The sequence below is a fragment of the Oncorhynchus mykiss genome, chromosome 12, assembly GCF_013265735.2.
Source record: "Oncorhynchus mykiss isolate Arlee chromosome 12, USDA_OmykA_1.1, whole genome shotgun sequence".
Classification (NCBI taxonomy): domain Eukaryota; kingdom Metazoa; phylum Chordata; class Actinopteri; order Salmoniformes; family Salmonidae; genus Oncorhynchus; species Oncorhynchus mykiss.
Genome location: NC_048576.1, coordinates 16,537,635 through 16,604,782, shown reverse-complemented (window position 1 = coordinate 16,604,782; position 67,148 = coordinate 16,537,635). Strand labels below are relative to the sequence as shown.

Below are 67,148 nucleotides of genomic sequence, written 5' to 3'. Positions count from 1 at the left end.
TCCCAGTACCTCACTGCTGAAGGGGGGACCGGTGTGTTTGCAGTGGTCGGCTGAGGCGGACAGGGCTTTTGGTCACCTAAGGGCTCTGTTTAACTCGGCTCCCGTGCTGGCATATCCAGATCTCTCTTTGGTGTTCACAGTGGAGGTGGACGCGTCCAAGGCTGGGATAGGAGCCGTGCTCTCTCAGCACTTGGGTACGCCACCAAAGCTCCGCCCCTGTGCCTTCTTCTCGAAGAAGCTCAGCCCGGCGAAGCGAAACTATGTTGTGGGGGACCGGGAGCTGTTGGCTGTGGTGAAGGCATTGAAGGCGTGGAGACATTGGCTTGAGGGGGCTAAACACCCTTTCCTCATCTGGACTGATCACCGCAACCTGGAGTACATCCGGGCAGTGAGGAGACTGAACCCTCGCCAGGCAAGGTGGGCCATGTTTTTTACCCGTTTTGTTTTCACCCTATCCTACAGACCAGGTTCCCAGAACGCTAAGGCAGACGCACTGTCCCGGCTGTATGACAGAGAGGAGCGGCCCATGGATCCCACTCCCATACTCCCGGCCTCCTGCCTGGTGGCACCGGTAGTATGGGAGCTGGACGCGGACATTGAGCGGGCGTTACGTGCAGAGCCCACTCCCCTCCAGTGTCCCGCTGGGCGCCTGTACGTTCTGTCTGCTGTCCATGACTGGTTGATCTATTGGGCCCACACGTCACCCTCCTCTGGTCATACAGGCATCGGTCGGACGGTGCACTGTCTGAGTGGGAAGTACTGGTGGCCCACCTTGGCAAAGGACGTGAGGGTTTATGTTTCCTCCTGCTCGGTGTGCGCCCAGTGTAAGGCTCCTAGGCCCCTGCCCAGAGGTAAGCTACACCCCTTACCCGTTCCACAACGGCCTTGGTCACATCTGTCGGGCGATTTCCTCACCAATCTTTCTCCCTCACAGGGTAACACCACGATCCTGGTCGTTGTGGACTGTTTTTCTAAGTTGTGCCATCTCCTCCCTCTGCCCGGTCTCCCTACGGCCCTACAGACTGCGGAGGCCTTGTTTACACACGTCTTCCGGCACTACAGGGTGCCTGAAGATATAGTGTCTAATCGGGGTTCCCAGCTCACTTCAAGGGTCTGGAGGACGTTCATGGAACGTCTGGGGATCTCGATCAGCCTTACCTCGGGTTTTCACCCCGAGAGTAATGGGCAGGTGGAGAGAGTGAACCAGGATGTGGGTAGGTTTCTGCGGTCTTATTGTCAGGACTGGACGAAGGAGTGGGCGGCGTTCGTGCCCTGGGCCGAGATGGCTCAGAACTCACTCCGCCACTCCTCCACTAACCTCTCGCCCTTCCAGTGCGTACTGGGGTACCAGCCGGTTCTGGCGTCTTGGCATCAAAGTCAGACCGAGGCTCCTGCGGTGGACGACTGGTTCAGGTGCGCGGAGGAGACCTGGGACGTCGCCCATGTTCACCTCCAGCGGGCCGTGCTGCACCAGAAGGGCAGCGCAGACAGTCACCGCAGTGAGGCCCGGGTCTGACCGGAAGCTGGGGCCACGGTTTGTGGGGACATTTAAAGTCCTGAGGAGACAGCTTCCCGCCGATTAACGCATTAACCCCTCTTTCCATGTGTCTCTCTTCAGGCCGGTGGTGGCTGGCCTGCTCCAGGAGTCTGAGGTGCGGGATGTTCCTCCGCCCCCTTTGGACATCGAGGGGGCCCCGGTGTACTCCGTTCACTCCATATTGGATTTGAGGCGTCGGGCGAGGGGCCTTCAGTACCTCGTGGACTGGGAGGGGTAGGGTCCGGAGGAGAGATGCTGGGTCCCGGTGGAGGACGTTTTGGAACCTTCTATGCTGCGGGAGTTCCACCGTCTTCGTCCGGATCGCCCTGCACCTCGCCCTCCGGGTCGTCCCTGAGGCCGGTGTCAGCGGGCAGCTGGAGCCGCGCGTCAAGGGAGGGGTACTGTCATGACTTCCACTGAAGTCGGTCCCTCTCCTTGTTCAGGCGGCATTCGGTGGTCGACGTCACCGGTCTTCTAGCCACCTTTAATTTTCCATTTGTTTTGTTTTGGTTCACATTCCCTCATCAGACTAAATGTACATTACCCTCTGTTTCCCCCATGTCTGTGTGTGGAATTGTTCTTTGTGTAGGGTGTTACGCTACAGGCTGGCTTGCGCTAGGTTTGTTTCAAACCTGTTTTGTTTAATCCGGTTCATGTTACCGTGGTTGTGCTTTGTGCTGCCTCGCCTGTGCCTTTGGGCCAGGGTGTACAGTGCCTTGCGAAAGTATTCGGCCCCCTTGAACTTTGCGACCTTTTGCCACATTTCAGGCTTCAAACATAAAGATATAAAACTGTATTTTTTTGTGAAGAATCAACAACAAGTGGGACACAATCATGAAGTGGAACGACATTTATTGGATATTTCAAACTTTTTTAACAAATCAAAAACTGAAAAATTGGGCGTGCAAAATTATTCAGCCCCTTTACTTTCAGTGCAGCAAACTCTCTCCAGAAGTTCAGTGAGGATCTCTGAATGATCCAATGTTGACCTAAATGACTAATGATGATAAATACAATCCACCTGTGTGTAATCAAGTATCCGTATAAATGCAACTGCACTGTGATAGTCTCAGAGGTCCGTTAAAAGCGCAGAGAGCATCATGAAGAACAAGAAACACACCAGGCAGGTCCGAGATACTGTTGTGAAGAAGTTTAAAGCCGGATTTGGATACAAAAAGATTTCCCAAGCTTTAAACATCCCAAGGAGCACTGTACAAGCGATAATATTGAAATGGAAGGAGTATCAGACCACTGCAAATCTACCAAGACCTGGCCGTCCCTCTAAACTTTCAGCTCATACAAGGAGAAGACTGATCAGAGATGCAGCCAATAGGCCCATGATCACTCTGGATGAACTGCAGAGATCTACAGCTGAGGTGGGAGACTCTGTCCGTAGGACAACAATCAGTCGTATATTGCACAAATCTGGCCTTTATGGAAGAGTGGCAAGAAGAAAGCCATTTCTTAAAGATATCCATAAAAAGTGTCGTTTAAAGTTTGCCACAAGCCACCTGGGAGACACACCAAACATGTGGAAGACGGTGCTCTGGTCAGATGAAACCAAAATTGAACTTTTTGGCAACAATGCAAAACGTTATGTTTGGCGTAAAAGCAACACAGCTGAACACACCATCCCCACTGTCAAACATGGTGGTGGCAGCATCATGGTTTGGGCCTGCTTTTCTTCAGCAGGGACAGGGAAGATGGTTAAAATTGATGGGAAGATGGATGGAGCCAAATACAGGACCATTCTGGAAGAAAACCTGATGGAGTCTGCAAAAGACCTGAGACTGGGACGGAGATTTGTCTTCCAACAAGACAATGATCCAAAACATAAAGCAAAATCTACAATGGAATGGTTCAAAAATAAACATATCCAGGTGTTAGAATGGCCAAGTCAAAGTCCAGACCTGAATCCAATCGAGAATCTGTGGAAAGAACTGAAAACTGCTGTTTACAAATGCTCTCCATCCAACCTCACTGAGCTCGAGCTGTTTTGCAAGGAGGAATGGGAAAAAATGTCAGTCTCTCGATGTGCAAAACTGATAGAGACATACCCCAAGCGACTTACAGCTGTAATCGCAGCAAAAGGTGGCGCTACAAAGTACAAAGTATTAACTTAAGGGGGCTGAATAATTTTGCACGCCCAATTTTTCAGTTTTTGATTTGTTAAAAAAGTTTGAAATATCCAATAAATGTCGTTCCACTTCATGATTGTGTCCCACTTGTTGTTGATTCTTCACAAAAAAATACAGCTTTATGTTTGAAGCCTGAAATGTGGCAAAAGGTCGCAAAGTTCAAGGGGGCCGAATACTTTCGCAAGGCACTGTATAGTAAATGTCTTTAGTTGAGATTTTTCATACGATGTAGTTGTAATTTAACATTACGCAAAGAGGCAAAAATGATTGATTTCGCTTCATATACGTTTCCACTTTTATTTTGAAGACAAAATCGTAACAGCGGAAGTCTTAATGTTGCTGCGGTCACGCTAATTGAGCTTCGGCTCCATCAATGAGGCACAATCACCCACAAATAATCATGGGACCAATATAATCTCCCCCTTCTTCAGGCACTTCCGGTGAACGTGGCTTGACCATTCTGTACTGTATGTAGACCATATGTTCAATCACATGCATGTACTCATTCGCTGTTGGCCTACTGTACGTTGTGTAGCAAGCACAATTGGTTGCATACTTCACATTAGAGTGGTGCACTATGCCATCCGTGCCAACTTCCTTATTAGAATCTACATGATTTATATGTTTTAACATTTCACCATGTTGTATCAGACAAAAGTCTCTGAATAAAGTGAATCCGGCCATAGTAACATTGTAAGGAAAGCTGCATTTTGCATTTCCACTCATTGCACAGTATTGTATGTATGCAAACTTTGGTCCTGGCCACTCAACTTCTCATGCTACCATAGTTACGTTTTTTTTGTTGAAAAAAGTTAAATAGATTTACTAGCAAAGCAACTGAATTTAACAATACAACTCCCTAGATGCATTTCAATTGAGTTTGTGAAACCTTCATTGGCACAAGAAATTTAATTTCATAATGTTCTATTCAAGACAACACTGAGACATCACACATTTCTGAAATAATCAGTCACTCAAAATTACATACTTTGTAGTGTTTTCCACAAACACTTGTCATTGGACAAGTTTGTAGTCAATTTACCATGAAAACATGTGCCCAGGGCACTCCTATTGCAAAGCCTGGAGAAAAACACAATCTCATCGTTAGTGTGAAGAGGGATGTCAGCACTAAATTAAAAAAGATAAACAATATGCAGCCAAAAACATTGGAGACTGCAACATCAATCAAGTTGAATAATATTCCCTGGACTGGGTTAGAAGACTGGGTTAGATTTAGTGATTTTATCTGATGATTGACCCAGATCAAATAAACCCAAGGATTACATCAGTGGAGACTGGTGGGAGGAGCTATAGGAGGACAGGGTCATTGTATTGGCTGGAATGGAACAGTATCAAACATACGGAATCCACGATAAACCACATTCCATTCCAGTAGCAATGAGCCCGTCCTATAGCTCCTCTCACCACCAGATCACATACACACAAATATACATAGACAATACCATTCAAAAGTTTGGACACGCCTACTCATTCAAGGGTTTCTTTATTTGTACTATTTTCTACATTGTAGAATAATGAAGACATCAAAACTATGATATAACACTCATGGAATTATGTAGTAACCAAAAAAAGTATTAAAACAAATATATTTATTTTATATTCTTCACAGTAGCCAGTCATTGCCTTGACAGCTTTGCACACTTGGCATTCTCTCAACCAGCTTCATGGGGTAGTCACCTGGAGTGCATTTCAAATAACAGGTGGGCCTGATTAAACGTTCATTTGTGGATTTTTTTTCCTTCCTAACTCACTTGAGCCAATCAGTTGTTGTGACAATGTAAGGGTGGAATACAGAAGATATCCCTATTTGGTAAAAGACCAAGTCCATATTATGGCAAGAACAGCTCAAATAAGCAAAGACAAACGACAGTCCATCATTACCTTAAGCCATGAGCGGGGTGGGCAGTCATTGTAGAAAATAATTTGTTCTTAACGGACTTGCCTAGTTAAATTAAAAATAGTCAGTCAATCCAAAAAATTAAGAACTTTGAAAGTTTCTTCAAGTGCAGTCACAAAACCATCAAGCACTATGATGAAACTTGCTCTCATGAGGACCGCCACAGGAAAGGAAGGCAGAGTTACCTCTGCTGCAGAGGATAAATTCATTAGAGTTAACTGCACCTCAGATTGCAGCCCACCTCAGATTGAGTTTAGTGGGACTAACACTTTTTTGGTTACAACATGATTCCATGTGTTATTTCATAGTTTTGATGTCTTCATTATTATTCTACAAATGTAGAGAATATTTTTTTTTTAATTAAAAAATGTAATGAGTGGGTGTCCAAACGTTTGACTGGTACTGCATATACATCCAAATACACACACGTACCATACATACAGTGAGTGTATTGTTGTAGCTAGCTTGCTATGTTACGACACGGAAGAAAACATACTGAACTATAAAGCGGAGATATGCCTCAAATCCTATGTTATCTCGCAAAACAAGGGCGACAATCTTCAGGTTATGTTCATATAACTCGCCAGATACTCGCTCTTCTCTTCATGAAAGGGAAGCGGCAAAAACTCTCGTTTAATGCGCATGCGCATTATATACACAGCAAAGCAATGTAGGAAAAACACAAGGCGGGACTTCTATAAAATATTTTACACATCCAAGTGTTACAATTACAGTGTAGTGTTAATGCATAGCATCAATCACGTACAAATCAACTTGTTATTGTCTAAAACAATCAGACATCTGAAATTAGAAAATGAATGCAATTTAGTGCAAAGATTGAGAAAACATTTTTTTTTACAGAACTGTATAAATTTTATTTGCTTTGTATTTTGCTTACATTACAGTCACAACATCTTACATAGGCTTTACTCAATATAAATCTGAAAATAATTAAAAGTACTTTAATTTTGGTGATACTGTGTTATAGTCAGGATAACATGAGATAAATAATTCCAGACAGAAAGAGATGTTTACAAGAATGGTGACATAAGAAAAAAGACAAACATGATTTCACCTAAAAAGTAATACAGGCAATGGTCACTTAACATACGATATACAATCAAACAACCAAGTAGTACTACTGAGCTGTTGCACAGGGGCTTTTATACATGGAGGGGCAGCAGGTAACAGATTTACACAGATCAGTTCAGTACAGAGATTCCCTCAGTGAAAAAAGCCTGATATTGCAAACATTGAGAAGGTACAAAGGTTTATTGTTTTGTCTAGTGTACAGAGCACTACCAGATGCCATGGGTTAGGTTACCTGATAGAAGGCTAGGTTTCTCCTGAAATATATAGATTTGATAGAAACTTTTCTGTTCACAGACAGAGCACAACTTTGCTGTTTAGTTTTATTGATAATATAAATGTATTTTTGATGTTACATTTCTCTCTGTTAGAAGACAATCTAAAAGCAATTTCCCACCACCCTTCAACATCAGATTAAGGGAGTGAGCTGGGCAGAGCACTTTCAGAGCAGCCTTCTGTTTGTGCTCAACTATTGGAAGCCCTTTGAAACATCCCACTTTGTGGGTTGACAATGGATACTAGGGCTGTATTCAATGAGGGGAGACTCAACAAATGTTACAAATAGAAATGTAACATAGTGCCAATAATTCCAATCCTCTACCTGAAATACCACTATTAGTTCTACACAATACATTTCTATCTGAACGTTCTGTAACATTGCACCCTCCTGAACAGGGCCTAGAGAAATGTGTTTTATTAGGGATGCATCACGCTACTCAAACCAATTGTTGATGCTCCTGTACAGCAATTTTGTAATAACCTCAGCATCCAGCAAGATCAGCCATACAATAAACAAAGTTTTCAGTGCATAGGGATGATTACAACTGTAAAAAGGATGAGTGATGGTGTATAACATGGTCATGCTCTTTTGGACAAGGGCAATCTATATCAACAAACGCCTGCTTTTGATAGATCTTGAACGTGTTTTAATAAGTATGTGTGCGTCTTCAACAACATTGGGGGAAACAATTGACAACGTAGTAAAAGTCCTTCAATGCCCTGAGCAGACTGGGGAACGTAAGGCAAAGGTATCCTGGGGGGAAATAAATCTACTAATAACAGTATTTAAAAAACAACACCCAAACACACACAAGACTCACCCCAATACAAAAACAGAGAGGGATTGGCTTTGTGAGGGGGAAATGTAGCCTGGCTGGCACGACCCACAGCACAGGGACAGCTGTCGTACACTGGTCTGGAAAGAAGGCCATTAATGCAATATTCACTCAGAAATTGAGCGATGGCTTTGATTGGTTCAATCAAATGTGATTTTTCCCCCTCAGAGGTTGAGACCTCTCGTTGTTTTTTAAATAAAACCATTGTAATGGAAGGGGCAGCGCTCAGGGGGCTGTGTGGCCATGCATGTTGGAGTTTGAGTGAGAATAATACAGAAGAGAACCAACCAGTAAAAACACAGCCCTCTTCATTATCGACGCATTGTGCCAACATGGAGGAGCCATTCCAGACTGAAGTCAGGAGGACTTGAGAGTTGTGTGTTAGCCAGACTAGTGGACATGATAATACGGGTTTTAGAAACACCACCCAGATGCTGTTGAATACATACTTGATGGGCAGAGTTAGTGTGACACACAGAGGCCAAATCATGTGTTACCTGGTAGCCTAATCCATGATGACATTGTAGAAAAATGTTACCATGCCCAATCATCAGCTCACTGTAGACTAAAGGCACTCTGCTATGCTAAAATAGTTGCAGTGCTCCTGACATACAGTGATACTATGGCTAGATTCATTATCCAATCAAACAATCTGTCCCTTGACAGTGATCCAACACTATTCTACATACATTACTCTACATCTTTGTTATTCACAAAGAAGTTAAAGTAGGGTCACTTAGATTCCAATATTCCTATTTATCTAATAAGTGGACAACTTTCCTAACTTCACAATTAATTTCGAGTTTAGAGTACCATAAGCACTTTAGCAGAGCAAATAACTTGGATTTGATATTGTGGAACTTTACCCTACCTGAAAGTGTCAGAAACAGGACTGTATGCTACCCCAAAACACAGTTTGGCGAATGCAAATTTAAATAGTTACCAATTATTTGTTTAAAAATGGTAAATAGAATCCATATCCATGATAAAATCAAAAGTGGGAATTTAGAATTTGTTCTTAGACATTTTTATAAGCACAAGTTGAAACGGTGGTTGAGGAAAATAAATAGTGGGGGTATCTTGTGGGCTACAGTAAAAGCTAGCAACTGTAGAGATATCAGCATCATGATTAGAACCTGGGCTACTAACTGAAGAATCATCAGAAATGATTAAAACATGTTAATATCACACCAGAGAGAAGGAGAGGGACAAACAGAGCCATGATATGATGGTAGAAATAAAATACATTAGAAGAAAAAAACAAAACATGTAAAAATAGCTATTATCAAAAAGTGTGCACGGTAAGTCTAAAACAACCCCCTTCCAAAAACACAAACAAACTGTGCTATTCCACTCAGTCAGAGGGTGCACCGAAACCAAGAACTGGTTAAAACCCAAATCCTGGTCCCGCTCGTTTGCTCTACCCTTGCACTTCTTTCTCTGCCAAGTCTCTCCCACAATCCTTGTTTTTTCAGGCAGGCATGGGGACAGCCCCTCCCTTCAACCAAGGCTGTTCCCACTAACTGTGAAGAAGGAGCAGCACCAGCGCCATAGCAATTAATGTCCCTTAGTTCTCCCAATGCTAGAGCTCTGAGGCTGGGTAAGCATTGCACAGGGCTGTCCTTGCCTCCTGGTGCTGGGTCTAGCTAGGTAACAGTTGACGGGGCAGTCCACTCTCCTCCCAATCCAATGTCTATGGGGATAGCTAGCCTGGGAGACCGAGAAACCAAGGACCTCCAGGGATCACCACCACTCGCCAGTACCAATGTTTAGCTCTGGGGCTTGGGGAGAAAGGGGGCCACCCTTTCAGTCTCCCAGGAACGAGTTCTCTCTGCGCTGGGTGAGAGGCAAATTGAGAGAGCCCTTGGACCTAGCCTAGCAGTTGATGGAGGGATAGTCTGTCTTTCCCGCCGAGCTGATGATCCTCATGAGGCAGCGTCCAAACTCCTCCAGGATCATCCTCTCTGCGGTGGCCTGGGGCTGCTGGTTCAGCTCTGCCTGCTCAGCCTGCTCCAGCAGACACTCGCATGTCACCTCCGCCACCTCCTTCGTCACAAACGTATAGGGCATCCTGGTTGAGAGAGGATGAAGAGATTAGCCACTGCTCTAGAACAAGATACAACATAGATGGGGAGTACAGAACCGAGGCTGGAGAGAGGGGGAGCCGAGGCTGGAGAGATGGGGAGCCGAGGCTGGAGAGGGGGGTGAGAGGGAGGTGGCGTTAAGGATAGAAAAAATAAATCTAGAGAAGATGCGTTGAGGAGAGGGGGTGAGTAGAGAAGGGGTGAGGCTGGAGAGGCCGAGTGTAGAGAGGGAGGGAGTCTTACCTCCCCCCTCCGCTGGTGATGGCGGGAGTGGTCCGTGTAAGCAGGTCTGAGATCTGTGATGACAGCTTGGTCTTGGCTGCCGTCTGTTGTTGAACTCTGACCTCAGCTGCGTCGGCCAGGTGCATCAGAGTCTTCCTCTCAGGGCTCTCTTCAAAGTTCTTACAGCCCACACACTTACAGGTAGACGAGCACATGATCTTGGCCTGGCAGAGAGAGTCTCAATAAATAAGCAGGCGTGACCAAGAACGTGGTGTGCTACTAGTAGGTCGGACCAGAAGCCTGCACCCACCACTTCAGGGATAAGACTGGCCACCCCTGATGTAAAGTGGCATGCAACATATAATAGAACAGAGTACAACGTTATAGTCCACCCTGGACTTGAACAGTCTTTACGACCAGGTCCACCTCTACAAGGCAGCAATCCCAACTTTTGCCAGGACCCTGAAGGAAGTCACCCTCAACCGCAGCCCCAGCACCTCACACAGGAGCAACAGATATCCCGCCAAGACACCATCCCAGACCTGCGAGACCCCTTCCTGAAGGACCTGCATCAAGAGAAGCCACGCCAAGAGGACATACACCCAGATCACAGCCCTTACCCCCCCCCCCCCCCCCCCAGTCACAACTAGTTAAATAAAATAATAAAACAACTCCTGGAGCTCTGTTGCACGCTGGGTATGTACATAGTAAATGGTAGGCGTCGAGGAGACTCCTATGGTAGGTACACCTACAGCTCGCCCCTTGGCAGTAGTACTGTAGATTACTTTATCACTGACTTCAACCCAGTCTCTCAGAGTGTTCAGTCAGCCCACTGACACCCCTATCAGCAAAATCATAGTTATGATTGAATATTGCTCTGTTCAAGTAGAGGCATCAAAGCCAAAGGAACTGAATAATATTAAGAAATGCTATAGATGGAATGAAAGTAGTGTAGAAACCTACCGGGAAAAAACCGAACAATTAGGCAACAGCAAATTCAATTCCTTTTAGATAACTTCCTGGACAAAACATTTCACTGTATTTAGTGAAGGTGTAAACTTGGCAGTAGAAAGCCTAAACAGTATATTTGTCATTTCAGCTTCCCTATCAAACCTAAAAATTGAGAGCAGGCAACCTAAGAAAATAAAAAAAACAATGACAAATGGTTTGATGAAGAATGCAAAACCTACGAAAGAAATTGAGAAACCTGTCCAACCAAAAACAGATGCAGAAAACCTGAGCCTACACCTTCACTATGGTGAATCATTGACACATTACAGAAAAAGGAACATCACGTCAGAAATAAACACAATGCAATTCAAGAATCCATGGAATCTAACCACTTCCGGGAAAATTGGAACAAACACAAAGAGTTAGTTAATTCAGAAAGTATTCAGATCCCTTCACATGCTCCACATTGTTACATTACACCCTTATTCTAAAATGGATTAAATACAATCCTCAATCTACAAACAATAACCCATAATGACAAAGCGAAAACAGGTTTATGGACTTTTTTGTTGTTGTTGCAAAACAGAAATACCGTATTTACATAAATATTTAGACCCTTTGCTTTCAGACCTGAAATTGAACTCAGGTGCATCCTGTTTACACTGATCTTCCTTGAGATGTTTTTATAACTTGATTTGGAAAGGCACACACCTGTCTATATAACGTCCCACAGTTGACAGTGCATGTCGGAGCAAAAACCAAGCCATGAGGTGGAAGGAATTGTCCATAGAGCTCAGAGACAGGATTGTGTCGAGGCACAGAACTGGGGAAGGGTACAAAGAAAATGTCTGCAGCATTGATGGTCCCCAAGAACACAGTGGCCTCAATCGGGGGATTGTTGAAGAAATGAGTCTCCCTCACTTGATTAGAATATTATACGACAAGCGATGCTCTCCATCCAACCTGAAAGAGCTTGAGACGATTTGCAGAAAAGAATGGGAGAAACTCTAAATACAGGTGTGCCAAGCTTGTAGTGTCATACCCAAGAAGACTCAAGGCAGTAATCGCTGCCAAAGATGCTTCAACAAAGTACTGAGTAAAGGGTCTGAATACTTACGTAAATGTAATATTTCCATTTTATTTTTTATAAGTTTGCTAAAATTTCTAAAAAACAGTTTTTGCTTTGTCATTATGAGGTATTGTGTGTAGATTGATGAGGGGGGAAAAACAATTGAATCCATTTTAGAATAAGGCTGTAACGTAACAAAATGTGGAAAAAGTCAAGGGGCCTGTATACTTTCGGAATGCACTGCATCTATTCAAAATGGAGATGTATGGATAACCATTTCTCCAATCCTTTTGGTTCTATAACAAAATTCAAACAGCAAAAAACATGTCCATGATCAAATACATATCTTAGAATAAGCTATTAAAGAATACCAGAACCAACTGGACTCTCCAATTACAACAGACCACGTATTCACCCTGCACACCCTAATTTACACAAACTATACGTACCTCGGCCTAAACATCAGCGCCACAGGCAACTTCCACAAGGCTGTGAACAATCTAAGAGACAAGGCAAGAAGGGCCTTCTATGCCATCAAAAGGAACATAAAAATCAACAACCCAGTCAGGATCTGGAAAAAAAAATACTTGACTCAGTTTTAGAACCCCTTGCTCTCTGCGGTTTGGGTCCGCTCACCAACAAAAATAATTCACAAAATGGGACAAACACCAAATTGAGACACTGCATGAAGAATTCTGCAAAAACATCCTCCATGTCCAACGTAAAACACCAAATATACATGCAGAGCAGAATTAGGCCGATATCCCCTAATTATCAAAATCCAGAAAATAGCCGTTAAATTCTACAACCACCTCAAAGGAAGCGATTTCCAAACCTTCCATAACAAAGCCATCACCTACAGAGAGATGAACCTGGAGAAGAGTCCCCTAAGCAAGCTGGTCCTGGGGCTCTGTTCACAAACATAAACACACCCCACAGAGCCCCAGGACAGCAACACAATTAGACCCAACAAAATCATGAGAAAAGAAAAAGATAATTACTTGACACATTTGGAAAGAGTTTACAAAAAAAGAGAACAAACTAGAATGCTATTTGGCCCTAAACTGACTGACCCAAAATTAAGGAAAGCTTTGACTATGTACAGACAGTAGCATAGCTTTGCTATTGAGAGAGACCGCCGTAGGCACATAGTGCACATTGCCCACAAAATGAGGTGGAAACTGAGCTGCACTTCCTAACATCCTGCCAAATGTTTGACCATATTAGACACATATTTCTCTAAGATTGGGGTGGCAGGTAGCTTAGTGGTTAGAGCGTTGGTCCAGTAACCGAAAAGTTGCTGGATCGAATCCCGACAAGGTAAAAATCTGTCGTTCTGCCCTCGAACAAGGCAGTTAACCCATTGTTCCCTGGTAGGCCATCATTGTAAATAAGAATTTGTTCTTAACTGACTAGTTAAATAAAAAAAATTAAATAAAGATTGCACAGACCTACAAAGAATTTGAAAATAACTCATATCTACTGGGTGAAATACCAGTGTGCCATCAAAGCAGCAAGATTTGTGACCTGTTGCCACAAGAAAAGGCAACCAGTGAAGAACAAACACCATTGTAAATACAACCCATATTTATGTTCATTTATTTTCCCTTTTGTACATCATTACAACACTGTTCACAGCCATAATATGACATCTCCATTGCTTTGAAACTTTTGTGAGTGTAATGTTTACTGATTGTACCATTTCACTTGAGAGAGAAAGAGAGAAAGAGAAAGAGAGAGAGAGAGAGAGAGAGAGAGAGAGACCCACCTCGTAACACTCGCAGTAGTTCTTCAGGCAGCCTGAGCGTTTACAGTTGCAACCTTTGCTGTGTCTGCGGTCCGACTCGCCCTCTTTACCTTTACCGATCTTGGGCTTGAACGCCTCCGGGTTACGGTCCAGACATGCCTGGGGAAATGATACACTCCTTTTAAAACAACTCTGTACACAAGGAGTCAGATATAACAGACAGTTATTTATTACACAAGGCCAAATCATATCACGAATCAAAGAGCACATTTGTCACACCAAGCTTTTCTTTCACACAAAGGAAGAATAAGGTGAGACAAATAAAGTTGAGTCAAATCTGAGGTCTTGTTCCTCACCTTGATGGCTTTAGCTCGGTCCGTCTCGTGTTCCAGGTTGTTGAAGCAGTTGGTACAGTTACAGTTCTGACAGAACTCCCCGTTGGCAAAACAGTCACAGTACCTGCAGAGAGAGCATTCAGACACAACATAGACAGCTAGAGGTTAGGCCCATCTCAAATGACGTCTACACGTCTAAATACAGGACATTTACTTTTTAAAGCAGGAATCCTGTTAAACATCAATAGTTGAGTTCCCTGTAAGTTATTATAGTACGTACAGTTTGAGACACTGAGATTTGGTGCAGTTACAGGGCTTCCGTGGTCTGAAGGCAGCGCCTGATGTTGATAAGCTGTGGGAGAAGGGAATATGCTTATAATTAGTCAGGGCAGTGAGTTTATTACAACGTTGTCATAACATTTCATATCAAAAGGAATTTAAAACCTTCAAACAAAGGTGCTTTATTGTACTGACTTATTCTACTGGCAAGGACTTCTTTGCCATCAAACCACAGATCATACTCCAGCTGGGAATTTCCTGTGTGGTGTTGTGCTTACCCATTGAGAGGCAGTCTGGCCTGAGTCTGGATGCCTGTAGGGGTGGAGAACCCAGAGCTGCTGGCCAGAGTCACATACGCCGACTGCTGGAGCTGGAGAAGGGAGAGAGAACTGTGAGAGCACAAACACACACGTTTAAAATGCATTCAACACACATTCCAGCCCTGTACCTGTGTGACGTATTGTGCGGGCAGCACGGCGTAGCCCATGTTCCCAGAGCCAGGGGCAGGCGCCAATACAGTACCCGGGGGTAGATTGGTGAGGTTGGGCTGAATCTGGGGTAGCGATGTGGCGGGCATGATCAACCTTTGCTGGGTCTGAGTGGTCAGCACCTGGCCTGACGATGTCAAGGGCTTAGGCACCACCTGAGAGAGGAGGAGAACAATGAAGGTTCGTTCAATTACACTCACCTTATTGATAGTGCATGTTGTCGTGGCTGAGTGAATGTATGATTAGGGGAGCAATTCAATCTGTAAGTAAGTAGTGTGTTCGTGTCACGTGTGTTTTACCTGCTTCATTGTCTGTGCTGGGACAATGGGGACAGACATCCTGACTTGGGTTGTGTTGACCACCATGGGCTTGGCTGTGGAAGGAAAAAACCTTTAAATGTTCACACCCAATGGAACAAAAACATGTTCTCTGATTTATGCCCTTACTAATTTAGTAATTTTTTTCTTAAAAAAAATTGTTGTTGTATATACACTATATATTTATGGCACTGTTTGGACCTAAAATCCTTTCCTTGCCACTCTGTATGGATGGTGAGTTGGGAGTCTGGCTCCTACCTGTCATGGATGAGTTAGTGATGGGGCTGCCGGCATGTCCCGTGCTGCTGCCCGTGGTGGCAGTGACCAGCCTGACGTAGTGAAAGCGGCTGCCTGGCACCTGGATCTGCTGCACGTTGGATGGGGTGGACAGGGGAAAGATGGTCTTAAATTGGGGGGCGCCCACCCCTCCCACCGTCACAGTCTGCACAGGCTTCATGGTCTGCGAGGAGGGGAGAAAACAGTCAAGATTATTCCCAAGAGCATCAGCAGTAGCATACCTGATGATCAAGGTCTTGGTGATTAGTTGGCTAGTTGAATCAGGTGTTCCAGTGTTTGAATAAAACAAAAAATTTGCAGTTCTGGGGGTCAGAGAGGAGGACCACAGTTGAGAAACACTGTTATAAAAGCTAGTTGTAGCTGCGCAGTAGAATGGGTTGAGACTACCTTGGCTGGGGAGGTGGCTGTAGACTGTTGTAATAGTATCTGATGTCCCAGGTGGGCCATGTTGAGAGGCAGAGACACTGACTTCTGAGGGGAGTTGGGGACCTGTGAGGCCACCGACACCACCGTCAACTGTCACACAAAGAGAAAACAGAATGATATGTTTACTAATACATGTCAATAGCTCCAAGTTGTCATCCAAACACAAAATGGGAGAAAACTCAGGGTCCCACTCACTGACCCAGACATGGTATAGTTTCTAAATGGATTGGGGTCATGCGGGACCTATAGGTTGGCATGCTTTCTCTTTATATGCAGCTATTAAATATGCTAGATTTGGTTATTATGATATGTATTAAATAGTGGTGTAATATTCACTGAGTGTACAAAGCATTAGGAACACCTGCTCTTTCCATGACAGACTGACCAGGTGAATCCAGGTGAAAGCTATGATCCTTTATTGATGTCACCTGTTAAATACACTTCAATCAGTGTAGGTGAAGAGGAGGAGGCAGGTTAAATAAGGATGTTCAAGCCTTAAGACATGGATTGTGTTTGTGTGCCATTTAGCAGGTGAATGGGAAAGAAAATATTTAAGTGCCTTTGAATAGGGTATGGTAGTAGGTGCACCGGTTTGAGTGTGTCAAGAACTGCAATGCTGCTGGGTTTCACACTCAACAGTTTCCTGTGTGTATTCAGAATGGTCCACCACCCAAAGGACATCCAACCAACTATGACACACCTGTTGGAAGCACTGGAGTCAACATGGGCCAGAATCCCTGTGGAACGCTTTCGACACCTTGCAGAGTACATACCCCAACGTATTGAGGCTGTTCTGAGCACAACTCAATAGTGGGAAGGTGTTCCTAACGTTTTGTACAATGCAAGTCATTACTCTATTATTTACAATTTAAAATGTATTAACTGCATTCATTATTGTTTCTAAAGTATGTCCTTTTGAGATGATTTTCTAAAAAAAAATGTATCATCTCAAAATAGGACAATGCTCCTTTAAGAGAATTGGCTTCAAAAGATATTGACCTGGCTACGGTAGACTAGCCAAGACAAATGCTAAAGTGTCTTTTGCAGACTATCAACAGTAGCCAGTATATTGCTAGTATGTTCACTTTTTCAAATCACTTTCCTTAGTTAAAATAAATAAGCTGAGCGAGTAGATTGATGGGTGCTTGTTTTTGCTCTGGAAAGCTTGCGCTGTGCCGTGCTTGCGCGTGCCGAACTCTTGTACTTCTCAAGACGTTGTGACTCACGGCAGCGTGGTGGTGCTTTAGTGAATGGCTAATCATAATCATATTGCGCAAATAGAAATAACATGACTTTTACGTATGTAGTCTTCAATGGTAGACTGCGACAGAGCAAGTATACGTTGAACTGGAACGCAAAAAGGAGATCCACTGACTGGAAATGCGTTTACTGGCCCCGGGCCAGGAGGCCACTCTAATGTCAGACCCTGAAACTGCACTGGTTCTCTCTCCCTCACTCAAAGTGGGGTCAGAGGGATTGAGTGGCAGCATGTCTGACCTTGCTGGGCGACTTGAGGGGGGAGATGGCGATCTTGCTGCTGGAGCCGAGGGTCTCAGAGAGGGTGATGGTCCGTGGGGGGGTCACCGGGCTGCCTGTGGACAGGACCCGACCTGGGTGGGTGGGGTTAGGGAAGGGCACAGAATCACAACGATAAGGTCAGAAACAATTGGGGCAGGGATCAAAGTCTATATACATTTCTATGGCTCAAAGCAGTTATAATAGTCTGAACTTTCAATTACACAGCTATCCATGGGTGTGTGTGGCACATTGGAAACCAAGCATTCTTTCTATGAAGATGTCAATATGAAGAGCATGTCAGGGGGATTACCTGTAATGACATTGGATACTGATGTCTGGGCAGTCAGACCTTTGTTGTTGACAGCTTTAGTGAAGACAAACTTGATTGGTCCAGCCGAAGACACCTGAGTTTTCTTAGCAATCTATTGAGAAACATGTTCATTTACCTTCACTGCACAAACTACAGCTTAGAGATCAAGCCCAGACCTATAAAGCCCGTCAACATCATCCACCATAAAAAATTGTTATAGTATTTGCTTCAGAATGTTTATTTAGTAATTTCAATACCTAGGTTTGGACATGCCAATAAATGTATTTTTTCTCTATGTAAATAGCAATGATGTGGAATTGTAACCCCTCCTTTCACCAACCAAGTAAATGCATGTGAGTGTACTTGAAATGAAGATGATCACATAAGGTGTTTGTGGAGGGGTTACAGTTGGGGATTGATTTCCAGCCTTATAAGGCTCTTCATGACAACACATAGCTAAATGAATCTCCTCACTACACAATGTGAGCACAGCTTTTCTAAAGACACTGAATTACTTTCTGATGAATTGCAAAGAATCCAGACCCTTGAGACAAAAAGGTAAACAAGTCAATAAACAAGTAAACAAACAGGTCTCACCTGTACAGTCTTCAGCTGCTGGGCCTGCAGGGTGGATACCTGACTGGCCGAGCTGACCGTCACCACCTTGAAATGCTGCGGGTTGGCCTTGGCCTCCCCCAGACCCTGCACTGAGGCAGACTTGGAGCCTGTGTGGGGCAGCTGCAGGACAATAGGCTGGCCAGACTTTCCTATGGCCGTCACCATGAACTGCTGGCCCCCTGGAGTAGTGGTAGTGGTGGTGGTGCCTTGGGACCTAGTGGTGTCTGCGCCTGGCGAAGAGGCCACCTTGTTGAGGATGATCTGGTGGTTGGCTGAGAGGGTGAAGGGGGCTGAGAGCTTCTGTAAGCTCCCCGAGGTGAGACTAACCCGGGAGAGGCTGCTGGTGGTTTTAGGGGTGGTTGAGGTTAGGGTGGAGGCTGTGGCGGGTCGCAAGGTGAGGGAGGAGGATGAAACCGTAGAAGAGGTGAGGAGGAGCTGGGTAGCAGAGGTGGTGCTACAGAGGGTGGAACCTGTGGGGGTGGAGGTGGTCCCGGCTTGGGTCAGCTGGGTTGGAGGGGCGTCCGAACACAGGCTTACGATCTCTGGGACAGCGGGCACATCCGTTTCCATGGGGACTGGTGAGTCGTCACTAGGCTGTGATTGGCCAGAGGCTGCAGGGGACTCGGCGGGGGGGTCGTCATCCATGATGATGGCCTCTGTGTCCATGATCTCATCAGGGAGCAGACTGTTCAGCTCTGGCGACACCACGTCCATGTCTGCAGGTTTACACTCAGCTCAGTCACTACTGGAAACAGAACAGGAAGCATCAGAATGTCAGTCCAATAGCTCCACCAAGCCATTGGATGTGTTAAACAACTGTTCTTTCAGTAGAATGACTGACAGGAAAGTACCAGTACATTATAAAACAGATATAGATAGCTGCTACTTGGGCTAAAAATGTGCATTTCTAACAATAGGCTTTTATACCTCTTGGTTAGTGCCCATAAGCAATTGTTAGGCAACCAAGAACAATTACAAAAGTATTTTCTATGTGACCAAAATACAGTGAGAAGCCTAAAACAGAATGACCAATTCCTGCATATGATGTTGCACACACACACCACTGCAAAGACAATGGAAGGCGCAAATCACCATGGATTTGAATGATGTTATTCACAATATACAGCCAAAACATGCAGTGTGACATTAGTGAATATATTAGATTTATACATCTACTATCAAAAACACAAGCGCAAATACACCAAATAGTTTCAAAGACAGCGATGAATTCATAAGCAATGAAAAGGGTGTTACAGAACACACACACAGGCAATAGAAAATCAAGTACTTGACGTTACAATATAAATTCATAAATAATCTGTTTAGCTAGCATTAGCAGTGTTGCAATGGCTCTGCAGCGGTAACTAACAGTGCTTTCTATGGTCGTTAACACTAGCTAGCTAGCTAAACGAAGCTGAATACGCTAACGTTAGTTTAGCTAGCCACCAAGAACAATAACAAACATGTTTATGCAACGACGTTATGATCCTAACTTTGATTGCAACACAACTAGATCAAAAGCCTACTTTGCAACACAATCCGCCGAATCTCGAACGGTGCCAATTAAATAGTTTGGCTAACATGTCATGGATTGCATAGCGGAGGTGTAGATAGCTGGTTAGTTAGCTTGGCTAGGCCGCTTTGGACATCCCAGAAAATGAATCTTTGTCCTACCTCCGGCATACGCAAAATAAGACAGATAGGATAATATACAAGTTGATAAACTAGGGGGAGGGGGTCGATGTTCATCCCCTCAATTTTCGATAGGATATATGATCGGGGCCTGCTTTTTGTTCTCAACTATTAAGCAGCCTGTCAAAATCATGAATTTGTGACAGGAGCAGCACTGTGAAAACGACCAGCTATAGCTTGCTAGCTACGTTTCTATTTTCAGGCCGGGTTGGATTTCGAAATATCCGCCATTTTCACCTCGTCATGAGTTCAACTAAAGAGATGAGAGGAAGAACGAGCAATAGATATGAACGCCCATGTCAGGAATCTTGTTTACCAATAAAGTAATGGGGTCACAGCTTGCGATAGATTGATTACCTGGTAGTGCAACACAGTAATAATATTAAGAGTTCTCTGCCTTGTGTCACATACTGTAACAAGCCTTATGAGCATGTAAATACTTGCATGATACTCTGTGTACTGTGTAGAACTATACAACTTACGTAAATAACGTCACGAATAATACATCTTAATTCTCTCAAATGTCCACATGTGAAAACTTTTCTGTTATGTGTTTTTGGTAAACCTATTCAAATGTAGAATAAGAACATTCATTAGACCAACACTTAATAGTCATTTGTCAAATAACAAACCCCCAGAGACCTAAATCAAATGGGGATATGACTTCCTTTTGGAAGAAAGAAACCTTGAGAGGAACCCTCGACGTAATCATCTGACTATTTGACAGTCAAAGCCCCAGCTGCCTTCAAGTCATTTCACAAAGCAGACACACAGATTATACTAGGAAGGTATTTTTCCGTCTAGCCAATATTGAATAGACAGGATTACTACAGCGGCATTAACCTCTGGAAGCTAAACAATGACAGGCCCGAATGGCAAACTGGCTTAGCAAAATCAGAAATTGCTGTCCATCTGTCGGAGTGCTGGAAACTATCTAGAGGGCTGCATTTGCAATGAATTTTAGGTAATTATAGTCACACAAAGCTACAGGCTGAATAATCAATGTAACTCTCAAACATCAATAAAATAATAATTATCTATGAAATATATGCAACGTTAGTTTCCTTTATCCGAATGAATGGTGAATAAAGTTAATGGATATTTCCAACTTCATATTGCTTCAACAACATGAATCCTATAACAAAGCTACGTTAGCTAACTAGAATAAGGTATTTCCACAGTTTGTAAGTACATACTACAAGTAACGTTACTATATATTGTATCTTCATATGCTGCTAGCTGTCTGCTAACTGGCCAAATTGATATCATCAGCTGTTAGCTAGCTAGCAAGCCTAGCCAGCAGCAACACAAAGTATTGCCCCTTTCACACAGCGAACAGATTCTTACGTGGTTTGTTTTTCCCCTTGAAGCTATTATTTTTAGTGTCTCGAAACGCCTTAACTCACATACTCTTTCACCGGTCCATACAGGCGGAGCAACATATCGGTAAAAAGCACAGAAATGTAGACGATTGTTCAAAATACCGCGCCGAGCGCCATTTCACCCCCAACATCCCATAATAATGTCACGCACTCCTTGACAACCACATGGCGCGTCATTGATCGAAGTACTTCCGGCCTCGCTCTCAGCGTGTGATAGATCTACACAACAACTCGGTAGGCACTGACAAAATAAAGGAAACACTTGAGTAAATGAGGGTTATAGAGCGAGGCAAATTGTATTAATTAACCTGAGCCGCGGTGCACCAAATGATGTATATATACACTATATTTCTAATAAGGGGCGCTATGAGCCGTCATCATTTGTTAACGTTTACATTCGTTTTTGCCACATTTATTATATTACAGACACCTTCATGCATACTGTTAAATTATATTATGTGAGCTAAACAGAAAAAATATAAGTATAATTTTTAGAGATGACTAATGTTACAGGCCCAACTGCAACAAAAAAAGACATGTCATTTTGTCCTTGAAATATGAACTACTCTTACTAGGGAGTGCCAATATGTCCGACCGTTGGCTCCAAAGCCAATACACAGCTTCGGCAATTCAGGGATTACATACGTCACAGTCTAGACCCATGACGCAAACGGGTAAAAGCGGTAAGGGAGTTGGCCATCCTCAAATCGAACAGTAATCTGCTGTTATCAAGGTAGCAATGATGCATCGTCCAGAAACAAACATGTATTTTCCATCAAACATATGTTCTTATTGTCTTATTGCCTTTTTTCATTGGGAAGGCAGAAAAAGCGTTTTTTTTAATCAAAAGCAATAACATTTGCATGTGAAAACATAATCCTACTCAATGTGGTTATTGTGTTATCCCACTGGGCACAGACGTCAAATCAAGGTCTATTCCACGTTGTTTCAACGTCATTTAAATGAAGTGAAAACGACATTGATTCAACCAGTGTGTTCACAGGGGGATACTTTGTATTCCATGTTGTAAGAGCAGCTTCTTGGGAACACAGCAATTCCGCATTTCATGAGGATAGGATTTCCATTGCTGAGATTTTTTTGAAGTGATCGGAAAAGGTCGAAAAGGTTGCGGACAGGTCATTGATAATCTGTTATCAATAAAGCACCTGTCTGAAATCTTAAATTCAACACTTTTTGTCCAATATTTCCAGATAGGGTGGTCATATTGTTATGACATTTTCAGGGTTGGTGTAGAACACAGAGATGATTCAAATACAAGTAAAATGTATTAAATGAATATGCAGTATTATGCAAATTAGGTAGTTAATATGCTAATTAAACAGTATGGAAAACATCATTACAGTAACTCAAGCCCAATAATTTAAGGTAGGGTGGTAATATAATTAACACATTCCTCAGTGTCCACATCACTAAGGAATTATTATGGTCCACACACACCCACACTGTCTTGAAGAAGGTACGACAACGCCTCTTCCCCCTTCAGGAGGCTGAAAATATTAGGCATTGGCCCTCAGATCCCCAAAAAGTTCTACAGCTGCACCATTGAGAGCATCTTAACTGGCTGCATCACTGCCTGGTATGGCAACTGCTTGGCATCTGACCGCAAGGCGTTACAGAATGTAGTGCATACGGCCCAGTACATCACTGGGGCCAAGCTTCCTGCCATCCAGGACCTCTATACCAGGCAGTGTCAGAGGAAAGCTAAAACATTTTTTATCAAAGACTCCAGTCACCCAAGTCATAGACTGTTCTCTCTGCTACCGCACGGCAAGCGGTACCAATGCACCAAGTCTGAAACTGAATGAAAAAGGAAACAGCACACTGCTCTTGATAGTATCACCGATCTTTAATAAGCTTACGTATCAGCCACACGGCCTTCATCAGAGCTTTTGGGATTTTTTGAAAGTTACATCATTATGTGGATCTGGCCCCACCCACATCCGTTCTACACATCGAAGGGGGTTGGAGGCAAAGGAAAAATAAATAAGTGCTACCAAATATAACAATATGCATTTCATAAATATTACAAAAGTGTATGAATAAGGCGTATTAAACACGTCTGTAAAATCTCAATGAGGACATAGCAAGTTTTCATTAGTCATAGGGTACATCATACGAAAAACGTCAGAATAATCTACAAGAGACACATATTTCATGTGCAAATTCACAACATAACATACATAGGCATTTCATCATTAAGTCCTTTAGGAAATAATGTCTGGAGGGTGAAAATCCCAAAACATTCTCTTTTACTCAGAGTATTATTAATATCTCCTCCCCTGTCTGATATCTTAACTTTCTATGCCACAAAATCTAAAGGTGGAAATGTCATGCCAAGTCTGAAACTAACAGGACCATGAAAAGCTTCTACCCCCAAGCCATAAGACTGCTAAATAGTTAGTTAAATAGTTAACCAAATAACTACCCGGACTATCTGCATTGACCCTTTTTGCACTAACTCCTTTGATTCATCACATATGCTGCTGCTACTGTTAATTTGCTATCCTGTTGCATAGTCACCCTATTCCTGGTTATATGTACATATCTACCTCAATTACCTCATACCCCTGCACATTGACTCAGTACTGCTACCCTGTGTATATAGCCAAGTTATCGTTACTCATTCTGTATTTATTCCGTAAATTCGTATTTTTAAATTATTTCTCTATTTTTCTCTCTGCATTGTTAGGAAGGGCCTGTATGTAAGTAAGCATTTCACTGTTAGTCTACACCTGTTGTTTATGGCACATGTGACAAATAAATATGTATTGATTTTTAGCCTCCCACCAGGGTAACCTGGGACAGATAATCTAACCCACTCAGTATATTGAAAGCAGGTGCTTCTGCACAGGTGTGGTTTTAGTTAATTAAAATCCCATCATGCTTAGTATCATGTATAAAAATGTACAGTTGCCCAATATTTTGGCTACCATGGCTAGAATAAGAGATCTCAGTGACTTTGAAAGAAGGGTCTTAAAGGCGCATTGAAACTGTTCCGGCGGCTCATGGTGGCTCAACGCCCTATTAAGGCGCTCTATGCTGGTGTTTCCTTTATTTTGGCAGTTACCTGTAGAGCAGTAAGGCTGAACAGTTCACAAAAATAACAATTTTGGAATATAAATCAATAATTAGTTATTTGGTCACATTTAACCGCTGATGTAACAACATGTACATACAGTAGTCAATGTAAAAACACTGAATTCAGTATAGGCTAAACACCATCTTTAGCGTTCCCAGGCTGGGGCCCTGGAGCCTCTGCCCTCATGGTCTTGCAGGCTCTCTGTACCACACTGCTACTGTGACAAAGATAGAGAGATGGGCCACGTCTCAAATCAAATTGTATTTGTCACATGCGCCGAATACCACAAGTGTAGACTTTATCGTTATATGCTTACTTACGAGCCCTTTCCCACAAATGCAGTTAAAAAGTATACAAATTAACAAATATTTAAAAAAAATAGTAACACAATAAAATAACACAATAAAATAACTATAATGAGGCTATTTACAGGCAGGCACCCTATTCCCTTTATATACAGTGGCAAGAAAAAGTATATGAACCCTTTGGAATTACCTGGATTTCTGCATAAATTGGTCATCAAATTTGATCTGATCTTCATCCAAGTCACAACAATAGACAAACATAGTGTGCTTAAACTAATAACACACATATTATTGTATTTTTCTTGTCTATGTTGAATATATCATTTAAACATTCACAGTGTAGGTTGGAAAAAGTATGTGAACCCCTAGGCTAATGACTTCTCCGAAAGCTAATTGGAGTCAGGTGTCAGCTAACCTGGAGTCCAATCAATGAGAAGAGATTGGAGATGTTGGTTAGAGATGCCTTGTCCTATAAAAATGTTTTCACAAAATTGAGTTCGCTATTTATAAGAAGCATTGGCTGATGTGAATTATGTCTTGAACAAAAGAGATCTCAGAAGACCTAAGATTAAGAATTGTTGACTTGCATGAAGCTGGAAAGGGTTACAAAAGTATTTCTAAAAGCCTTGACGTCAGCCCACGGTAAGACAAATTGTCTATAAATGGAGAAAGCACTGTTGCTACTCTCCCTAGGAGTGGCCGTCCCGCAAAGATGACTGCAAGATCACAGTGCAGAATGCTCAATGAGGTTATTAAGAAGACTCATAGAATGTTAGCTAAAGACTTCCATGAATCTCTGGAACATGCTAACTTCTCTGAGTCTACAATTCGTAAAACACTAAAAAAGAATGGTGTTCATGGGAGGACACCATGGAAGAAGCCACTGCTGTCCAAAAAAAACAACATTGCTGCATGTCAGAAGTTTGCAAAATTACACCAGGATGTTCCACAGCCCTAGGATGGTGGAAGGAGCATCATGGTTTGGGGCTGCTTTTGCTGCCTCAGAGCCTGGACAGCTTGCTATCATTGACGGAAAACGCAACCGGACAATGACCCAAAACGCATAAGAGAAATGCCTTCTGAGATGGCCCAGTCAGTCCTGAACTCAACCCGATTTGAGATGCTGTGGCATGACCTCGAGAGCAGTTCACACTAGACATCCCAATAACATTGCTGAACTGAGTTTTTTTGTAGAGGGGAATGGTCCAAAATTCCTCTTGACCGTTGTACTGGTCTGATCCGCAACTACTGAAAATATTTGGTTGAGGTTATTGCTGCTGGTTGAGGGTCAACCAGTTATTAAATCCAAGGGTTCACATACATTTTTCACCCTGCACTAGGAATGTTTACACGGTGTGTTCAATAAAGACATTAACATTAAATTGTTTGTTATTAGTTTAAGCTGATTGTTTGTCTATTGTTGTGACCTAGATGAAGATCAGATCAAATTATGTGGAAATACAGCTATTTCCAAAGGATTCACATACTTTTTCTTGCCTCTAGTAAAACTTTACCAGGGCACATAGGGTTCACATAGGCATGTATTTTGTCCGTCCTAGTATGATTCTTTAGAAAATACAGGGAATGGGGAGGGTGTTCAGATGTGTGTGTGTGGTTTTAGTTTATAAAAAAAATGGTATTCTGCTGAAATGCAACAAGACATTTTCAGACAAAGAACACAGGGAATATGCTTTTGTCAAATTCAAACTATGGTTATTGCTAGTTGAGCACTATACTGTAATACTTGTGTTGTCCATAAATATGACCCTTCCTGAAGCATTATGGATTATGATATTGTCCAAAGATGCCCCTCTTTTGTTCTATTTCATCTAAGGCCCTAAAAATTGTCAAGCACTACTGCCACCCTAGTCATAGACTGACTGTTCTCTCTGTTACCGCACGGAAAACAGTGCCGGCGTGCCAAGTCTTTGGTCAAAAAGGATTCTTAGCAGTTTGTACCCACCAAGCCATAAAACTGCTGAACAGTTAATCCAATGGCTACCTGGACTATTTGTATTGCTTTTTTTTCACACTGCTACACGCTGTTTATCTGTTCACTTTACCCTTACATGTACATATTACCTTAATTACCACACTCAACCTGTACATTGACTTAGTACTGGTACCCCTGTATATAGCCTCGTTATTATATTGTGTTACTATTTTTATTTAGTAAATATTTTATTAACTGCCATATTTTTCTTAACTGCATTGTTGGTTAAGGGTTTGCAAGTAAGCATTTCATGGTAAGGTTGTATTCAGCAAATACATTTTGATTAGATTTTTTTAAACCTTTATTTAACTAGGCAAGTCAGTTTAGAAGAAATTCTTACAACGACGGCCTAGGAACAGCGTTTTAACTGACTTGTACAGGGGCAGAACGACAGATTTTTACCTTGGTAGCTTGGGGATTGGATCTAGCAACCTTTTGGTTACTGGCCCAATGCTCTAACCACTAGGCTACCTGCCACCCGATCTAAGTGTCTGTCCCAAATAGCACTCTATTCCCTATAAAGTGCAACACTTATGACCAGGTCAAAAGTAGTGCACTACATAGGGAATATGGTACCATTTGGGTTATAATTTAAGAGCTAACTTTTTACCTTTCAGCTGGCAATTACTCTTGTGCCTTGTCACATTGTTTGTTTTGGCATGCAGTCATTCTTTTCTCATGTCTCATTTAGTTGTTCAGATACTGTATGGGCTCTATCTATCTTAAGGTGTGTTGTGTCAAGGTTGACCAATATATTTTTAAATCACACCTGTGTTATTTAACATAATAAAGTGACAGCTGCCTAAGCATAAAACGTGACAAGGCACACGAGTCTAATTCTTTGGAAAATACAGACACGAAAATAACTTTTTATTCAGTAAAACGTTGTTAAAGGTTGCGCTGTTGCGTAGTAATATCAGAAAAGTCTAAAGAGCAAACGAATATCTGTTTTAGAGACCAACGTCTAAATATGCTGTACAGATCTGTTACAAGTCTTGGAGGACCTTCTAGGCGTTCCCTGTGTAGCGTGGACAGCATACCCTCTTGTCGGCTGATAATTCTCGTTGACACTTCGTCGGAGAAAATGGCGGCTGGAGTGAGACAGGAGCTTGCACAACTTATGAATTCAAGCGGATCTCACAAAGATCTCGCTGGAAAGTATGTATTGGCCAAAATGGATGAAAATATATGTGCGTGGAGATATACATTACTTTAGACCTGAGTGTGACGTTTACAGTGAATTATAAAAGTGTCAATGAGCAGCCCGCCGATGCTAGTTATGCTAGCTAGCAATAGCTATTAGCATCACACTGCGGCTAGCATAGGTTAGACGTTTTACCGGTACTGTATGTATCTAACGTTATCTACCGGTATGTTAGCTAATGTACATTATCATCAAGCTAGCTAGACAGTGTCTGGATAAAATGATTGCCAAATATATTGTGTTGTCAAAAGTGTGCACTAGTCGATTAGCTACAGTTTAGTTTATTAACGTCAGCTAGCTATGGCTTTTAGTAATGTAGATGGCTAACTAAATATAGCTAGCTAACTGTAGTTGGCTTTTGATTTGATGTGTGTATTGATTTGCATTTGGTATTGCAGGCTTACTATTCAATTTCCATTGTAATTGAAAATAATTGTGAATTCTCAAGTCATGAATATCATTTTTCATTTAAGATAGCTAACTAGCTAATACTCCCCTTGTTTGATCAATTGTAGATATCGACAGATTCTGGAGAAGGCCATCCAATTCACAGATGCAGAACAATTGGAATCATTAAAAGCATTCGTCGAAGCAAGTACGTATCCTGTATAAAGTACAGGATGGAATAAATCCTGCTTACCATTTACTCACCTGTTACATAAAGTCCCCCTTTTCCTTTGTACAATCATTACTCATAAATCACATTACTGTATATCCTTTCTAACTAATCCTCTCCTGTCCTGCAGTGGTCAATGAGAATGTCAGCTTAGTGATCTCTAGACAGCTGCTGACAGACTTCTGCACAAACATACCCAGTCTTCCTGACAGCACAGCCAAGTCAGTTTACCACTTCACACTAGAGAAGATACAGCCCAGGGTCATCTCATTTGAAGAACAGGTGAGTACTGTGTACATTGCACACACCTGGTTTCCCAGATCTAGCCTAGAGACTGGTTTGAAATAAATTACAAATGTCTACCCTATGTTTAAATCCCATGTCTACCCCCAGGTGGCCTCCATCAGACAGCACTTATCCACCATCTATGAGAAGGAGGAGGACTGGAGAAACGCTGCTCAGGTTCTAGTGGGCATTCCTCTGGAGACAGGACAGAAGTAAGTCAATTTACTCCAGTGTTTCCCAATATAATGTTGCGCGACTCGCCGGGAGTGTACAATTTGGGTCTAGCTGAGCACTAACACGTCTGATTCAACTTATAAACCCTCTTGTCCTCTTGGTCAGGCAGTACAACGTAGACTATAAGTTGGACACGTACCTGAAGATCGCCCGTCTGTACCTGGAGGATGATGACCCTGTTCAGGCCGAGGCCTACATCAACAGAGCCTCGCTGCTCCAGAACGAGTCCACCAACGAACAGCTACAGGTCCACTACAAAGTGTGCTACGCCAGAGTGTTGGACTACAGGAGGAAGTTTATCGAGGCTGCACAGCGGTACAACGAGCTCTCTTACAAGTCCATTGTCCACGAGACAGAGCGTCTAGAGGCCCTGAAGCACGCTCTTCATTGCACCATCCTGGCATCAGCAGGTACCTGCCACTGGTTTGTCTATTGTCTTTCACAACATTGTGAAAGGCGTGTAGTCAAAGCAGTTCTAACTGTGTCGTTGCTTTTTTGGCTCCAGTTTTTTGTTGCACTATATTTGGACTGCAAGGTATTAACAGTAAAGTTCACTCTCCCTCTTCCTTCTCTCTTCTCCCTCCCTCTCCTCTTTCTCTTCAGGCCAGCAGCGCTCCCGTATGTTAGCCACCCTGTTTAAAGACGAGCGCTGTCAGCAGCTGGCGGCCTACGGCATCCTAGAGAAGATGTACCTGGACCGCATAATCAGGGGGAACCAGCTGCAGGAGTTTGCTGCCATGCTTATGCCCCACCAGAAAGCCACCACTGGGGATGGTCAGTCTCCCAACTCAGCCTCTCTCCATAGTCCCTAGTTATTTCATTGATTGTGTAATAAGAAAATATGCTCTGCTGCATTACTGTGGGATTCTGTTTTTAGGCTCCAGCATATTGGACAGGGCTGTTATTGAACACAACCTGCTGTCTGCTAGCAAACTTTACAACAACATCACGTTTGAAGAGCTAGGGGCGCTTCTGGAGATCCCTCCCGCTAAGGTAAGATGGATTTCAACATACAAGACTCAGCAGCACTTTCACAGGCGTACGTTTTTTTCCCGGAGGGGTGTAGGTAGGTAGGTCTAGGGTTTTGGTAATGCGTCCTTTAATTTAGTGTATTTGTAAATGTTGAAAATCAGGTATTCTTTAATTTGTTATCAAGATTGACAGTTGGTGTATGCATATCATCTTATTCCTCAAGACGTTAAGTATCTGATGGAGAAAATCACTTTTCAGGGAAAGAGTTCGGGATGTGATTTATGATGAATGTAGCGTTTGAGGGCATAACCAATATTTTGTGGTCTGTTATTATGAAAGTTGAAGTGTCAGTTTTAAAGCAGCAGCATTACCTAGAAGGCTTGTATTTTGAATATACATGTTGTTGTGCAGGACGATTATCTCCATGGTGAGGTCCCTGGTTACAGATGCAGTCTGGTAGGGAACATAATCACTACTTTACTAATGAATGGGGTGTGAAACCAAAAATACACAACTAAAATACAGTGAAATAAAGCCTTGTTGGCTCGCTCTCTCTCTCTCGCAACTTCTTGGTTGAAGATAGAGGTAATCAGAACGGAATGTGCACTCCCCTTATAATACCAGCTAAATGCTGTGGCTGATGTTTTTGTTAACGTAAAGGGTGTCCTTGTAATTCCTAAAGACTCATATTGTGTCATATTTAGGGAAGTAGGCTACTTCGGGTAGTGGGATTGGGGATACATTACTCAGAACCATGTGAAATTGTGGTCTTATTTGATGATCAAGTTGATAAGGGGCACCTAGTTAAGACATTGATCTTGTAATTTATTGTCTCTGTGGTAAGTAGTAAATTAGGTTTCTACTGAAAACAAACCTTGTACTGTACAAATAAATAGCCTGTGTTGCAATGATTGTTAAAGTTTAATGATACAGGCATTAGAAAGGTAGCTTAGTATTTCTGTTCTATCATCATGGAACAGCGCCAACTGAATTCCACCCTATTGTATATTTAGTTTATTCTTATTACCCAGTCATTTATTGCATGCATATCTTATATCCCACAGTATGTTTCAAGTACAGAACGTTTCTGTTGCTATTCTCCCCAGTATGACTTTTTCAACTCTGCTGAATTGAAAATATTGTAGAGTTAGCTATGTGAACTACTCATTGGTTTGTGTGTTAGTGCACTAGGTTACAACGTCCAAATAAAGAGTAAACCTATGAGATATTTGTTGTTGAAAGATTGTGAACTGCATGTCTGGTTACAGTGGACTTAGTGTACATATTGAATTGAAAAGTGGGATGGTGTTAGTCAATTATAACGGGAGTGAGACACTACACTACAGTTCTCCATTGGGCTGGGTTAGACCAAAAGACATTGTAATTTGTAGGTAATGCATACATTTACTGCTGACACATACAGGTAACTGCCAAAATAAAGGAAACGACAACTTTAAGGGCGTTGGGAATAGATTCTACAAGTGTCTGGAACTCTATTGGAGGGATGCGACACCAGTCTTCCACGAGAAATTCCATAATTTGGTGTTTTGTTGATGGTGGTGGAAAACACTGTCTTGTTGCCGCTTCAGAACCTCCCATAAGTGTTCAATTAGATTGAAATCTGGTGATTGACACACGTACACAATTTAAACCCCTATGCTCCTTTGGGAACCCGCTTTCAAAGTCACTGAGATCTATTCTAGCCATGGTATACATGACCCTAAGCATGATGGGAAGTTCATTTCTTAATTAACTAAGGAAACGTGTGTGGAAACACCTGCTTTCAATATATACGGAACCAAATATAAACACAACATGTAAAGTGTTGGTCCCATGTTTCATGAGCTGAAATAAAAGATCCCAGAAATGTTCCATATGCACAAAAAGCTTATTTCTCTCAAATGTTCTGTACACATTTGTTTATATCCGTGTTAGTGAGCATTTCTCCTTTACCAAGATAATCCATCCACCTGGCAGGTGTGACATAATCAAGAAGCTGATTACACAGCATGATCATTACGCAGGTGCATCTTGTTCTGGGGACAATAAAAGGCCACTCTAAAATGTGCAGTTTTGTCACACAGCACAATGCCACAGATGTCTCAAGTTTTGATTGAGCGTGCAATTGGCATGCTGACTGCAGGAATGTCCACCAGAGCTGTTGGCAGAGAATTGAATGTTAATTTTTCTACCATAAGCCGCCTCCAACGGCATTTTAGAGAATTTGGCAGTACGTCTGACCGGCCTCACAACCGCAGACCACGTGTAACCACGCCAGCCCAGGACCTCCACTTCCGGCTTCTTCACCTGCGGAATTGTCTGAGACCAGCCACCCGGACAGCTGATGAAACTGAGGAGTATTTCTGTCTGTAATAAAGCTCATTTTGTGGGGAAAAAAATAATTCTGTTTGGCTGGGCCTGGCTCCCCAGTGGGTGGGCCTATGCCCACCCATGGCTGCGCCTGTCAGGTGTGAAAGATGTAGATTATATGAACTGTAACTCAGTAAAATCGTGGAAATTGTTGCATGTTGCCTTTTTAATTTTTTTTTTCTCAATATATTTAATTTACTCATGTTTCCTGTATTTTGGCAGTTACCTGTACATGTTGGCTGTATTGTGAAATATTACAGTAGTTATGTACACAGACTAACTAGCACTTAACAACACTTGTCGTATTGGCCTGAAATGAATCTGACCATGTTTCACTGGCCTGATCCAGAAACAACCCCTAGTACCTACCACTACCCACTTCATGGGGACCTGAAAGGATTGTACCATAAGCCAGTGATTCTCAACTGGTGGGTTGTGACCCAAATTTGGGTTGATTGGTCAGGGGTGTCTGAGTAAAAAGAAAAACTAAAACCAGGTAGAAGGTGTGTAGAAATGATCATGAACCTGCATTTAACAAAATATAAGTTGATTTCAATATGTAATTATTGACAACAAAAAAGGTGGGAATGTTCTTCCCTTGTCATATAATTGCTACATTTACTATCAATATAGCATAAAAATACAAACATTCAGATTGTATTTTGAACCTCAAAAAATTGGGTCAAGACTGAAACAACCTGATTCAATTTGGGTCCCGAAGAAAAACCAAACACTACTTAGCAATATGGCTAATAGCACATGAGGCTACGGTTGTTTCTGGACAGGGCTGTTAACTTGTTACTGACATGTTCCTATGTGTAGTTGGTAGTATAGTGTGTGTGCCATGGCGATGCCAGTGAACTATTCCTGTGTGTCTGTCCCTGTCCCCAGGCTGAGAAGATCGCCTCCCAGATGATAACAGAGGGACGCATGAACGGCTTTATTGACCAGATAGACGGAATTGTCCACTTTGAGAGTGAGTACTTAGCCGTATTTACAGAAGGCTATACCCACTGCTCAGTTAGCTCTAGGAGGATGAAATGCCTCTCTCTCTAGGCTAGGGCCTGGTTCCTTTTTAAGTTTCTGCTTTTCTAGCTAATGTAATCCTATGCTTTTTTAAATGTTATTTATTTTAAATTAGATACCTAACCCTCTTTCTCCCTTCCTCTCTGTCTCTCAGCACGGGAGCCCCTGCCCACCTGGGACAAGCAGATCCAGTCTCTATGTTTTCAGGTGAACAACCTGCTGGAAAAGATCACTGCTGCTGCTCCTGAGTGGACAGCCCAGGCCATGGAGGCTCAGATGACCCAGTAGACTGACTGACAACCCCTGGCCTGGAACACTCCACATGACCACCCACACCAGGCACACCACCTGGCCTGGAACACTCCACATGACCACCCACACCAGGCACACCCCCTGGCCTGGGACATCTCACATGACCACCCACACCAGGCACACCCACTGGCCTGGGACATCTCACATGACCACCCACACCAGGCACACCCACTGGCCTGGGACATCTCACATGACCACCCACACCAGGCACACCCACTGGCCTGGGACATCTCACATGATCACCCACACCAGGCACACCCACTGGCCTGGGACATCTCACATGACCACCCACACCAGGCACACCCACTGGCCTGGGACATCTCACATGACTGGGCACACCCCCTGGCCTGGGACATCTCACATGACCACCCACACCAGGCACACCCCCTGGCCTGGGACATCTCACATGATCACCCACACCAGGCACACCCACTGGCCTGGGACATCTCACATGACCACCCACACCAGGCACACCCACTGGCCTGGGACATCTCACATGACTGGGCACACCCCCTGGCCTGGGACATCTCACATGACCACCCTCACCAGGCACACCCCCTGGCCTGGGACATCTCACATGAACACCCACACCAGGCACACCCCCTGGCCTAGGACATCTCACATCACCTCACACACCAGGGCACACCTGGCCTGGAATACCCCACACACCAGGGCACATCTCACATGGCACCCTACTCCCTATTCACTATGGAGGGTGCGATTTTGGCTGGGTGGCTGGGCTAAGTGCGAAGTTTTGTAAGATCGTACTGTACTGAAGACTGCAAACACGAAATTGTTCAGTTGAAACCAGCTGAAGCCAAATTCTGTTGTATTTTGGCAGGGGTTAATAGAGCTTAGCCGAGCGCCTGGCCTTAGTAGTGGTAGGGGAAACACTGGCCACTCCTCCCCACATTCTCTCTCTCTCTCTCTCTCTCTCTCTCTCTCACTGTCTCGCCCATTTAAGTGTGAGACATGTTCCAATCTGGTACTTCTCTAGCATGTTTCTCAGAAGAAGTCTGCTGTATATTATGCTTGGAGTTTACCATTCATCTTTCTAGGACTAATAAATGGATACTTGAATCCATAGGCTCATCAAGTTACCAGTGGTTGCAATCTCATATATACTTTGATTTCATGTAATACAAACCAGAGAACGTAAACACTGATGTCCCACAACTAAGGTGTTAGTGATTTCTATTTGAAATGTGAAAGACACACAGGCCATGCCTACCGCCACTTAATTTGTTGCTGTATTCTTGTACAATGATTTTGTTACATTCTGTTTGGAAACATTTTGTCAGACCTGGAGTGCAACTTCAACAAAGAGATGAATAAATGAAAAAAGAAGTCAGTGTAAATGTTTTATTTCTTCTGAATAATCAGCTCTATTTGTGTTTCAGCCATGGTTTATACTGTTGAATTTGCCGTATCTGACTTCTTCAACAAGGTCCATGTTTGACAATAAGTATCTTCTTCCTGGTTTCTCTGCAAGAGAAAAAATGAATTGCAATTTCCTTAGACCCTGTCAGTATAAATGACATTGTATTCTCACCAGTTTGATTGGAATCAGCAGGATAGAGATAGTCAGCTTATAGATGATGACTTGCATATAGTAATCAGGTAACGTAAGGTTTTACAACTAGATTTAACCATGTACTTTCCATCTCCAGTCCCTCTTTATAATCAGCATCCAGGATCCAAACAACTCCTTTTATAACAACAATGACTGATAGTGTTTCTTTGTTGTACCTTACTGTGTCACACAACACACACTCGTTGATGTAAGTGACTCCGTTGGATCCACACACAGGCTCAAAGTGGAAGGGACAGCCAGGCTGCTGATAGTTGTAGCACGCTGGCTAAAGGAAAGATGTTTAAGTGTTGTGAGCTTTGTCTTTCCGCCCAGTTTTAATCCATTTGAATGGACCATTATGATCAGTTACACAAGAAAAACTAGTTAACTCTTTGTGTCAAAATGTGAATAACTGGATACATTACCTTCTTAAAATTTGCCCCCTGCACATCTGATGGACAAAACATTGTCATTGATATAGTAACATAACATTAACCATACATACTAAAAGTACATTTCAATGATGGAGAAGTATGCTTACTTGAGAGGCAAGATATGATGAGAAGAAGGAAAAAAGTAGGTTTTCCAGGCATATTGGCAACTGCAGTAGTTCGCTACAGTGAGTGTTTCTCCTAGTAATAAATGTCTATATACTCTATTCGTTTTTTGGGAAACTTCAATGACCTCATTTCTGGCCAAAGTCCCCCTTCGGTTCTATTGACAGTGACACACATTTTTGGCTCTAGTCTTAAAACAAAATGTCAAACAGTAGCACCATGCAGATATCCAAGCTCTTGTGAAGACCAATGTTGAACATTGCTATTGTTACAACCACACTCCCTGTTCATTCATTCAGCTAGCTGTTATGATGTCTCTTCAAGGCAATATTCAGAAGGACAAACCATAGTTTTGTACTTATTGAGTATGATCATGTCAGGGGAACACAAATCACACACAACAGAGGGGAACATTTCAAACAGACCTGCATGGTAGGGCTCTGTTTGACAAGTCAATGATTAATTTATCTCTAATGGGCTCTCTACAGCTTCATCCTGTCCACACGTGGTTTCCAAAGTTTCTCACTGACTTTATCTGGATGACAAACCATGAGTAGCTAGCTAGTAGTCCTATAGTAATCATTACCAGGTTAACCAATACATGTGTTCAGTGCTTCACCCTGGTCCGAGGTGTGTTGGAGTTATGTTGATGCTCAGAATATCTTTTACTGATGATATATACTTTCTAGGAATTACTGAATGATCAAGCCACAATGTATGTCCCATTTTAGCATTTCTATAGGATTCATATTAACAAATCGGCAAAAATGGTCGGCAAAAATGACATTTATTGCAATGTATTTCCTACATCAAGAAAATATCATTCAAAAGTAAAAACGTATTCAGGATACCGGAATTCGATCTCAGATTTTTTTTCTTCAGATCTCTGACGCCATCTAGAGGAAAACACATGAATACCACAACACACTTTTTCATTTTCGTTTTTGCCTGAAACACTTGACCTACTCTACTGTACAACGATGACCCATACCACAAAGTACTAAAATGACTCACTGTCTTACACTTATAGTCAAACATTACTTTACACAGTAAGGTTCAAGTGTCAGTAGGTCTAAGGCTATGTAATCAGGTGCCACTACAGTTTCCACAGAACTACGGGATATTCAGTGTATTGCTCTGTGAAACATTAACAGACTTGTGGTTGTACCTTAGCTCAGAAGATCCCCTGCTCCTTACGTAGATCTATGTCTCTTTTCAGCTGACAGGTAGAGCACAGCTGACACCACAAGACGGCACAGAAGTCCCCACACAGGGAGCCTTGGACACCAAACCAAACAAGACGCTTAGTCCAGGTCAGGAGAGAGACAGGGAGAGCGTCATCATACATACACCAGAGCCTGTCCATCTGATTAGAATGTTTCATGTGACAGAATAACAGACCTAGAGCAGCCTATGACTGTTACAGTATAAGCTAAGTGAAAGGAACTCACTCTAATGTTGTGTCTGGTGCGGTACATGGTGCGCATGTCCATGGAAGACCCACACAGACAACACTCATCCATATCACTGGCGACAAAGCAGCACAGACATGGGAAGCACCAATAACCACAACAAGGAGGGAGGGAGGGAGGGAGGCAGGGAGGGAGGGAGTAAATGAGAGGGGGGAACCATCAATTGAATATGGCAATTTGTTGTTTACTAGAATGTGCTGTTTTTTTCACTTCAAACACAAATGCCACAATTGAACCTGACTCTAACCTTTAAAGGACAGGAGGCTGAGACTAACAGCATCGGTGTCAACACTACATAGAAAGCCTTGTTACTGCACAACAGTGTCCTCATCAGCTTACATAAAGAACACCTTTGCATAGACAGTATTGCGTGCATATGGTACTGTGGGTGTACTGTGTACATGTGATCAGTAGAAGTTACCTCTCCCTACTACAGTGACTGTGTCCTGGGCCTTCTACTACGGTAGAACATGCAAATCACTCCATTTGTTTGTATTGAAATGCAGAATCAAATGGATTATTCTTTCAGCTAGTGTAAGAAATGACTCCACTGGTGCCAAAATGGTCTGATTGTGATATTAAAATGTATATACTGTATATACCATAGATATAAAATGTATTAATATGTAGTATACATAGTACTTCACAAATAAGTCAATACAATAGGTCAACATGTGATTCTATGCTTTATAATGTTATCAACTTTAGTACTGCTATGTTACCAGATTCAGTGTCTGGGTTCAAATATTTACTGAACAAAAATATAAAAGCAACATGCAGCAATTGAAAAGATTTTACTGAGTTACAGTTAATTCAATTCACCTGTGTAATTATTGACCATGCTGTTTAATCAGCTTCTTGATATGCCACACCTGTCAGGTGGATGGATTATCTGGCAAAGGAGAAATGCTCACTAACAGGGATGTAAACAAATTTGTGCACAACAATTGAGAGAAATAAGCTTTTTATTCTTATGGAACATTTCTGGGATCTTTTATTTCAGCTCATGAAACATGGGACCAACACTTCACATATATATATATATATACATATATTTTTGTTCAGTAAAGTTAAGAGATTCACTACTGTCCACTATTCCATTTTCCCATCAGAGTTGTGTTTCCATCCAGTTGACTTGTTGCAAATAAAATAACTTTTGAGGTTAAATTCCCATGTACCGAATAAAAAATACAAGTTAAATGGGTTTCCATGGCATTTTCAACTCTAGCCCTACTGTCACTAAAACTATTACGTAACTATAGCTTTTGTGCCCACTCTGGTATGGGCACGTGCTCTCTAGTCAACAGCTACAGTTGAGGTATAGCCTACTACATGATGAGATAGACAAAAGTGCAAGATTGTTTTTATCGGTCAAACGGCAGCCAAGCATCGATCATCATGCCACCAGAATAAGAACCTCAATATTTATTGAAAGGAGCGTCAACCTAATCCCTGTGCACTTTCACCACCCTTTAAAGTTCATCTTAATTTATATAATCTGTAACCTTATTTAGCTGCATGGTTTCCCATTATGTTGTGACATTTTGATCCGACATGTAGGCTACTTTACTGGCATAAAAAGGCTAGATGGAAACCTGCTTAATATCAAGGCATTTTGAAGATGCTGGAATTATATTTTAAATGAAGGTGCGCATGCCTACAATATTTTGTCACGCCCCGACCTTAGAGAGACGTTTTATTTCTCTATTTGGTTAGGTCAAGGTGTGATGTGGGGTGGGGTGGGCATTCTATGTTTTGTTGTCTATGTTTCTTTATTTCTATGTTTTGGCCGGGTATGGTTCTCAATCAGGGACAGCTGTCTATCGTTGTCTCTGATTGGGAATCATACTTAGGTAGCCCTTTTTCCTTCCTTTCAGTGTGGGTAGTTGACTTTGTTAGTGGCACTATAGCCCGCTTAAGCGTCACGGTCGTATTGTTGGCCACATCAGAAATAAAGTAATGTACGCTCATCACGCTGCACTTTGGTCCACTTCTTACGACGCCCGTGACATATTTAGGTTATATTGAAGTGTTAGGTTCACAAGGAATAGCCGCTCGGGAATTGGAGAGATGTGTAAGCTTTCCTGAATAACTGGGCATGCCAGGAGTATTTGTATTTATTAAGGATCCCTGGGGTCCAGCAACATTAAAGCAGTTATATACAGTTTAAAATATTACATTACATTTCATAGCACTTTTCACAACACATTAAGCGTGTTCCCACAGGCCACTACTCTACTATCACATATCTACAATTCAAGGTCCATGTGTGCACATGTGTAGAGTGCGTGTCTTATCATTTGCACAGTTGGAAGTTTACATACACCTTAGCCAAATACATTTAAACTCAGTTTTTCACAATTCCTGACATTTAACATTTAATCCCTGTTTTAGGTCAGTTAGGATCACCACTGTATTTTAAGAATGTGAAATGTCGGAATAATAGTAGAGAGAATTATTTATTTCAGCTTTTATTTCTTTCATCACATTCCCAGTGGGTCAGAAGTTTACATACACTCAATTAGTATTTGGCAGCATTGCCTTTAAATTGTTGAACTTGGGTCAAACGTTTCAGGTAGCATTCCACAACCTTCCCACAATAAGTTAGGTGAATTTTGGCCCATTCACCCTGACAGAGCTGGTGTAACTGAGTCAGGTGTGTAAGGCCTCCTTGCTCGCACACGCTTTTTCAGTTCTGCCCACAAATGTTCTATAGGATTGAGGTCAGGGCTTTGTAATGGCCACTCCAATACCTTGACATTTTGCCACAACTTTGGAAGTATGCTTGGGGTCATTGTCCATTTGGAAGACCCATTTGTGAACAAGATTTAACTTCCTGACTGATGTCTTGAGATGTTGCTTCAATATATCCACATAATTTTTCATCCACATGGTGCCATCTATTTTGTGAAGTGCACCCGTCCCTCCTGCAGCAAAGCACCCCCACAACATGATGCTGCCACCCCCGTGCTTCATGGTTGGAATGGTGTTCTTCGGCTTGCAAGCCTCCCCCTTTTTCCTCCAAACATAACGATGGTCATTATGGCTAAACATTTCTATTCTTGTTTCATCAGACCAGAGGATATTTCTCCAAAAAGTACAATCTTTGTCCTCATGTGCAGTTGCAAACCGTAGTCTGGCTTTTTTATGGCGGTGTTGGAGCAGTGGCTTCTTCCTTGCTGAGCGGCCTTTCAGGTTATGTCGATATAGGACTGTGGATATAGATACTTTTTACCTGTTTCCTCCAGCATCTTCACAAGGTCCTTTGCTGTTGTTCTGGGATTGATTTGCACTTTTTGCACTAAAGTACGTTCATCTCTAAGAGACAGAATGCGTCTCCTTCCTGAGCGGTATGACGGCTGCGTGGTCCCATGGTGTTCATACTTGCGTACTATTGTTTGTACAGAGGAACGTGATACCTTCAGGCGTTTGGAAATTGCTCCCAAAGATGAATCAGACTTGTGGAGGTCTACAATTTTTCTTCTGAGGTTTTGGCTGATTTCTTTTGATTGTCCCATGATGTCAAGCAAAGAGGCACTGAGTTTGAAGGTAGGCCTTGAAATACATCCACAGGTACACCTCCAATTGACTCAAATTATATCAATTAGCCTATCAGAAGCTTCTAAATCCATGACATCATTTTCTGGAATTTTCCAAGCTGTTTAAAGGCACAGTCAACTTAGTTTATGTAAACTTCTGACCCACTGGAATTGTGATATAGTGAATTATAAGTGAAATAATCTGTCTGTGAACAATTGTTGGAAAAATTACTTGTGTCATGCACAAAGTAGATGTCCTAACCGACTTGCCAAAACTATAGTTTGTTAACAATACATTTGTGGAGTGGTTGAAAAACGTGTTATAATGACTCCAACCTAAGTGTATGTAAACTTTCGACTTCAACTGTATGTGTTTCTGTGTCCGTATGTGTGTCTCTTCACAGTCCCTGGTTTTCCATAGGTTGTATTTTTATCTGCTTTTAAAATCGGATTCTACTGCTTGGATCAGTTACCTGATGTGGAATAGAGTTACATGTAGCCATGGCTCTATGTAGCACTGTGCGTCTCCCATAGTCTGTTCTGGACTTGGGGACTGTGAAGAGACCTCTTGTGGAATGTTCTTGTTGGGTATGCATGGGTGTCCGAGCTGTGTGCTGGTAGTTTAAACATTGATACATTCAGCATGTCAACACTTCTTACAAAAGTAGTGATTAAGTCAATCTCTCCTCCACTTTGAGCCATGAGAGATTGAGCTGCATATGTCAATAGTAAAGATTTAAAAAGTTAAGGGGCCTAGACAGCTGCCCTGGGGAATTCCCAATTCTACCTGGATTATGTTAGAAAGGCTTCCATTACCTGTTAGACAGGTAACTCTTTATCCACAATATAGCAGGGGTGTAAAGCCATAACACATAAATTTTTCCATCAGCAGACTATGATCGATAATGTCAAAAGCCGCACTGAAGTCTAAGAAAACAGCTATTATTAGCAATTTCTCTGAGACAATCATCAGTCATTTGTGTAAGTGACGTGCTTGTTGAATGTCCTTCCCTTTACTAAGGGTTGGTAACAGGCTGATTGGTCGGCTATTTGAGCCAGTAAAGGGGGTTTTACTATTCTTGAGTAGAGGAATTACGTTTCTTCCCTCCAGGCCTGGGTCACACACTTTCTAGTAGGGTTAGATGGAAGATATGGTAAATAGGAGTGGCAATATCGTCCACTATTATCCTCAGTCATTTTCCATCAACATTGACAGACCGCAGTGGCTTGTCATTGTTGATAGACAACAATATTTTTTTCACCTCTTCCACACTCACTTTATGGAATTCAAAATTACAAGGCTTGTCTTTCATAATTTGATCAGTTATACTTCAACGTTTAGTGTCAGTGTTTGTTGCTGTCATGTCATGCCTAAGTTTGCTAATCTTCCCAATTAAAAAGGTAATTCAATTAATTGGTCATATCATATATTTGTGATGAATGAGCCATTTGATTAATTTAATGATGGAGCTAAGTTTGCCTTTTTGCCCAAATTTTAATTTAAGCTTTTTACTCAAATGTGTTATTTAATTCTTTATGTGATTTATCTGTGTTTATGTATGTTTATCTGTATCTATGTGGCCAAATGATTATAGGACTTGGGAGAATAATGATTTGCAACAGACAGCACATTCAGTATCAGAAATAAAAATACAGCCAGACTGGCCTGCTACTGTGCCTTTCTGTGTCTTTGATATTCTTTCATGCTCAATGATGCACCTGGCCTCTCCACTGTGTCAGGTGCGTGAATGAGGACCCAAAAGCGAATTAACAAACAGAGTTTCTTTAATGATGAACACACGTGGGCTCAGATGGACAGGTAGATTCCGACAGGACAGGACAAGGTTGCAGCAAACACGATGATAGTCTGGTTCAGGCATGAGACACACAAACAAGAATCCGACAAAGACAGGAGCAGAAACAGAGAGAGATATAGGGACCTAATCAGAGGGAAAAAGGGAACAGGTGGGAAAAGGGGTGAATGAGGTAGTCAGAGAAGACAAGGAACAGCTGGGGGAAAGAGGGACAGAAACGGTAACCTAGTACGACCAGCAGAGGGAGACAGGGTGAAAGGAAAGGACAGAAACAAGACACAACATGACAATACATGACAGTACCCCCCCACTCACCGAGCGCCTCCTGGCGCACTCGAGGAGGAAACCTGGCGGCAACGGAGGAAATCCTCGATCAGCGCACGGTCCAGCACGTCCCGAGAGGGAACCCAACTCCTCTCCTCAGGACCGTACCCCTCCCAATCTACGAGGTACTGGTGACCACGGCCCCGAGGACGCATGTCCAAAATCCTACGGACCCTGTAGATGGGTGCGCCCTCGACAAGGATGGGGGGGGGGGGGGAAGACGAGCGGGGGCGCGAAGAACGGGCTTGATACAGGAGACATGGAAGACCGGGTGGACGCGACGAAGGTATCGCGGAAGAAGAAGTCGAACTGCGACAGGATTAATGACCCGAGAAATACGGAACGGACCAATGAACCGCGGGGTCAACTTGCGAGAAGCCGTCTTAAGGGGAAGGTTCTGAGTGGAGAGCCAAACTCTCTGACCGCGACAATATCTAGGACTCTTAGTTCTACGCTTATTAGCAGCCCTCACAGTCTGCGTCCTATAACGGCAAAGTGCAGACCTGACCCTCTTCCAGGTGCGCTCGCAACGTTGGACAAAAGCCTGAGCGGAGGGGACGCTGGACTCGGCGAACTGAGATGAGAACAGCGGAGGCTGGTACCCGAGGCTACTCTGAAAAGGAGATAGCCCGGTCGCAGACGAAGGAAGCGAGTTGTGGGCGTATTCTGCCCAGGGGAGCTGTTCTGACCAAGACGCAGGGTTGCGAAAAGAAAGACTGCGTAAGATGCGACCAATAGTCTGATTGGCCCGTTCTGCTTGACCGTTAGACTGGGGGTGAAAGCCGGAAGAGAGACTGACGGAAGCCCCAATCAAACGGCAAAACTCCCTCCAAAATTGAGACGTGAATTGCGGACCTCTGTCCGAAACGACGTCTGACGGAAGGCCATGAATTCTGAAAACATTCTCGATGATGATTTGTGCCGTCTCTTTAGCAGAAGGAAGCTTAGCAAGGGGAATGAAATGAGCCGCCTTAGAGAACCTATCGACAACCGTAAGAATAACAGTCTTCCCCGCTGACGAAGGCAGTCCGGTGACAAAATCTAAGGCGATGTGAGACCACGGTCGAGAGGGAATGGGAAGCGGCCTGAGACGGCCGGCAGGAGGGGAGTTACCGGACTTAGTCTGCGCGCAGACCGAACAAGCAGCCACGAAACGACGCGTGTCATGCTCCCGGGTGGGCCACCAAAAACGCTGGCGAATGGAAGCAAGCGTACCCCGAACGCCAGGGTGGCCGGCTAACTTGGCAGAGTGAGCCCACTGAAGAACGGCCAGACGAGTAGGAACGGGAACGAAAAGAAGGTTCCTAGGACAAGCGCGCGGCGACGGAGTGTGAGTGAGCGCTTGCTTTACCTGCCTCTCAATTCCCCAGACAGTCAACCCGACAACACGCCCCTCAGGGAGAATCCCCTCGGGGTCAGTGGAGGCTACTGAAGAACTGAAGAGACGAGATAAAGCATCAGGCTTGGTGTTCTTAGAGCCCGGGCGATAAGAAATCACGAACTCGAAACGAGCGAAAAACAGCGCCCAACGCGCCTGACGCGCATTAAGTCGTTTGGCAGAACGGATGTACTCAAGGTTCCTATGGTCAGTCCAAACGACAAAAGGAACGGTCGCCCCCTCCAACCACTGTCGCCATTCGCCTAGGGCTAACCGGATGGCGAGCAGTTCGCGGTTTCCCACATCATAGTTACGTTCCGACGGCGACAGGCGATGAGAAAAATACGCGCATGGGTGGACCTTGTCGTCAGAGAGGGAGCGCTGAGAAAGAATGGCTCCCACGCCCACCTCTGACGCGTCAACCTCGACAACGAACTGTCTAGAGACGTCAGGTGTAACAAGGATAGGAGCGGATGTAAAACGATTCTTGAGGAGATCAAAAGCTCCCTGGGCGGAAACGGACCACTTAAAGCACGTCTTGACAGAAGTAAGGGCTGTGAGAGGAGCTGCCACCTGACCGAAATTACGGATGAAACGACGATAGAAGTTCGCGAAGCCGAGAAAGCGCTGCAGCTCGACGCGTGACTTAGGGACGGGCCAATCAATGACAGCTTGGACCTTAGCGGGATCCATCTTAATGCCTTCAGCGGAAATAACAGAACCGAGAAATGTGACGGAGGAGGCATGAAAAGTGCACTTCTCAGCCTTCACAAAAAGACAATTCTCTAAAAGGCGCTGGAGGACACGTCGAACGTGCTGAACATGAATCTGGAGTGACGGTGAAAAAATCAGGATATCGTCAAGGTAAACGAAAACAAAGATGTTCAGCATGTCTCTCAGGACATCATTGACTAATGCCTGAAAGACAGCTGGAGCGTTAGCGAGGCCGAAAGGAAGAACCCGGTATTCAAAGTGCCCTAACGGAGTGTTAAACGCCGTCTTCCACTCGTCCCCCTCCCTGATGCGCACGAGATGGTAAGCGTTACGAAGGTCCAACTTAGTGAAAAACCTGGCTCCCTGCAGGATCTCGAAGGCTGAAGACATAAGAGGAAGCGGATAACGATTCTTCACTGTTATGTCATTCAGCCCTCGATAATCTATGCAGGGGCGCAGAGACCCGTCCTTCTTCTTGACAAAAAAAAACCCCGCTCCGGCGGGAGAGGAGGAGGGGACTATGGTACCGGCGTCAAGAGCTACAGACAAATAATCTTCGAGAGCCTTACGTTCGGGAGCCGACAGAGAGTATAGTCTACCCCGGGGGGGAGTGGTTCCCGGAAGGAGATCAATACTACAATCATACGACCGGTGTGGAGGAAGAGAGGTGGCCCTGGACCGACTGAACACCGTGCGCAGATCGTGATATTCCTCCGGCACCCCTGTCAAATCACCAGGCTCCTCCTGTGAAGAAGAGACAGAGGAAACAGGAGGGATAGCAGACATTAAACATTTCACATGACAAGAGACGTTCCAGGAGAGGATAGAATTACTAGACCAATTAATGGAAGGATTATGACAAACTAGCCAGGGATGGCCCAAAACAACAGGTGTAAAAGGTGAACGAAAAATTAAAAAAGAAATGGTTTCGCTATGATTACCAGAAACAGTGAGGGTTAAAGGTAGCGTCTCACGCTGAATCCTGGGGAGAGGACTACCATCCAGGGCGAACAAGGCCGTGGGCTCCCTTAACTGTCTGAGAGGAATGTCATGTTCCCGAGCCCAGGTCTCGTCCATAAAACAGCCCTCCGCCCCAGAGTCTATTAAGGCACTGCAGGAAGCTGACGAACCGGTCCAGCGTAGATGGACCGACAAGGTAGTGCAGGATCTTGAAGGAGAGACAGGAGTAGTAGCGCTCACCAGTAGCCCTCCGCTTACTGATGAGCTCTGGCTTTTACTGGACATGAAGTGACAAAATGACCAGCAGAACCGCAATAGAGACAGAGGCGGTTGGTGATTCTCCGTTCCCTCTCCTTAGTCGAGATGCGGATACCTCCCAGCTGCATAGGCTCAGCTCCCGAGCCGGCAGAGGAAGATGGTAGTGATGCGGAGAGGGGGGCAACGGAGAACGCGAGCTCCTTTCCACGAGCTCGGTGACGAAGATCAACCCGTCGCTCAATGCGAATAGCGAGTTCAATCAAGGAATCCACGCTGGAAGGAACCTCCCGGGAGAGAATCTCATCCTTTACCTCTGCGCGGAGACCCTCCAGAAAACGAGCGAGCAAAGCCGGCTCGTTCCAGCCACTGGAGGCAGCAAGAGTGCGAAACTCAATAGAGTAGTCTGTTATGGATCGATTACCTTGACATAGGGAAGACAGGGCCCTGGAAGCCTCCTCCCCAAAAACAGATCGATCAAAAACCCGTATCATCTCCTCCTTAAAGTCCTGATACTGGTTAGTACACTCAGCCCTTGCCTCCCAGATTGCCGTGCCCCACTCACGAGCCCGTCCAGTAAGGAGAGATATGACGTAGGCGACACGAGCAGTGCTCCTGGCGTAAGTGTTGGGCTGGAGAGAAAACACAATATCACACTGGGTGAGGAACGAGCGGCATTCAGTGGGCTCCCCAGAGTAACACGGCGGGTTATTGATTCTGGGCTCCGGAGATTCGAAAGCCCTGGAAGTGGCCGGTGGATCGAGGCGGAGATGGTGAACCTGTTCTGTGAGGTTGGAGACTTGGGTGGCCAGGGTCTCAACGGCATGTCGAGCAGCAGACAATTCCTGCTCGTGTCTGCCTAGCATCGCTCCCTGGATCTCGACGGCTGAGTGGAGAGGATCCGAAGTCGCTGGGTCCATTCTTGGTCGGATTCTTCTGTCAGGTGCGTGAATGAGGACCCAAAAGCGAATTAACAAACAGAGTTTCTTTAATGATGAACACACGTGGGCTCAGATGGACAGGTAGATTCCGACAGGACAGGACAAGGTTGCAGCAAACACGATGATAGTCTGGTTCAGGCATGAGACACACAAACAAGAATCCGACAAAGACAGGAGCAGAAACAGAGAGAGATATAGGGACCTAATCAGAGGGAAAAAGGGAACAGGTGGGAAAAGGGGTGAATGAGGTAGTCAGAGAAGACAAGGAACAGCTGGGGGAAAGAGGGACAGAAACGGTAACCTAGTACGACCAGCAGAGGGAGACAGGGTGAAAGGAAAGGACAGAAACAAGACACAACATGACAATACATGACACACTGCTTATCAGCTATTTGTATTTGTTCTTGTGAATTCATATTGAAAATGTATGCAGTTTTGAATGCTTTTATGGGTAATATATTTCTAGTTAGCCTATTGCATATCTGGACAAACGATCCACCTACCACTACTGTCACTATGAATGGTGGATAGAGGGCAGGATAGACTGGTAGACTATATACCTGTGGTATAGTAAAAGTGAGCACACGGAAAAGCGTAGTGCAAAAGGGAAGTACCAAAACACCTTGATATAAGGGCGGTGCATACAAGCAGATGAGGAAATGTTGCTAGGTTGGAAGAAATGATAAAGTAAAACCTGCAAAAGAGCAGATGTAAACCAGTGAAAAAATGCACTACCCTCCCTGTGCCCAATAAAAAACCACACAGCCCTCCCCTGTGCCCAATAAAAAACACACAACCCTCCCCTGCACCCAATAAAAAACACACTACCCTCCCCTGTGCCCAATAAAAAACCACACAGCCCTCCCCTGTGCCCAATAAAAACCACACAGCCCTCCCCTGTGCCCAATAAAAAACCACACAGCCCTCCCCTGTGTCCAATAAAAAACACACAACCCTCCCCTGTGCCCAATAAAAACCACACAGCCCTCCCCTGTGCCCAATAAAAAACCACACAGCCCTCCCCTGTGTCCAATAAAAAACACACAACCCTCCCCTGTGCCCAATAAAAAACACACAACCCTCCCCTGTGCCCAATAAAAACCACACAACCCTCCCCTGTGCCCAATAAAAAACCACACAGCCCTCCCCTGTGCCCAATAAAAAACCACACAGCCCTCCCCTGTGCCCAATAAAAAACCACACAGCCCTCCCCTGTGCCCAATAAAAAACACACAACCCTCCCCTGTGCCCAATAAAAAACACACAACCCTCCCCTGTGCCCAATAAAAACCACACTACCCTCCCCTGTGCCCAATAAAAAACACACAACCCTCCCCTGTGCCCAATAAACACCACACAGCCCTCCCCTGTGCCCAATAAAAAACCACACAGCCCTCCCCTGTGCCCAATAAAAAACACACAACCCTCCCCTGTGCCCAATAAAAACCACACAGCCCTCCCCTGTGCCCAATAAAAAACACACAACCCTCCCCTGTGCCCAATAAAAACCACACAGCCCTCCCCTGTGCCCAATAAAAAACACACAACCCTCCCCTGTGCCCAATAAAAACCACACAGCCCTCCCCTGTGCCCAATAAAAAACCACACAGCCCTCCCCTGTGCCCAATAAAAAACACACAACCCTCCCCTGTGCCCAATAAAAACCACACAGCCCTCCCCTGTGCCCAATAAAAAACCACACAGCCCTCCCCTGTGCCCAATAAAAAACACACTACCCTCCCTGTGCCCAATAAAAAACACACAACCCTCCCCTGTGCCCAATAAAAAACACACTACCCTCCCTGTGCCCAATAAAAACCACACAGCCCTCCCCTGTGCCCAATAAAAAACCACACAGCCCTCCCCTGTGCCCAATAAAAAACACACTACCCTCCCTGTGCCCAATAAAAAACACACAACCCTCCCCTGTGCCCAATAAAAAACACACTACCTCCCCTGTGCCCAATAAAAACCACACAGCCCTCCCCTGTGCCCAATAAAAAACACACAACCCTCCCCTGTGCCCAATAAAAACCACACAGCCCTCCCCTGTGCCCAATAAAAAACACACAACCCTCCCCTGTGCCCAATAAAAACCACACAGCCCTCCCCTGTGCCCAATAAAAAACACACTACCCTCCCCTGTGCCCAATAAAAAACACACTACCCTCCCCTGTGCCCAATAAAAAACACACTACCCTCCCCTGTGCCCAATAAAAACCACACTACCCTCCCCTGTGCCCAATAAAAAACACACTACCCTCCCCTGTGCCCAATAAAACCACACTACCCTCCCCTGTGCCCAATAAAAACCACACTACCCTCCCCTGCACCCAATAAAAAACACACTACCCTCCCCTGTGTCCAATAAAAAACACACTACCCTCCCCTGCACCCAATAAAAAACACACAACCCTCCCCTGCACCCAATAAAAAACACACAACCCTCCCCTGCACCCAATAAAAAACACACAACCCTCCCCTGTGTCCAATAAAAAACACACAACCCTCCCCTGTGTCCAATAAAAAACACACAACCCTCCCCTGTGCCCAATAAAAAACACACTACCCTCCCCTGTGTCCAATAAAAAACACACAACCCTCCCCTGTGTCCAATAAAAAACACACTACCCTCCCTGTGTCCAATAAAAAACACACTACCCTCCCTGTGTCCAATAAAAAACACACTACCCTCCCTGTGTCCAATAAAAAACACACTACCCTCCCCTGTGCCCAATAAAAAACACACAACCCTCCCCTGCACCCAATAAAAAACACACAACCCTCCCTGTGTCCAATAAAAAACACACTACCCTCCCCTGTGCCCAATAAAAAACACACAACCCTCCCCTGCACCCAATAAAAAACACACTACCCTCCCCTGTGCCCAATAAAAAACACACTACCCTCCCCTGTGCCCAATAAAAAACACACTACTCTCCCTGTGTCCAATAAAAAACACACTACCCTCCCTGTGCCCAATAAAAAACACACTACCCTCCCTGTGCCCAATAAAAAACACACTACCCTCCCCTGTGCCCAATAAAAAACACACTACCCTCCCTGTGTCCAATAAAAAAACACACAACCCTCCCTGTGTCCAATAAAAAACACACTACCCTCCCTGTGCCCAATAAAAAACACACTACCCTCCCCTTTGCCCAATAAAAAACACACTACCCTCCCCTGTGCCCAATAAAAAACACACTACTCTCCCTGTGTCCAATAAAAAACACACTACCCTCCCTGTGCCCAATAAAAAACACACTACTCTCCCTGTGCCCAATAAAAAACACACTACCCTCCCCTGTGCCCAATAAAAAACACACTACCCTCCCTGTGCCCAATAAAAAAACACACAACCCTCCCTGTGTCCAATAAAAAAACACACAACCCTCCCCAAAGCAAAAAACCCTCACCTTTATCATACCCTGTTCAAAGGCACTTAAATCTTATGTTTTTCACATTCACTCTCTGAATAACACACATACCCAATCCATATCCCAATTATCTCAAGGCTTAAAAATCGTTCTTTAACCTGTCTCCTCCACTTCATCTATACTGATTGAAGTGGATTTAACAAGTGACATCAATAAGGGATCATAGCTTTCACCTGGATTCACCTGGTCAGTCTATGTTATGGAAATAACAGGTGTTCATAATGTGTTGTATACTCAGTGTATGTACTCTGGTACCAGATCTGTTTGTGCTGTCTGCCAACTCCATAATATTGACCAAAAAAAAACATCTTAAAGGAGTTAGCCATCAGAGACAGAGTTGACAACAGACACTTAAAACAGACATATTTTTTGCCTCTAAAAATAAAAGTTTAATACAAATATTTGTAAAATATGGAAAATTATTTATTTGAAAATCCCCAATAAAAACATTACCATTCTATAAGATCTTTCAGCACTCTGACGGAGTTTATGTTAGACAAAAATCTGACAGCATTTATGTAATTTTTCTTCTTCATTCAAGTGGTATACACAGTAGCAATTTAGTTTTTCCACAGTTGCTTTATAACTCTAAAACCGAATTAAATGTAACATATTCAAACCAAAATTAATATTCTATTTTAATCTCTCAGGCAGATGGAGTTGACAGTTTATGATTGTGACCATGGTGATTCCAATATTTTTTGCTTAAATCTATCAAAAGTAGAGAACTATACAGACCATGAGGGGTCTTGTTGCACTACATGTAATGAGGACAGGAAGAAGGGGTCTTTATGGTATAGCTGACCCTGCTCATTCCTGATTCAATTTGGATTATAGACAAATCTGATGGAGTAAACCAAATCTTTCAGGAATCAAAGTTTTGAGATCAATATTCTCCAGTCACAAAGGGCTATTGCAAGAAACTACATCCAATTATTTTTCAGTTAATAGCAATTTTTTAGAATTGTCAATTTTCAATTTTTTTGAGAGTTTGAATATGGGATCCTTTGTTCCAGACAAGGGAATTTCCGGGCATTTCCAGGCATTTCACCCTTTGCCTTTGTCACGTTCTGGCCTTTATTTCCGTTGTTTTGTATTTATTTAGTATGGTCAGGGCGTGAGTTGGGTGGGCAGTCTATGTTTGTTTTTCTATGTTTTGGGGCATTTCTATGTTTTCGGCCTAGTATGGTTCTCAATCAGAGGCAGGTGTCATTAGTTGTCTCTGATTGAGAATCATACTTAGGTAGCCTGGGTTGCACTGTTTGTTGGTGGGTGATTGTCTATGTTGATGGCTTGTTTCAGCACAGTCCATATGATTAGCTTCACGGTTGTTATTTTGTTTACTGGTTTTGTATAGTGTTCAGTGTTCACTACTTTCTTTATTAAAGATTTACCATGGACACTTACCACGCCGCGTATTGGTCCTCAGATCCATCTCGCCTCTCCTCTTCAGATGAAGAGGAGGATGGCCGTGACAGCCTTGATGACACCTTTGCACACTCTTGGCATTCTCTCAACCAGCTTCACCTGGAATGCTTTTCCAACAGTCTTGAAGGAGTTCCCACATATGCTGAGCACTTGTTGGCTGCTTTTCCTTCACTCTGCGGTCCAACTCATCCCAAACCATCTCAATTGGGTTGAGGTCGGGTGATTGTGGAGGCCAGATGATCTGATGCAGCACTCCATCACTCTCCTTCTTGGTCAAATAGCCCGTACACAGCCTGGAGGTGCGTTGGGTCATTATCCTGTTGAAACACAAATGATAGTCCCATTGAGCGCAAACCAGATGGGAAGGCGTATCGCTGCAGAATGCTGTGGTAGCCATGCTAGTTAAGTGGGCCTTGAATTCTAAATAAATCACTGACAGTGTCACCAGCAAAGCATCCCCACACCTCCTCCTCCATGCTTCACGGTGGGAACCACACATGCGGAGATCATTTATTCACCTACTCTGTGTCTCACAAAGACACGGCGGTTGGAACCAAAAAGGTCTAATTTGGACTCAACAGACCAAAGGACAGATTTCCACCGGTCTAATGTCCATTGCTCGTGTTTCTTGGCCCTAGCAACTCTCTTCTTATTATTGGTGCCCTTTATTAGTGGTTTCTTTACAGCAATTCGACCATGAAGGTCTGATTCTGCGTGAACATCAACTGAACAGTTGATGTTGAGATGTGTCTGTTACTTGAACTCTATGAAGCATTTATTTGGGCTGCAATTTCTGATGCTGGTAACTCTAATGAACTTATCCTCTGCAGCAGAGGTAACTCTGGGTCTTCCTTTCCTGTGGCGGTCCTCATGAGAGCCAGTTTCATCATAGCACTTGATGGTTTTTGCGAATGCACTTGAAGAAACTTTCAAAGTTTCATCAGACCAGAGAATCTTGTTTCTCATGGTCTGAGAGTCCTTTAGGTGCCCTTTGGCAAACTCCAAGCGGGCTGTCATGTGCATTTTACTGAGGAGTGGCTTCCATCTGGCCACTCTACCATAAAGGCCTGATTGGTTGAGTACTCTAGGAAGAGTCTAGGTGGTTCCAAACTTCTTCCATTTAAGAATGATGGAGGCCACTGTGTTCTTGGGGACCTTCAATGCTGCAGAAATTTGTTGGTACCCTTCCACAGATCTGTGCCTGGACACAATCCTGTCTCTGAGCTCTACAGACAATTCCTTTGATCTCATGGCTTGGATTTTGCTCGGACATGGACTGTCAACTGTGAGATCTTATATAGACAGGTGTGTGCCTTTCCAAATCATGTCCAAACAATTGAATTTACCACAGGTGGACTCCAATCAAGTTGTAGAAACATCTCAAGGATGATCAATGGAAACAGGACGCACTTGAGCTTTATTTTTTTATTATACATTTGCGAAAAACCTTTTTTCACTTTTTCATTATGGGGTATTCTGTATAGATCGATGAGGATTATTTTTTATTTAATCCATTTTAGAATAAGGCATAACGTAACAACATTTGGTGAAAGGGTCTGAATACTTTCCAAATGCACTGCATATGCATGAGGGTGAGTAAGTACCAGGTTAAGGACCAAGACTAAAGGGGGCTAACCTTACAAACCGATAACAATCCCCAAGGATCCCTGTATTGATTTTTTGCAGGTAATTTGACTTCATGAGGCCTAGGTTCAAACTGGCAGCTGCACCCCATGTGTTGGTGTCTGTAATAAACATGTGGACTGGTGTTAAACCACCTAACCCTAGTCACATATCTACCATAAGCATAGTGGAAAATGTTTTTTGGAGGGATACTCTGATTACAGGTGTGTGTGTGTGTGTGTGTGAGAGAGAGAGGGAGAGAGAGAGAGAGAGAGAGAGAGAGAGAGAGAGAGAGAGAGAGAGAGAGAGAGAGAGAGAGGGAGAGAGAGAGAGAGAGAGAGAGAGAGAGAGAGAGGGAGAGAGAGAGAGAGAGAGAGAGACAGAGAGAGAGAGAGAGATGGAGAGAGAGAACTGGAGGGGATTCCCTTTGATCAAAAACTCCCTGGAGAATTATTTACATTAAACTCAGAAGTTTTGCTATTTCGGCTAGAATTCAATCAGGTAATGATGACAGGTAATTGTGAAATGTGAAAGTTGCTATATAGTTTTTGAACACTTGATGGCGCACCAGTCCTTCAAATCGTTATGTGTTCAATCATCAGAAGAGGTAGCTTAGTGGTTAGAGGGTTGGGCCAGTAACCTAAAGGGTGCTGGATCGAATCCCCGAGCTGACAATGTAAAAAATTGTTCTGCCCCTGAACAAGGCAGCTAATCCACTGTTTCCCGATAGGCCGTCATTGTAAATAAGAGTTTTTTCTTAACTGACTTGCCTAGTTAAATAAAGTTTATGTGTGTTGGAGTGTCAGTGTAGTATTAAGATTAAATACAGGTTAGCTTTGTCAAAAAGTAGGCATATAGAATTCTACATATTTTACAGTGTATAGATGGATATACCAAAATGTGCCAAGGTCTAGGGCAGGCTATTAAAGCTGACCAATTTCATTACACTTTTCATATTAGCTAGGTCTAGGTCTGTGTTTATCTTTGTTGCAATAAATACTTTTAAGTATGCCACATGTTCTTTGTTCTTACTGTGATTGTTGGCATATACTGTCAATGCGATATCTACTGCAGCCGTCATCCTCCACATACAACACCCGTTCTGCCAGTCACATTCTGTTAAAGGTCCCCAAAGCACACACATCCCTGGGTCGCTCGTCTTTTCAGTTCGCTGCAGCCCCTGGAACGAGCTGCAACAAACACTCAAACTGGACAGTTTTATCTCAATCTCTTCATTCAAAGACTCAATCATCAACACTCTTACTGACAGTTGTGGCTGCTTTGCGTGATGTATTGTTGTCTGTGTCCAATGTTTGTACTATGTTGTGTTGCTACCATGTTCTTGTCACGTTGTGTTGCTACCGTGTTGTCGTGTGTTGCTGCCTTGCTATGTTGCTGTCTTAGGGCTCTCTTTATGTAGTGTTATGTTGTCTCTCTTGTCATGATGTATGTTTTGTTCTATATTTACATGTTTTTTTTAAATTTTTAAATCCCAGCCCCCGTCCCCGCAGGAGGCCTTTTGCCGTTTGTTCGGTCTTCAATGTAAATAAGAATTTGTTCTTAACTGACATGCCTAGTTTAATAAAGGTGAAATAAATAAATAAAAATATCATACACTTTGCCCCCCCCCCCCCCCCCCCCTGCACGTGGTATTAGATCGGAGCATGCGCACACATGGTTAGAATAGGCACATCTGCAATGACGTAAACTGAACCGCCCAGCCTGAAAAAGCTGCCAATTTGAAGCAGCTCGGAACTTGGCTGTGGTTCCAGACCGGGTATACTGTATTAAAGGGAGCTATACTTCATCTCAATTTAGCTGTGTTACATGCACTGTCCTAGACCTAGACTATTTGCTATTATTAAGCAGAGTACTACCTGCGTTATCCAAAAGTAACAACTCAGCAAACACACCAAGTCTATTTTAAAAAGGACAGTTGGGCTATAAATTAGGTATCCTTATTCTTGGGGATAGATTATTTTCTGCATAGTGAGTTGTATCTTAGCCTGTGCTCCTCTGTTTTCTCAAGGGGAGCGAGCCACTGCAGTAGCGGTATGAGAGTCCAAGAAAAAGAGAATGGCATAAACCGAGAAGAGATGCACAGAGGAGAGAAGTGATCTGGCTACCACGGAACTCAGTGCAGACGAAGTCTATTGTCTGCAATCTGTACTCTACTCTCCACAGTTGGGTTTTGTCGCTGCCAATGAAAATGAAGACGGTAACTATCTGCTTGAAGTCTATCAGCACTCCATAGACACAACTCATGCACGTTTAACGGAGCCAACGCAGATCCCTCTTCTTTAAAACCTGTAGGCTATCCATCTTTAGAAAATAACAGAAAATGCAATGACTTATCTTTCACATTGTGGACTACATATTTTGGAAAATCTCTTTTGTGATTTTAACAAAACGAGAAACAGATCAAAAGTGAAAAAGTATACCCTATAGGCACTTACAATTCCTGACACAGTGTTTGGTGAGTAGCCTAAATGTTGGTTAAAGTTGCAAACTTGCATCCACTCTTTATTCCATCATTTTTATAGAACAGTGTATCTTTTAAAACTGTTTTGATGCCTATGAGCACTTGGCATAGCCCAGGCTACTTTATCTTGCACTGTTACATTTGTAACTCACTAAAACAGATCCACATCTGTAAGAACAGTCTGTCTGTGTCGGCAAAGTCAAACAAACCCAAATGACTTGCCGAGATAGAGTGCCTAGGCTAGGCTACTAACAATAATCATTCCCGGCATTTTCAAACTCTTTTCGAAATCCCTAAAATAAGAACAGCGCTGGGCTGTCTGTATTACATTCCAGTTGTAGTTGAATTACATAGCCTCCTAGATTAACAGAAGCAGTGTAAAGTCACTTGTTTTTATTTGAGCGATCGGTTGGTCGCTTGGTCGGTCGTTGTAGTCTGATGTATTCGGGCCGAGTGCCAACTGTCTGGGTCAGACGGAGTGGCCAAGTAGATTTAGCGCTGCTGTCTGGATATGTGCAGCTATGTTGGTTATATAGCCTTTGGAGAAGATACAACACGCCGCTTCCAACACTATGGATCCTATCCACAGACAGATACCCACCCGTACTGTCTTTACGCGCATCCGATAGATCAGAGGTGATTGGTGGAATTTACGCGTCATTTTCGCTAGGACCTAAATTTGGAACCTCGCCTGCGCTTGGTTCTAACAGTATGACATGCAATTTATGAGCTGTGTGAGTGAGTGACCTTATCTTTCTTGAAGAATATTCGGTAAGTGATTTGAAATATACATGTTTTTATTGATTGATTGATCAATTGCTTGATAGGTTAATAATGGATGAATGTGATGAATGTGTGCATTATTACATGGGTATTACCTGATTATTACACCTTTACTTCTGCGTTATTTGCACACACACACACACACACACACACACACACACACACACACACACACACACACACACACACACACACACATACACACACACACACACACACACACACACACACACACACACACAGACACACACACACACACACACACACACACACACACACACACACACACACACACACACACTCAGAGGGCTTGCTGACACCAACATTGATCTGTTGATTTGCTCCTGGCTGCAGAGAGAATCAGTGGGATAGAGATGACACAACCTGTTATAGAGACAGGTGCTGTGTTGACTGAGGAGGCTGGTGGACATCAGCACACACTGCTTTTGTACTTGATCAATGGGTTGTTGTGGTTGTTGACTTGCTGTTGAACGTCTGAGAGGCTGACTTCTCCTTAGGTTGTGGAGATGGTATGGTGTCATAAACGTCCTTAAACACACGCCTCTGGTTTATCAGGCTGGTTTAGCAGGCTGGTTTAGCAGTACTGGTTTAGCAGGCTGGTTTATCAGTACTGGTTTAGCAGGCTGGCTTAGCAGGCTGGTTTATCAGTACTGGTTTAGCAGGCTGGTTTATCAGTACTGGTTTAGCAGGCTGGTTTAGCAGGCTGGTTTATCAGTACTGGTTTAGCAGGCTGGTTTAGCAGTGCTGGTTTAGCAGGCTGGTTTATCAGGCTGGTTTGGTAGTACTGGTTTAGCAGGCTGGTTTATCAGGCTGGTTTATCAGTACTGGTTTAGCATTACTGGTTTAGCAGTACTGGTTTAGCAGGCTGGTTTAGCAGTGCTGGTTTAGCAGGCTGGTTTAGCAGGCTGGTTTAGCAGTACTGGTTTAGCAGGCTGGTTTAGCAGTACTGGTTTAGCAGGCTGGTTTAGCAGTAACGGATTAGCAGGCTGGTTTAGCAGGCTGGTTTATCAGTACTGGTTTAGCAGGCTGGTTTAGCGGGCTGGTTTAGCAGTACTGGTTTAGCAGGCTGGTTTATGCAGTACTGGTTTAGCAGGCTGGTTTAGCAGGTTGATTTAGCAGTACTGGTTTAGCAGGCTGGTTTATCAGGCTGGTTTATCAGTACTGGTTTAGCAGTTATTTTGTAGCAGGTATGCTTATTTACCTATGAAATGATGTATTCACAGGTATGCATATGGATTGGTCAAGACAAGCTTCCAATATAGATCTAGATCTATAGATCTGCTGCATGGGATGTGTTTGAAGAGACTGACTGATCTACTGCTGGATTCTAGCATCACCACCGCGTGGCTGACATGAGCTCAGAGGGAAACGCCAGTGAGGTCTGGAAGTGTCAGTTGCCCTCAGGAGGAAGCTGAGTGTCTCTGAGACATTCTCTGTGTGAGACCTGGATGAGACGAGAAGAGAAGGAGAAGTAGTGATAACATTTCCCACACAGAGGAACTAAAACCATGGGCTTGTTATGGTGCCAGGCACGCCGGACTGAACGTGTTTTCCTAGCCCATCAATAGCACCACCACCCCCCTCAACCCTCCTCCCCACAACCCCATGTCAGACCTTTCTCTAAATTATGGAAATTTTGTGGAAGACGCTGACTTGGATATTGATATTGAGTATGGTGGTGGTCATGGCTTCCTCTGAATTTCAAAGACTTTCGCACAACTCACAAGGTATGATTGCACATTGCTTAATAACATTTTACTGCAGTGGGCTAAATCTGGTTCATACAGTGATTCATGGTCGTCTTAAATAGATCTACTTTGAAACAAAAGGATACACCTCAAACAAATGGTTATGGGCTTAAAAAAAGACGACACTGTTAAATGTAGAGTAGAAATGTATTCCATTTTGAGTTTGCATCCCAATATTACACTTTATATACATCACAGAAGATTGAAATATATTTCAATACCAAAACTGTTTGACATAGAAATACCATTTTTATTTGTATTTTTTTATAACCTTTATTAATTATGAAATTATGAAAATTATGAATAACATTCCACCCATGTGGCCACTAGAGGGCACTATTCGTGATAGACTGCATAAAAGGGGTTTGTGCACATCTATCAAGGTACTAGAAATGCTCTCCTTTAGAGAAAGTGATTTCTCTAAGCAGTGAGGCAGGTGTAGGCATGGTTGCTGCACATGGTCAGTGGTCAGTCAGTCATTGAGACATCTGTAACATCTGGTGATCCTGACCTCACTGTTGTTTTAGAGGGATGAATCACAACCTGCTAGCTCTGGCACACTGTGAGGTCATGTCTGTCCTGTCACTGTCTGAGTTCCACTATAGACATACACTGACATTCTACTTTCTATGAGTCCTACTATCTGTAGTGTGTATCCTGTATGTATTCTGCAATGGCTAGATCCCTCTCATTTGTCTCTTTCTCCTCCTCATACACCCCTCCTCCGATGGCTCATCCCTCCATCCCCCCATTCATTATTTTCTGTAAAAGACGAGTACCTGTCCTACTTGCAGCACTACCAGCTGACTGTGCCAGTGCGAGTGGATGAGAACGGGGACTTCCTCAGCTACACTGTGAAACATCACAAGCCCGGTCGCAGGAGACGAACCGCCGACGCCACCAACACCACCATTGGCCCAGAGCCAACCGACCATGCCGAACAGGACCCGGCCCAGTCCCGGCTCTTCTACAGACTGTCGGCTTACGGAAAGCACTTTCACTTAAACCTGACCCTCAACCCCGACCTGGTGTCCAAACATTTCACGGTGGAGTACTGGGGGAGAGAGGGCCTGGAGTGGAGACATGACATGATGGAGAACTGCCACTATGTAGGATACCTGCAGGATCAGTACAGCTCCACCAGAGTAGCGCTCAGTAACTGTAAGGGCTTGGTGAGTACCATGGGATGTGTTTGGTTCGGCGGTGTGTTGGAAGGAAGCTGCTGTATGTAGTAGCCAAGCAGTATTGGAATGTGTGATGATGGGATGGAAGAGAGGACAACCTGATCTTTGTGTTTCGTAGAACACCCACCACCATTCTACTCCCCTTCATGGCTTTCTGTGACTTTAGTTTTGAGTATGTCTGAGTGTATTTGTGTATATTTGAGTGTGTTTGAATAGTACTCAAGGACCTGTTTTGTGAGGAGGCCAGGAGGCCCCCATTGACCAGTCTTCTCCCTGTCTGAGTCACAGAGAGTTAGTACTATGCCGTCTCTCTGCTCTGCTCTGCTTACCTCAGACAAACCCACAGCTCTACAGGATTAGACAGAGTGTAGTTTGCTAAATAGCATGTTGGCCTCCCTCCACCTGGCACAGTGACACTGTTAGGATAGGGCACAGTGACACTGTTAAGATAGGGCACAGTGACACTGTTAGGATAGGGCACAGTAAGATAAGGCTGATGAGGAAAGTTCTCTACAGGATCATCAGAGCTTTAGTCACAGCCAGCCAGCAAGCCAGCCAACCAGGCAGTTAGCCATCCAGCCAGCCAGTCCACCCACTATAAAGAACCTAATATGCAGCCAGCCAGAAACCAGCCAGCCAACCAGTTAGTCTGCCCACTATAAAGAACCTAACACATTGCCAGGCAGCCAGCCAGCCAGTCAGTTCACCATAGTATACCCCACACCTATCCTTCTCAATGGACTGTGACAGTAAACATGCAGGGCTGTCTTTCTGTTTGCTTACTAAACAGTCAGGACCAACTCTCTTGTTTTGGGGATGCATCAAACTTTTCCTCAGGTTTCAGTTTCCCCAGATAAACTAATGCCCAGTCCCAAATCAACCCTTAGCCCCTAACTTACCCCTAGGCATTTGTTGTAGATCTGAAGTGGTTGGATGGATGAGTGCAGGCGATATGGTAATAGCTCCACACACCCCCAGCCCAGGACTATCTGGTAGTGTCAGATCTATGAGACGTGTCTGTTTGGAGGTAAGGGACTAGACAAGGAGGTTATGAGCGGGGCTTGAGTTTCTCCAGTGAAAAAATAAAGAAAGGGATTGTGTTGCTTTCTGTGGGCCTTAACGAGGCAGCTAATCAAAGCTTAGGTATTGTTCCTCTTAAAGGTGTTGATCTTAGACTGATGGACTGGCCAGACTGTCTTTGTTAAAACTCACCGCTGATGGACTGGCCAGACTGTCTTTGTTAAAACTCACCACTGATGGACTGACCAGACTGTCTTTGTTAAAACTCACCACTGATGGACTGACCAGACTGTCTTTGTTAAAACTCACCGCTGATGGACTGGCCAGACTGTCTTTGTTAAAACTCACCGCTGATGGACTGGCCAGACTGTCTTTGTTAAAACTCACCACTGATGGACTGACCAGACTGTCTTTGTTAAAACTCACCACTGATGGACTGACCAGACTGTCTTTGTTAAAACTCACCACTGATAGACTGACCAGACTGTCTTTGTTAAAACTCACCACTGATGGACTGACCAGACTGTCTTTGTTAAAACTCACCACTGATAGACTGACCAGACTGTCTTCATTAAAACTCACCACTGATAGACTGACCAGACTGTCTTTGTTAAAACTCACCACTGATAGACTGACCAGACTGTCTTTGTTAAAACTCACCACTGATAGACTGCCAGACTGTCTTCATTAAAACTCACCACTGACAGACTGGCCAAACTCTTATCCCCCTTTTATCCCCTCTCTTATCCCCCTCGTATACCTCCTCTTATCCCCCCTCTTATACCACATTATCCACCCTCTTATCACCCAATCCCCCTCTCATCCCCCTCTTATACCACATTATCCACCCTCTTATCACCCAATCCCCCTCACCCCCCTCTTATACCACATTATCCCCCTCTTATACCACATTATCCACCCTCTTATCACCCAATCCCCCTCTCACCCCCCTCTTATACCACATTATCCACCCTCTTATCACCCAATCCCCTCACCCCCCTCTTATACCACATTATCCACCCTCTTATCACTCAATCCCCCTCTCATCCCCCTCTTATACCACATTATCCACCCTCTTATCACCCAATCCCCCTCTCATCCCCCTCTTATACCACATTATCCACCCTCTTATCACCCAATCCCCCTCTCATCCCCCTCTTATACCACATTATCCACCCTCTTATCACCCAATCCCCCTCTCATCCCCCTCTTATACCACATTATCCACCCTCTTATCACCCAATCCCCCTCTCATCCCCCTCTTATACCACATTATCCACCCTCTTATCACCCAATCCCCCTCTCATCCCCCTCTTATACCACATTATCCACCCTCTTATCACCCAATCCCCCTCTCATCCCCCTCTTATACCACATTATCCACCCTCTTATCACCCAATCCCCCTCTCATCCCCCTCTTATACCACATTATCCACCCTCTTATCACCCAATCCCCCTCTCATCCCCCTCTTATACCACATTATCCACCCTCTTATCACCCAATCCCCCTCTCATCCCCCTCTTATACCACATTATCCACCCTCTTATCACCCAATCCCCCTCTCACCCCCCTCTTATACCACATTATCCACCCTCTTATCACCCAATCCCCCTCTCATCCCCCTCTTTGACTTTGAAACATCTAAGAACAAGAAGAAAGCTCTGTTCCTCTGTGCCAATCACAATTATGTGGAGAAAAACATGTATTACTGTTGCTGCGACCAAATGTACAGTATCATACATTGAATTAGGTCTGTTTCGCCTCTGACCATTTTAATAGTACCAAAAATGGACAAAACTGAAATGTATCTGAAGTGTAATCTTGTAAGTTGCTAGACTTATTTGATATCTTGACATCACACTCTGCTAGGCATTTATCAAATCTGTGTTTCTTGCCGGAGTGTGCCAAGTTGTCATATTTGGTTAATTGGTTTCGTTGTGGGTTTTTACGGAGGGAAACAGCGTGCCAATGTTTTTTATAAACACATTCTGAAGTACTTTTTCAATTTATGTTACAAAGGGGGTGTTCAAGGGCAGAGAGCTGTGTACTTTGGTTCCAGTCCCAGTAATTACAGCGTTGTTCTAGGTGTAATTGGTTGTTATAACATGATTGATCAAATTGCTTCAGAGTGTGGGGTGTTTCTACATCTGACTACAGTGCAACACACAGAGCAGAGCAGAACTGTTAGTTAGTTCTATGTGCTGCAGCCTGCAATGTTATGCGACTCAGGCTGTAACACACCATTAGCCATTTAGCCCTGACTCAGGCTGTAACACACCATTAGCCATTTAGCCCTGACTCAGGCTGTAACACACCATTAGCCATTTAGCCCTGACTCAGGATGTAACACACCATTAGCCATTTAGCCCTGACTCAGGCTGTAACACACCATTAGCCATTTAGCCCTGACTCAGGCTGTAACACACCATTAGCCATTTAGCCCTGACTCAGGCTGTAACACACCATTAGCCATTTAGCCCTGACTCAGGATGTAACACACCATTAGCCATTTAGCCCTGACTCAGGCTGTAACACACCATTAGCCATTTAGCCCTGACTCAGGCTGTAACACACCATTAGCCATTTAGCCCTGACTCAGGCTGTAACACACCATTAGCCATTTAGCCCTGACTCAGGATGTAACACACCATTAGCCATTTAGCCCTGACTCAGGCTGTAACACACCATTAGCCATTTAGCCCTGACTCAGGCTGTAACACACCATTAGCCATTTAGCCCTGACTCAGGATGTAACACACCATTAGCCATTTAGCCCTGACTCAGGCTGTAACACACCATTAGCCATTTAGCCCTGACTCAGGCTGTAACACACCATTTAGCCATTTAGCCATGACTCAGGCTGTAACACACCATTAGCCATTTAGCCCTGACTCAGGCTGTAACACACCATTAGACATTTAGCCCTGACTCAGGCTGTAAGACACCATTAGCCATTTAGCCCTGACTCAGGATGTAACACACCATTAGCCATTTAGCCCTGACTCAGGCTGTAACACACCATTAGCCATTTAGCCCTGACTCAGGATGTAACACACCATTAGCCATTTAGCCCTGACTCAGGCTGTAACACACCATTAGCCATTTAGCCCTGACTCAGGATGTAACACACCATTAGCCATTTAGCCCTGACTCAGGATGTAACACCATTTAGCCATTTAGCCCTGACTCAGGCTGTAACACACCATTAGCCATTTAGCCCTGACTCAGGCTGTAACACACCATTTAGCCATTTAGCCCTGACTCAGGCTGTAACACACCATTAGCCATTTAGCCCTGACTCAGGATGTAACACACCATTAGCCATTTAGCCCTGACTCAGGCTGTAACACACCATTTAGCCATTTAGCCCTGACCCAGGCTGTAACACACCATTTAGCCATTTAGCCCTGACTCAGGCTGTAACACACCATTTAGCCATTTAGCCCTGACTCAGGCTGTAACACACCATTTAGCCATTTAGCCCTGACTCAGGCTGTAACACACCATTTAGCCATTTAGCCCTGACTCAGGCTGTAACACACCATTTAGCCATTTAGCCCTGACCCAGGCTGTAACACACCATTTAGCCATTTAGCCCTGACTCAGGCTGTAACACACCATTAGCCATTTAGCCCTGACTCAGGCTGTAACACACCATTTAGCCATTTAGCCCTGACCCAGGCTGTAACACACCATTAGCCATTTAGCCCTGACTCAGGCTGTAACACACCATTAGCCATTTAGCCCTGACTCAGGATGTAACACCATTTAGCCATTTAGCCCTGACTCAGGCTGTAACACACCATTAGCCATTTAGCCCTGACTCAGGCTGTAACACACCATTTAGCCATTTAGCCCTGACTCAGGCTGTAACACACCATTTAGCCATTTAGCCCTGACTCAGGCTGTAACACACCATTAGCCATTTAGCCCTGACTCAGGCTGTAACACACCATTTAGCCCTGACTCAGGCTGTAACACACCATTTAGCCCTGACTCAGGCTGTAACACACCATTTAGCCCTGACCCAGGCTGTAACACACCATTTAGCCATTTAGCCCTGACTCAGGCTGTAACACACCATTTAGCCATTTAGCCCTGACTCAGGCTGTAACACACCATTAGCCATTTAGCCCTGACTCAGGGTGCCAATCATTTCACATATGATTGTTGTTGTGCTGAACAAAGCGTTCAACCTGGTTAATAATAATAATACTGGTTAATAATACTCATTAGTAAAACAATATTTTTTTATTTATTTCACCTTTATTTAACCAGGTAGGCAAGTTGAGAACAAGTTCTCATTTACAATTGCGACCTGGCCAAGATAAAGCAAAGCAGTTCGACACATACAACGACACAGAGTTACACATGGAATAAACAAACATACAGTCAATAATACAGTATAAACATATAAACAGCTGGTCGTACTTGGAATTACTTTTGGCAAAATTGTTAGATATTTTTTAATGGTGTTATGTAATTATTTAAAAACTACAATAAGGTCAATTGAAATGTTGTGTTTAAGTGTGAGTGTTGTGACATTGTTTGCATTCTTTGCTTATAACCTGTCTCTCTCGATGTTCTTGTTTCTCAACAAGCACGGTGTTATTACAACAGAAGAAGAACAGTATTTAATAGAGCCACTCAAGAATATATCCTCCACAACTTCCAGCCAATGGGACCAGGGAGAAGGACAGCAGCATGTTATATACAAAAAGTCTTCCATCCCCTCGCCGCGGCAGCAACCCAGCCAACACGAGTTCAGCTGTGGCATCTCAGGTTGGTGAAGAATCTTCTCTGCACTTCTCTGCTCTTCTCTTCTCTTCTCTGCTTTTCTCTGTACTTCTCTGCACTTCTCTGCTCTTCTCTTCTCTGCTCTTCTCTGCAATTCTCTGCTCTTCTCTGCTCTTCTCTTCTCTTCTCTTCTCTGCTCTTCTCTGCCCTTCTCTGCTCTTCTCTGCTCAGCTCTTCTCTGCTCTTCTCTTCTCTGCTCTTCTCTGCACTTCTCTGCTCTTCTCTTCTCTGCTCTTCTCTGCTCTTCTTTGCTCTTCTCTTCTCTGCTCTTCTCTGCACTTATCTGCTCTTCTCTTCTCTGTTCTTCTCTGCACTTCTCTGCACTTCTCTTCTCTGCTCTTCTCTGCTCTTCTCGTCTCTGCTCTTCTCTTCTCTGCTCTGTTCTTCTCTGCTCTGCTCAGCTCTTCTCTGCCCTTCTCTGCTCTTCTCTTCTCTGCTCTTCTCTTCTCCTCTCTTCTCATCTCTGCTCTTCTCTGCTCTTCTCTTCTCTGCACTTCTCTGCGCTTCTCTTCTCTGCTCTTCTCTGCTCTGTTCTTCTCTGCTCTGCCCTTCTCTTCTCTACCCTTCTCTCCTCTCCTTTCTTCCCCTCCCCTCCCCTCTTCTCAGCCTGGACCGACTCTGAACTGGGTGACTGACATAAACAAGCAGCTATACATAGCAGGACAGAGGATGTGCTGGTTTGGTTCTAGGCCCAGGTTCCGGTGGATATGACCATGCTGCTGTAAGCTTGACCCGTTCTGGCCTCCACTCAGCCTGGTGTATACACCAGAAACGGATCCTAAAAAGGCCTTGTGACTGGGCACTATAGAACTAGAGCAACTACTACCACTGAATTCAAATGGACACTCCTTTTCACATTAAGTGTTTTTATGAACAATACACATACTCTGGCTCTCCGCAGAGCTGTGACCTGTGAGATGTGGTGTGGTGGGATGGGAATTGGAGGGGAACCAGGTGGATGTGGAGGTATTTGGGGCAAAGGTCTTATAAGTAGCAGCGAAGGCTGTCACAGGCAGGAAGTTGACGTGCCCTGACATGTTCTATCTTATAGCCCTTCCCCAGAGCATCTGGGCCATAAAGGAAGAGAAGCCTTCAGCTGCAAGGTTCAAAGGACCAGATTCCCAATGTGTGTCTGACTGCCATTC

General features: G+C 43.9%; 4 protein-coding genes and 1 long non-coding RNA gene across 11 annotated transcripts in view; 2 read left to right on the top strand and 3 right to left on the bottom strand.

Annotated features, from left to right (window-relative positions):
- Positions 1 to 6,441: 6,441 nt before the first annotated feature.
- Positions 6,442 to 21,756, bottom strand: LOC110537065 (protein lin-54 homolog). 5 transcript variants are annotated; one of them, XM_036937048.1, is made up of 14 exons: positions 21,684 to 21,756; positions 18,438 to 19,203; positions 17,841 to 17,952; positions 17,510 to 17,622; positions 15,974 to 16,102; positions 15,548 to 15,749; positions 15,272 to 15,345; positions 14,933 to 15,127; positions 14,763 to 14,854; positions 14,486 to 14,557; positions 14,227 to 14,329; positions 13,892 to 14,029; positions 10,125 to 10,327; positions 6,442 to 9,868 (listed from the first exon to the last, which is right to left on the bottom strand). In XM_036937048.1, exons 2-14 carry the CDS (start codon positions 19,170 to 19,172, stop codon positions 9,673 to 9,675), a joined length of 2,364 nt encoding a protein of 787 aa, XP_036792943.1. In that variant the 5' UTR covers positions 19,173 to 19,203; positions 21,684 to 21,756; the 3' UTR covers positions 6,442 to 9,672. The 5 variants fall into 5 exon arrangements, with proteins under 5 accessions (XP_036792943.1, XP_021478466.2, XP_021478465.2 ...); XM_021622791.2 differs by having other exon boundaries at positions 21,557 to 21,695; XM_021622790.2 differs by lacking the exon at positions 21,684 to 21,756 and adding an exon at positions 21,498 to 21,673.
- A 6,179-nt stretch (positions 21,757 to 27,935) lies between these two features.
- LOC110537062 (COP9 signalosome complex subunit 4) lies at positions 27,936 to 35,297 on the top strand. 2 transcript variants are annotated; one of them, XM_036937045.1, is made up of 10 exons: positions 27,936 to 28,088; positions 28,650 to 28,729; positions 28,881 to 29,032; positions 29,144 to 29,247; positions 29,375 to 29,679; positions 29,873 to 30,043; positions 30,147 to 30,262; positions 30,653 to 30,697; positions 33,503 to 33,587; positions 33,792 to 35,297. In XM_036937045.1, exons 1-10 carry the CDS (start codon positions 28,015 to 28,017, stop codon positions 33,923 to 33,925), a joined length of 1,266 nt encoding a protein of 421 aa, XP_036792940.1. In that variant the 5' UTR covers positions 27,936 to 28,014; the 3' UTR covers positions 33,926 to 35,297. The 2 variants fall into 2 exon arrangements, with proteins under 2 accessions (XP_036792940.1, XP_036792941.1); XM_036937046.1 differs by lacking the exon at positions 30,653 to 30,697.
- On the bottom strand, positions 35,298 to 36,212 carry LOC110537063 (trypsin inhibitor ClTI-1). The gene is made up of 4 exons (XM_021622786.2): positions 36,064 to 36,212; positions 35,948 to 35,973; positions 35,699 to 35,808; positions 35,298 to 35,434 (listed from the first exon to the last, which is right to left on the bottom strand). The coding sequence occupies exons 1-4, from the start codon at positions 36,113 to 36,115 to the stop codon at positions 35,389 to 35,391; spliced, it is 234 nt and encodes a 77-aa protein (XP_021478461.2). The 5' UTR covers positions 36,116 to 36,212; the 3' UTR covers positions 35,298 to 35,388.
- Positions 36,213 to 36,956: 744 nt separating this feature from the next.
- LOC110539120 lies at positions 36,957 to 37,618 on the bottom strand. 2 transcript variants are annotated; one of them, XR_002475867.2, is made up of 3 exons: positions 37,531 to 37,618; positions 37,248 to 37,382; positions 36,957 to 36,975 (listed from the first exon to the last, which is right to left on the bottom strand). It is a non-coding gene; the product is annotated as an uncharacterized LOC110539120 (long non-coding RNA). The 2 variants fall into 2 exon arrangements; XR_002475866.2 differs by lacking the exon at positions 37,531 to 37,618 and having other exon boundaries at positions 37,248 to 37,508.
- An 18,091-nt stretch (positions 37,619 to 55,709) lies between these two features.
- The window catches only part of LOC110537061 (ADAM metallopeptidase with thrombospondin type 1 motif, 6), a 131,436-nt gene continuing 119,997 nt past the window's right edge, over positions 55,710 to 67,148 (top strand). The window contains exons 1-4 of the mRNA XM_036937044.1: positions 55,710 to 56,185; positions 58,477 to 58,980; positions 59,773 to 60,173; positions 65,808 to 65,988. Coding sequence (XP_036792939.1) covers positions 58,881 to 58,980; positions 59,773 to 60,173; positions 65,808 to 65,988 — 682 coding nt within the window. The 5' untranslated portion in view covers positions 55,710 to 56,185; positions 58,477 to 58,880. The remainder of the gene's footprint in view (positions 56,186 to 58,476; positions 58,981 to 59,772; positions 60,174 to 65,807; positions 65,989 to 67,148) is intronic.

Bases quoted from the DNA above. Each gene is read 5' to 3' on its own strand.
- LOC110537062 (XM_036937045.1), top strand. From the start codon at position 28,015: ATGGCGGCTGGAGTGAGACAGGAGCTTGCACAACTTATGAATTCAAGC. The intron at 30,044-30,146 runs GTCAGTCTCCCA...TTCTGTTTTTAG, and splicing joins GAAAGCCACCACTGGGGATG to GCTCCAGCATATTGGACAGG. The intron at 33,588-33,791 runs GTGAGTACTTAG...TCTGTCTCTCAG, and splicing joins CGGAATTGTCCACTTTGAGA to CACGGGAGCCCCTGCCCACC.
- LOC110537063 (XM_021622786.2), bottom strand. From the start codon at position 36,115: ATGCCTGGAAAACCTACTTTTTTCCTTCTTCTCATCATATCTTGCCTC. The intron at 35,974-36,063 runs GTAAGCATACTT...TTTGTCCATCAG, and splicing joins CATCATATCTTGCCTCTCAA to ATGTGCAGGGGGCAAATTTT. The intron at 35,435-35,698 runs GTACAACAAAGA...TTTCTCTTGCAG, and splicing joins GTGTTGTGTGACACAGTAAG to AGAAACCAGGAAGAAGATAC.
- LOC110537065 (XM_036937048.1), bottom strand. From the start codon at position 19,172: ATGGACGTGGTGTCGCCAGAGCTGAACAGTCTGCTCCCTGATGAGATC. The intron at 14,855-14,932 runs GTACAGGGCTGG...TCCCTTCTCCAG, and splicing joins CCGCACAATACGTCACACAG to CTCCAGCAGTCGGCGTATGT. The intron at 14,558-14,762 runs GTAAGCACAACA...CTTCTCCCACAG, and splicing joins GCCAGACTGCCTCTCAATGG to CTTATCAACATCAGGCGCTG.